The sequence below is a fragment of the Rana temporaria genome (assembly GCF_905171775.1).
Source record: "Rana temporaria chromosome 3 unlocalized genomic scaffold, aRanTem1.1 chr3c, whole genome shotgun sequence".
Lineage (NCBI taxonomy): Eukaryota > Metazoa > Chordata > Amphibia > Anura > Ranidae > Rana > Rana temporaria.
The window spans coordinates 294,018-357,319 of NW_024404425.1; the positions used below are offsets into that span (position 1 = coordinate 294,018).

Consider the following 63,302-nt stretch of genomic DNA (forward strand, 5'->3'; position numbering starts at 1 on the left):
ACAGAACAACTGGTGTAGGTTAGGCCATATCTATTCTTAAAGTCCTATGTCAAGGATAGGGGAGGAGATGTTACTTAAATATACATAGCGAGCGTTAGAGCTCATCGCAACCTTCTTTGGAAACGAGCCAATTGTGCTTAGTTAGCTGTTAAACCTGTATAAATGTACACGTGGTAAGCATAGTGAGTTGGGATCTCCAGGGTCACCCCTGGACGGGAGGAATCTCGAGGGTCATCCCGGCCCTACGGAAGCCTCAGGGTGGGGATGGGACCCTCACCCAGGAGAAAGATCATAAGGGGCTCTTTCCAGCAGAGAAGATGTAACATCTATTTCCTCCTTCTGTAACTTTCTGTGATGCCTACCTGCCATGATGTCTTACCAGCTGTAATCAATGTAAGCATAAACTGTTTGCTGTCATAATCGTTGGAAGAATAAACCATCATATAATGAAGTTATGTCTGAATATTTTGGAACCAAGAACACGCCTGGAGAGGAAGAGGTTTTTGACATTGCATGATACGTGTTAGAGGCATATGTCCTCTCTGTTCTATCTCTATCTCTGTCACCTCTTCCCCCTGCCCCCCGGCATCTAACAGTAGGTCTCTGAATGACTGCACAAATAATTATGAAAAATGCAGCAGGTAAAAAATGACAGTGTTCAGTTTATTGTCCGCCATGTGGATGGCTGTCTGGAACAGGCAGATCCGGCTGGCCATTATCCCGAAGGCATTCTCGACAACCCTCCGGCCTCTGGCCAGCCGGAAATTAAAAACCATCCTCTCTGGGGTGAGGGTCCTCTGGGGAAACGGCCTCATGAGGTGTGATCCAAGCCCAAAAGCTTCATCCGCGACAAACACAAAAGGGAGTCCCTCCACATTGTCTTCATCCCGTGGTAGGGCCAGGCCACCAGTCTGGAGACGTTGGGCAAACTCCGTCTGCGCAAATACTCTGCCATCGGACATCCGGCCGTTCTTCCCCACGTCCACATACATAAATTCATACTGTGCCGAGTCCACCGCCATCAACACAATACTATGAAAACCTTTGTAGTTGAAATAGTATAACCCCGAACGGGGTGGCGGCACTATGTGGACGTGTTTTCCATCTCTTGCCCCTCTGCAGTTAGAGAAGTCCCACCGCTGGTGCCAATTGGGAAGCCACAGTCTGCCATTCCTGTGGCGTGGAAGGAAACTGTGGAGTCCAACAAAAATAAAAATTAGTACTTTGGCACATAAACATTGCAATCACGAAGCAAAAGACATCCTTGTCCAACATCAGTATAACATTTATTAGTGGAGTGATAATTTCATGCCAGAACTAAAATAGGCCCACTTATCAGACTCCTCACCACTCTGATGGGCCATTAAACATTTTAAGGGGGGGGGGCAGTACTACAATGGAGCAGACAACAAACAAGATTAGCCAGATTCAGAAAGAGTTAGGCCGGCTTATCTACAGATAAGCCGGCCTAACTCTGAATCTGCGCCGACCTATGTTTAAGTGTATTCTCTAACAGAGATACGCTTAGGCCTTGTACACACGAGTCGACCAGATCTGTCCGCTGATACTTGTCGCGGACCAGTTTCAGCAGACAAGTTCGGTCGTGTGAACGGCCGATCGGACAGGTTTCTGGCGGACATTTGTCCAGCCGACCGTTTTCCAGCGGACAAAAATTTCTTAGCATGCTAAGAAACCTGTCCGCTGGAAACCTGTCAGTCGGACATGTTCGGTCATCTGTACAGACTCACCGGACATGTCCGATCGGCCGCCATCCCTCGCATGCGTCAAAGTGATTCGACGCATGTGTGGAAGCATTGACCTTCCAGGGTCGCGCACGTCGCTGCGTCATCGTCGCGACACGTCACCGCGTTTGTTTTCCGCAGGGATTTTGGTCTGATGGTGTGTACAGCCATCAGACCAAAATCCGGCAGCGGACATGTCCGATGAAAACGGTCCACGGACCGTTTTCATCGGACAGATCCGCTGGTGTGTACGGGGCCTTAAACATATTTAAGATAGGACGGCACAAGCCGTCGTATCTTAGGTTGCAATATTTAGGCTGGCCGCTAGGTGGCGCTTCCATTGCGGTCGGCGTAGAATATGCAAATTAGTAGATACGCCGATTCGCGAACGTACGCCCCGGCCGACGCAGTACATTTACGCCGTTTCCGTAAGGCATTATCAGGCCTAAAGTTATTCCATCTATTAGATGGAATAGTAATGTTAAAGTATGGCCGCCGTTCCCGCTTCGAAATTCGAAATTTTTACGTCGTCCGCAAATAGCGATTTACGTTGTTTACGTCCACGTCGAAATCAATAGGCCCGTGCGGCGTACTTAGCCGCAATGCACACTGGGAAATGTAGGCGCCCGGCGCATGCGCAGTTATAAAAAAACTTCAAAAACTAAAGGTCATGCCCCATTAACATAAAACACGCCCCCTTAGACACATTTGAATTAGGCGCCCTTACGCCCGCCCGCTTTAGGCTACGCCGCCGTAACTTAGCAGGCAAGTACTTTGAGAATCAAGTACTTGCCTAGCTAACTTACGGCGGCGTAGCCTAAACACGCTAAGCTACGCCGCCGCAAGTTTAAGCCAATCTACCTGAATCTACCTAGTTGTAAACAGACTAGGCTAGGTGTGTTTGGGCCTAGGATAGCATGCTGGAGAGGTTAGTACAGGGAAATATGCATGTAGGCCAAAAATGGATCATTCAAAGCTTAGAACATGCATGGGGACAAAGGGCACATTCACAGCATATTACAATCATGGTAATTCGGGAATGATGCAAAAAATACAAGACATTAGCATACATTAAAGACATATAGGTAGATTCACATACAGCGGCTTAACTTTGTGCGGGTGTAATGTATGTTATTTACGTTACGCCGCCGCAAGTTAGAGAGGCAAGTGCAGTATTCACAAAGCACTTGCTCCGTAAGTTGCGGCGGTGTAGCGTAAATTGGTCGGCGTAAGCCCGCCTAATTCGAATGTGGAAGAGGTGGGCGTGTTTTATTTGGAAATTATTCGTGACCTCGCGTAAATGACGCTTCGAACGAACGGCGCATGCGCCGTCTGTGGACGTATCCCAGTGGGCATGCTCCAAATCACGTCGCAAAAAGTCAATGCTTTCGACGTGAACGTAACTTTACGCCCGGCCCCATTCACGGACGAGTTACGCAAACGACGTAAAACGTGAAAAATTTGACGGCTGTCCGACGTCCATACTTAACATTGGCTGCGCCATCTTTTCGGTGGTTTATCTTTACGCTTGAAAACTCCTTACGTAAACGGCGTATCTTTACTGCGACGGCCGGGCGTACGTTCGTGAATAGGCGTATCTTGCTGATTTACATATTCTAGGCGTAAATCAGCGTACACGCCCCTAGCGGCCAGCGTAAATAGACAGCTAAGATACGACGGCGTAGGAGACTTACGCCGGTCATATCTTAGCAATATTTAAGCGTATCTCCGTTTGAGCATACGCTTAAATATACAGCGGCGGGGGGGGGGGGGGTGGGGGGTAGTGGATTGTCAGTGTTTTTTTTTTTTTATTATTATTATTATTTACATTTTATTTTTTAAATTATTTATTGCCAAAAAAAAAACTTTTTTTTTTAATCAGCCCTGTTGAGGGGGCTTTGGTGAGATATCAGGGGTCTTAAAGCGGGGGTTCACCCTATAAACCCAATCAGGCATTGTAGCGCGAGCTACAGTATGCCTGTCCCGATTTTTTTATCCCCGTACTCACCGTGTACTCGTACATCGAAGATACCGACTCCCCTCGGGGAATGGGCGTGCCTATGGAGACGGAGGATGATTGACGGCCGGCTCTGGCGCGTCACGCTTCTCCGGAAATAGCCGAAATAGGCTTGGCTCTTCACGGCGCCTGCGCATAGCCTGTGCGCAGGCGCCGTGAAGAGCCGAGACCTACTCCGGCTGTCTTCGGGGAGAGTGACGTGCCAGGGCCGGCCGTCAATCATCCTCCCTCTCCATAGGCACGCCCATTCCCCGCGGGAGCCGAAATCTATAATGTACGAGTACACAGTGAGTACGGGGGTAATAAAATCGGGACAGGCATACTGTAGCTCGCGCTACAATGCCTGTCTCGATCTCAGCAGCCTCAGCTGAAATGAATAGAGAGAATCTCCTCTCCATTCATAAACTGAAGCATCGTAAACACAGGTTACAATGTTTCAGTTATGTGAATGGACAGAGTCAGTGATCACTGACTCTGTTCATTCAGAACAGGTAGGAGCCGGGTTTAGTGGCTCCTCCCGCCGCTCTCCATCTTGACGAGGACAGAGGGAGTGGAGGAGGACATTGAGGGGAAACATAGCGCAGAGGGGGACAGCAGTAGGAGGGGGGACAAGGGACACGCAGCATGGAGGGGGGGAGCAGCATCACGGAGGAGGACAACACAGAGCATGGATGAGGACATGAAGAAAGCGGGATCACGGAGGGGGACACTGAGCGCGGAAAGCAGCATCACTCGGGGGGGGAGACACATGACACGGGACACAGCATGGAGGACAGCAGGAAATCGGAGGAGCGCCGACTGCAGCATCACTAGGGGGGACACAGGACACAGCATGGAGGACAGCAGGAGCACGGAGGGGGACGCGGCGAGCGGAGGGAGAGAGCAGCATACTCCGCTTGCAAACTCTGCCCGACCTATCCGCTCAAAACCTCCGCCCGCTGACCAAGTATTGGGTCAGGCATCGGGAGCATTTGTGCGAGTACAAGTACTCGCGCAAATGCTCTGTATCGGTCCTAATACCGATACTAGTATCGGTATCGGGACAACCCTAGCTCTAACCAAACTTTTACTAACACGCGGTAACACGGAATCAGCAAAAGCAGAGCAGAGTGCCGTCGTACCTGGTTTACGTAACCCATGGTGTGTTTGGGCGCGACTGACCATCAGTCAGCTTCATCGGTTAACTGATGGAAAAATCCATCAGACCGTTCTCATCGGTTTGACCGATCGTGTGTACGAGGCTTTAGAGTGTAAGCTCTAACGATCAGGGCCCTCTGATCCCTCCTTAGGGTTGCCACCTCATCCCTTTAAAACCGAACACATATTAATTACACAGGTTCTGTGGCTAATTAAGGTGGTAATTAGACTCATTTGGTGCCTTACCTGCATTAAATCAGCCACAGAACCTGTGTAATTCATATGTGTTCGGTTTTAAAGGGATGAGGTGGCAACCCTATCCCTCCTGTATTGAATTGTATGGTAACTGTACTGGCCCAGATTCAAGTAGAATCGCGCAATATTTGCGTGGGCAAAGAGCAAATTTTTTTCTCTGCGCCCACGCAAATATTGCGCTTTGCCCGCGATTCACGGAGCAGTTGCTCCGTAAATTGCACGGGCAATATGCTAAACAGCCGGGCGCAAGGCTGCCTAATGTAAATGATCCCGCCGGGGGCGGGAATCATTTAAATTAGGCGCGCTCCCGCGCCGAGCGAACAGCGCATGCTCCGTCGGGAAACTTTCCCGACGTGCATTGCGGCAAATGACGTCGGAAGGACGTCATTTGCTTCTAAGTGAACGTGAATGGCGTCCAGCGCCATTCACGATTCACTTACGTAAACGACGTGAAATTTAAATTTCACGGGCGGGAGGCGCAGCTATACTTTAGCATTGGCTGCGCCTGCTATTAGCAGGAGCAGCCTTATGCTAAAGGCGCCGTACGGAAACTCCGTACCTTGCGTACGCAGGGCCCGCGCAACTTTTGTGAATCGGTGGTAGTATGCAATTTGCATACTATACGCCGATCACAAAGGCCGCGCCCCCTAGCGGCCAACGCAAGAATGCAGCCTGGGATGTGAAGGCATAAGGAGGCTTATGTCTGTCATATCCTAGGCTGCAGTCGGTGTAACGAGGTTCCTGAATCAGGAGCACTCGTTACACCGGAGCAAGTAAGCACTTGCGCCGCGCAACTATGGTTGCGCGGGCGCAAGTGCTTCTTGAATCTGGGCCACTGTCTGCCCTCATGTTGTAAAGCAGTGGTCATCAACCCTGCCATTTTTAAATCAAAAAAAAGATCCGACAGTGTAACACAGTGTGACACTGTCGGATCTCAGCCCTATCTATGCGTATCTGATTCTATGAATCAGGTGCATAGATAGGACTAGTAAAAATCCAGGGCCCACTAACAGGCCAGGTTTTATGTATTACCTTGGGGAGATGCAGTCTAGAATACTGCAATCACTGAGGAGTTAATGATATCAGCTGTGATGTATTTCAGTTATCTTGCAAACCTGGCCTGTTAGTGGGCCCTGCAGGACAAGGTTGATGACCACTGTTGTAAAGCACTGGCATTTTGGAGAGAAAAAGAAAAAGAAAAAGAAAAACATTATGGCCACTAGGTGGTGCTGGTGATATAGGAATCACACATAACAGAGGAAGTGCGACAATTTTTGCACTGATCAAATGTTTGTCCCATCCGCACAACAAACGTTTTACACATTGTGATTCCGGTACAGAGCATTGTATTTATTATTTTTTTTTCTTTACAAAAATGGGAAAATACTTTTTTTCATGTTGCACCTTTTTAATGCAACACTAAAAAAATTAAGAAAAACAATAAAATAAATATTAATGGTTGAAAAAACAGAAATACACAAAAAAATGAACAGGGAAACATAAACACGTTTTCCAGAAACCCCCCCCCCTCCCCAGGACTGGTAATAACTTCCAAAATGTGTAATAAAACCACTGATTCCAGCACACAAAAAAAAAAAAAAAACCTCAGGAGGTGATCAAATACCACCAAAAGAAAGCTCTATTTGTGGAGGGAAAGGGGACATCAATTATTGGATTTGTGTACAACGTCGCACGGCCGCGCAATTGTCAGTTAAAAGTAACGCAGTGCCGTATCGAAAAAAAAAAAAACGGCCTGGTCATGAAGGGGGGTAAAAATCTTATGGGTGCTAAAGTGGTTAAATGTTGCACAATTCCTAAAAGATCATACATTGCTGACTACCCCTCAAATGGGGGGGGGGGGGATAAATGAAAACACAAAGAGCCGGATTCAGAAAGACTTACGATGGGCAGCGTCCAATTTTCCGTCGATTACGTCGTTTGCGTAAGTCGTTCGCGAATAGGGCTGGGCGTAATTTACGTTCACGTCAAAAGCATTGGCTTTTTGCGGGTTAATTTGGAGCATGCGTACTGGGATACTTTCACGGACGGCGCATGCGCCGTTCGTAAAAAGCGTCATTTACGTGGGGTCACAATAAATTTACATTAAACACGCCCACATCTACAATATTTGAATTAGGCGGGCTTACGCCGGCCTATTTACGCTACGCCGCCGCAACTTTGCTTTGTGAATACTGCACTTGCCTGTCAAAGTTGCGGAGGCGTAACGTAAATAGGATACGTTACGCCCGCACAGAAATACGTGCTCCCTACCTGAATCTGACCCAAAGTACTTGCCAAATGGTGAAAATTAGTTACAGCTTTCTGAAATACGTCAATGAAGACACATACTACATTTTGGCCACTAGATGGCGCTGAACTCCAAGGAGTTCATCTATAAGAAAACATAATTCTTCATTCCACATTTATAGAACAAATGTTTTTTATAAATAGACCCCCAATTGTGTTTATTTATAGTAAATACAAGATCAAAGCACAAGTGCTGAAGGAAAAAAAAATTACTTTTTATTAACCACTTCCATACCGGGCACTTCCGCACCTTCCCGCCCAGGCTAATTTTCAGCTTTCAGCACTGTCGCACTTTGAATGACAATTGCGCGGTCGTGCTACACTGTACCCAAACTATTTTTTTATAAATTTGTTCCCCACAAATAAAGCTTTCTTTTGGTGGTATTTGATCACCTCTGCGGTTTTAATTTTGTGCGCAACAACTAGAAAAAAAACGAAAATTTTGAAAAAAAATATGTTTTAATTTTTTTCTGTTAATTGTTTTCTTCTTCAATTACGGGCACTGATATTGCAGCACTTATGGGCACCGATGAGGTGGCACTGATGGGCACTGATAGGCGGCGCTGGTATGCGGCACTGATGGGCACTGATAGGCAGGGCTGGTTTGCGGCACTGATGGGCACTCATAGGCGGCACTGATGGGTGGCACAGATGGGCACTGATAGGTGGGCACTGGGCATGGATGGGCACTGAGAGGTGGCACTGATGGACACTGAGGGGTGGCACTGATGATGGCATTGCTGGGCATCGCTTGTTTATTTATTTACTAATTTTTGCCAGTCAGTGCCCATGTTGCCCATTCGTGGGCACTGATTGGCATTTATTGTGCCTATTTTTTTTACATGTGGATGGCCATGGGGGATGTACCTGGCCATCCACATGTTGCCCCCTTCCCATGTGGTCCTTGTGGCTTCCCTGGTGGTCCAGTGTGGTCATCCGAAGAGGGGGCTGCGCTGATAAACAATCAGCGCAGACCTTCCCCTGTCAGGAGAGCCGACGATCGTCTCTCCTTTACTCGTGTCTGTCAGACGCGAGTGAGGAAGAGCCGATCAACAGCTCTACCTGACGTGATTGGACACGGCTGATCACGTGGTAAAGAGTCTCTGCCGGAGGCTCTTTACCAAGATCTGAGATGCAGGGTGTCAGACTGACACCCCGCATCACCGATCGCCGCGCTGCGTGCCCCCCCTGCAGGACGTCAATAGACATCCAGTCAGGATTACAGAACCACTTCCCGGACGTAAATGGTCTATTGACCGGGCAGGAAGTGGTTAAAGTAACTCTGAAGGCAAAACTCTTTTTTTAATTATTTTGAACAGAATTGTAGCCGGATTGTAGGATTGTACAATTGTAGGAAGGGTTGTTTTCTTTTTGCCATCTGTGTCCCATTGGGGAGATTTCCCTTCACTTCCTGTCCCATAGCCGGAACAGGAAGTGAAAGAAAATCCCTCCAAAGTGAAGATTGTCAAAATAACTAGCGCATCAGTGAAACCCATAAGTGCCGCCCATGAGTGCCCATCAATGCCGCCTATGAGTGCCCAGTGCCGCCTATGACCCCTCAGTGTCCATCAGTGCCACCCCTCAGTGTCCATCAGTGCCACCTCTCAGTGCCCATCCATGCCCAGTGCCCACCTATCAGTACCCATCAGTGCCACCCATAAGTACTCATCAGTACCACCCATCAGTGCCGCCTATGAGTGCCTAGTGCCGCCTATGAGTGCCCATCAGTGCCGCCTATGAGTTCCCATCAGTGCTGCCTATGAGTGCCCATCAGTGCCACATACCAGCGCCGCCTATCAGTGCCGCCTCATCGGTGCCCATCAGTGCCGCCTCATCGGTGCCCATCAGTGCCACCTCATCAGTGCCACCTCATCAGTGCCCATCAGTGCCGCCATATCAGTGCCCGTAATTGAAGAAAACGTACTTATTAAAAAAAATTAACAGAAAAAAAAAAAAATTTAGTTGTCGCGTAAAAAATAAAAATCGCAGAGGTGATCAAATGCCACCAAAAGAAAGCTCTATTTGTGGGAACAAAATGATAAAAAATGTGTTTGGGTACAATGTTGCACGACCGCGCAATTGTCATTCAAAGTGCGACAGCGCAGAAAGCTGAAAATTGGCCAGGGCAGCAAGGTGCGTAAGTGCCCGGTATGGAAGTGGTTAAAAAAAAAAAGACATGGGTTCCCCCTTCATGAGCATACTCGGCCCTTTGGTCTGGTATGGATTTTAAGGGGAACACCCTACGCCGCAAAAACGTCATGGGGTTCCCCCCATAATCCTTACCAGACCCTTATCCGAGCACGTAGTCCGGCCGGTCAGGAAAGGGGGTGGAGACGAGTGAGCCCCCCCCACCCATTCCTGAACCATACCAGGCCTCATGCACTCCACATCGGGGAGTAGGGTGCATTCAGGGACACCCTCCCTTCCCAAAAATCAGCTTGTGCTGTAACGAATCACAGCACAGTGATTGGACACAAGAGGCGGGATTTATGATTTCTCCAATCACAAGCAGGGGGCGGGGACTGTGCTCCTCCCTCCAGGCATTCCTGGGCAGGGTAAGTACTGTCAGTGAGTAAAGAGGTGATGTGGTGGCCTTTTTTGGGGGTATCAGATTGGCCCGGGGGGGTGGCTGTGTCAGTTTCATTCCGGGACACTGTACTGTCCTGGAATGAAGGTGACCGGGCAATCCGGGACACGTGGTCACCCTAATGGGGGGTGGGTGCTTTGGGGCAGGGGGGGGGGCCCTGCGCCCCCCACCCCAAAGCACCTTGTCCCCATGTTGATGAGGACAAGGGCCCCTTCCCGACACCCCTGACCGTTGGTTGTCGGGGGCTCCGGGGGGCGGGGGCTTATAGGAATCTGGGAGCTCCCTTTAAAAAGGGGACCCCCCACATCCCGGCCCCCCACCCTATGTGAATGAGTATGGGGGTACATCGTACTCCTACCCATTCACCTGGAATAAAACACACGACACAGGTTTTTAAAGTAATTTATTAGGCAGCTCCGGGGGTCTCTTCTGACTTCTTCGCGCTCTCCGGCCTCTTCTCCGCCTCTTCTCCGCCCTCTCCGGCCTCTTCTCCGCCTCTTCTCCGCCCTCTCCGGCCTCTTCTCCGCTCTCTCCCTCCGCTTCTCCGCGCTCTCCGGCCTCTTCTCCGCGCTCTCCGGCCTCTTTTCTGCGCTCTCCGGCCTCTTCTCCGCCTCTTCTCCGCCCTCTCCGGCCTCTTCTCCGCCTCTTCTCCGCCCTCTCCGGCCTCTTCTCCGCTCTCTCCCTCCGCTTCTCCGCGCTCTCCGGCCTCTTCTCCGCGCTCTCCGGCCTCTTTTCTGCGCTCTCCCGCCTCTTCTCCGCCTCTTCTCCGCCTCTTCTCCGCCTCTTCTCCGCCTCTTCTCCGCGCTCTCCGGCCTCTTCTCCGCTCTCTCCCTCCGCTTCTCCGCGCTCTCCGGCCTCTTCTCCGCGCTCTCCGGCCTCTTTTCTGCGCTCTCCGGCCTCTTCTCCGCCTCTTCTCCGCCTCTTCTCCGCCTCTTCTCCGCCTCTTCTCCGCCCTCTCCGGCCTCTTCTCCGCTCTCTCCCTCCGCTTCTCCGCGCTCTCCGGCCTCTTCTCCGCGCTCTCCGGCCTCTTTTCTGCGCTCTCCGGCCTCTTCTCCGCACTCTCTGGCCTCTTCTCTGCGCTCTCCGGCCTCTTCTCCGCGCTCTCTGGCCTCTTCTCCGCTCTCTCCCTCCGCTTCTCCGCGCTCTCCGGTCTCTTCTCCGCGCTCTCCGGCCTCTTTTCTGCGCTCTCCGGCCTCTTCTCCGCACTCTCTGGCCTCTTCTCTGCGCTCTCCGGCCTCTTCTCCGCGCTCTCTGGCCTCTTCTCCGCGCTCTCCGGTCTCTTCTCCACGCTCTCTGGTCTCTTCTCCGCGCTCTCCGGCCTCTTCTCCGCGCTCTCCGGGCTCTTCTCCGCTCTTTCTCCGGCCTCTTCTCCGCTCTTTCTCCGGCCTCTTCTCCGCTCTTTCTCCGGCCTCTTCTCTGCTCTCTCTGGCCTCTTCTCCGCTCTTTCTCCGGCCTCTTCTCCGCTCTTTCTCCGGCCTCTTCTCCGCTCTTTCTCCGGCCTCTTCTCCGCTCTCTCCGGCCTCTTCTCCGCTCTTTCTCCGGCCTCTTCTCCGCTCTTTCTCCGGCCTCTTCTCCGCTCTCTCCGGCCTCTTCTCCGCTCTCTCCGGCCTCTTCTCCTCTTTCTGGCCTCTTCTCCGCTCTCTCTGGCCTCTTCTCCGTTCTCTCTGGCCTCTTCTCCGTGCTCCCTGGCCTCTTCTCCTCTTTCTGGCCTCTTCTCTGCTCTCTCTGGCCTCTTCTCCGCCCCCTTCCGACCTCTTCTCCTCTCTCTCCGGCCTCTTCTCTGCTCTCTCCGGCCTCTTCTCCTCTCTCTCCGGCCTCTTCTCCGCACTCTCTGGCCTCTTCTCTGCGCTCTCCGGCCTCTTCTCCGTGCTCTCTGGCCTCTTCTCCGCGCTCTCCGGTCTCTTCTCCACGCTCTCTGGTCTCTTCTCCGCGCTCTCCGGCCTCTTCTCCGCGCTCTCCGGGCTCTTCTCCGCTCTTTCTCCGGCCTCTTCTCCGCTCTTTCTCCGGCCTCTTCTCCGCTCTTTCTCCGGCCTCTTCTCTGCTCTCTCTGGCCTCTTCTCCGCTCTTTCTCCGGCCTCTTCTCCGCTCTTTCTCCGGCCTCTTCTCCGCTCTTTCTCCGGCCTCTTCTCCGCTCTCTCCGGCCTCTTCTCCGCTCTTTCTCCGGCCTCTTCTCCGCTCTTTCTCCGGCCTCTTCTCCGCTCTCTCCGGCCTCTTCTCCGCTCTCTCCGGCCTCTTCTCCTCTTTCTGGCCTCTTCTCCGCTCTCTCTGGCCTCTTCTCCGTTCTCTCTGGCCTCTTCTCCGTGCTCCCTGGCCTCTTCTCCTCTTTCTGGCCTCTTCTCTGCTCTCTCTGGCCTCTTCTCCGCCCCCTTCCGACCTCTTCTCCTCTCTCTCCGGCCTCTTCTCTGCTCTCTCCGGCCTCTTCTCCTCTCTCTCCGGCCTCTTCTCCGCCCTCTCTGGCCTCTTCTCCGCCCTCTCTGGCCTCTTCTCCGCTCTCTCCGGGCCTCTTCTCCGCTCTCTCCGGCCTCTTCTCCTCTCTCTCTCCGGCCTCTTCTCCTCTCTCTCTCCAGCCTCTTCTCCTCTCTCTCCGCCCTCTTCTCCGCTCTCTCCGGCCTCTTTTCCTCTCTCTCCGGCCTCTTCTCCTCTCTCTCCGGCCTCTTCTCCGCTCTCTCTGGCCTCTTCTCCGCTCTCTCCGGCCTCTTCTTCGCTCTCTCCGGCCTCTTCTCCGCTCTCTCCGGCCTCTTCTCCTCTTTCTGGCCTCTTCTCCGCTCTCTCTGGCCTCTTCTCCGTTCTCTCTGGCCTCTTCTCCGTTCTCTCTGGCCTCTTCTCCGCTCTCTCCGGCCTCTTCTCCTCTTTCTGGCCTCTTCTCTGCTCTCTCTGGCCTCTTCTCCGCCCCCTTCCGACCTCTTCTCCTCTCTCTCCGGCCTCTTCTCCGCCCCCTTCTCCGGCCTCGGTTCTGCTCTCTCCGGCCTCGGTTTTGCTCTCTCCGGCCTCTTCTCCACTCTCTCCGGCCTCTTCTCCTCTCTTTCTCCGGCCTCTTCTCCGCTCTTTCTCCGGCCTCTTCTCCGCTCTTTCTCCGGCCTCTTCTCTGCTCTCTCTGGGCTCTTCTCCGCTCTTTCTCCGGCCTCTTCTCCGCTCTTTCTGCGGCCTCTTCTCTGCTCTCTCTGGCCTCTTCTCCGCTCTTTCTCCGGCCTCTTCTCCGCTCTTTTTCCGGCCTCTTCTCCGCTCTTTCTCCGGCCTCTTCTCCGCTCTCTCCGGCCTCTTCTCCGCTCTCTCCGGCCTCTTCTCCTCTTTCTGGCCTCTTCTCCGCTCTCTCTGGCCTCTTCTCCGTTCTCTCTGGCCTCTTCTCCGTGCTCCCTGGCCTCTTCTCCGCTCTCTCCGGCCTCTTCTCCTCTTTCTGGCCTCTTCTCTGCTCTCTCTGGCCTCTTCTCCGCCCCCTTCCGACCTCTTCTCCTCTCTCTCCGGCCTCTTCTCTGCTCTCTCCGGCCTCTTCTCCGGCCTCTTCTCCGCGCTCTCTGGCCTCTTCTCCGCGCTCTCCGGTCTCTTCTCCACGCTCTCCGGTCTCTTCTCCGCGCTCTCCGGCCTCTTCTCCGCGCTCTCCGGGCTCTACTCCGCTCTTTCTCCGGCCTCTTCTCCGCTCTTTCTCCGGCCTCTTCTCCGCTCTTTCTCCGGCCTCTTCTCTGCTCTCTCTGGCCTCTTCTCCGCTCTTTCTCCGGCCTCTTCTCCGCTCTTTCTCCGGCCTCTTCTCCGCTCTTTCTCCGGCCTCTTCTCCGTTCTCTCCGGCCTCTTCTCCGCTCTCTCCGGCCTCTTCTCCTCTTTCTGGCCTCTTCTCCGCTCTCTCTGGCCTCTTCTCCGTTCTCTCTGGCCTCTTCTCCGTGCTCCCTGGCCTCTTCTCCGCTCTCTCCGGCCTCTTCTCCTCTTTCTGGCCTCTTCTCTGCTCTCTCTGGCCTCTTCTCCGCCCCCTTCCGACCTCTTCTCCTCTCTCTCCGGCCTCTTCTCTGCTCTCTCCGGCCTCTTCTCCTCTCTCTCCGGCCTCTTCTCCGCCCTCTCTGGCCTCTTCTCCGCTCTCTCCGGCCTCTTCTCCGCTCTCTCCGGCCTCTTCTCCTCTCTTTCCGGCCTCTTCTCCTCTCTCTCCAGCCTCTTCTCCTCTCTCTCCGCCCTCTTCTCCTCTCTCTCCGCCCTCTTCTCCGCTCTCTCCGGCCTCTTCTCCTCTCTCTCCGGCCTCTTCTCCGCTCTCTCTGGCCTCTTCTCCGCTCTCTCCGGCCTCTTCTTCGCTCTCTCCGGCCTCTTCTCCGCTCTCTCCGGCCTCTTCTCCTCTTTCTGGCCTCTTCTCCGCTCTCTCTGGCCTCTTCTCCGTTCTCTCTGGCCTCTTCTCCGTTCTCTCTGGCCTCTTCTCCGTGCTCCCTGGCCTCTTCTCCGCTTTCTCCGGCCTCTTCTCCTCTTTCTGGCCTCTTCTCTGCTCTCTCTGGCCTCTTCTCCGCCCCCTTCCGACCTCTTCTCCTCTCTCTCCGGCCTCTTCTCCGCCCCCTTCTCCGGCCTCGGTTCTGCTCTCTCCGGCCTCGGTTTTGCTCTCTCCGGCCTCTTCTCCACTCTCTCCGGCCTCTTCTCCTCTCTTTCTCCGGCCTCTTCTCTGCTCTCTCTGGCCACTTCTCCGCTATTTCTCCGGCCTCTTCTCCGCTCTTTCTCCGGCCTCTTCTCTGCTCTCTCTGGGCTCTTCTCCGCTCTTTCTCCGGCCTCTTCTCCGCTCTTTCTCCGGCCTCTTCTCTGCTCTCTCTGGCCTCTTCTCCGCTCTTTCTCCGGCCTCTTCTCCGCTCTTTTTCCGGCCTCTTCTCCGCTCTTTCTCCGGCCTCTTCTCCGCTCTCTCCGGCCTCTTCTCCTCTTTCTGGCCTCTTCTCCGCTCTCTCTGGCCTCTTCTCCGTTCTCTCTGGCCTCTTCTCCGTGCTCCCTGGCCTCTTCTCCGCTCTCTCCGGCCTCTTCTCCTCTTTCTGGCCTCTTCTCTGCTCTCTCTGGCCTCTTCTCCGCCCCCTTCCGACCTCTTCTCCTCTCTCTCCGGCCTCTTCTCTGCTCTCTCCGGCCTCTTCTCCGGCCTCTTCTCCGCTCTCTCTGGCCTCTTCTCCGCTCTCTCCGGCCTCTTCTTCGCTCTCTCCGGCCTCTTCTCCTCTCTCTCCGGCCTCTTCTCCGCGCTCTCCGGCCTCTTCTCCATGCTCTCCGGCCTCTTCTCCGCTCTCTCCGGCCTCTTCTCCGCTCTCTCCGGCCTCTTCTCCCGCTCTCTCCGGCCTCTTCTCCGCTCTCTCCGACCTCTTCTCCGCTCTCTCCGGCCTCTTCTCCGCGCTCTCCGGTTGTCTTCTTCCCTCATTTCTGACGCTCTCTCCCGCTGTAATGCGGTGCCATGACATCACCCGCTGACCCCGCCCCATGCCTATATGAGTCGTTGCGCATCGCGCACACGGCATTACAGCGGGAGAGAGCGCGATGTCAACATCGGAAGAGGAGAAGAGGGAAGACGAGGAATGAGAAGACCGGGCAAGAGTTAGCAAAAGAGCTAAAGAACCTGGCAGAAGACGTCCGGACGGCGGGAGGAGAACCGGAGAGCGCGGAGAAGAGGGGAGAAGAGGGGAGAAGAAGTTGGAAGAGACCCCCGGAGATCTCCTAATAAAATACTTTAAGTAGTGTGTTGTATTTTTGACACTTTTTATTTCAGGTGAATGGGTAGGAGTACGATATTTTGAACAATAAGGAATAGGGTGGGACTTTAATTGAGGCATGCACCCCGGGAGAACAACAATAACAGTGGGATTTGGACAGGTAAGTGATCCAGCAGAACCGAGCAAATAACATGAAAGCATTGCACGAAAACAATAAACAGTCAGTTATTTAATAGTATAAAATGATATATACAATAGATACAATAGTGGCATGGTAGATCTGTTACAATAATCAGAGAAAATTGCATACATTTCAACAGTTCATGGTAACAATGACAAAAATAAATAAATATAATAGGTTCATGCTGGAAACGATATCAAGAGAGGCCAAATCACTGGAAAGTGTCTCCATGATAAATGAATATTGATACGTTGGTACACTCCACTGGTATAAAGGGAAAATGTATTGGTAATAGATATCATATATAAACCAGAGGGGCTTCTAATGGCTCCTAACAGTAAATGTTAATGCATAGTATAAACATTAAATGAGATCAAATTCGTTGGAACAACTGCATAGTAGTAGTGACCATAGTCGATCATATAATCGATGTGTATGATAATAATTAGTACATTAGCAACGGGCATAGGGGGGTGGGGGGGGCATCTGGTGGCTCCTCCATAGTAATGACACCCATAGTTGAGAAGTATATAAAATACAATCGATCTGTAGAACGTTGGTAAAGGTGTAATGGCAACGAATGAGAGGGGGGGGCGTCTATTGGCTCAACGCGTTTCGTGGCTAGTGCCACTCCTCAGGAGCAGAGTGTGAGGTAGATGTCTGTAAATATCAAAAAACATGATTTAAAATGAGGGTATATATAATAGATCCAGTTATGGAGAGAAGGGGAAAAGGGATCATAGTAGTAACTAATCCCCAAAGTACTTACGGGTGTGTCAAAACCGAAGGTACAGACTAGGAGGGCAGAAACGTAGCCCTTCCTTTATGGTTATTACCACATTTGGGACACAGTGCACCTTATGTACACTTCACGGTCACAACCCTACTATCCCTTGCCCTACACCTTTAGACAATTTTTCATGTTTAATATTTATATTTTATATTTTTTATTTATCATCTTTTCATATTTTTGTATTACAACTGTTCACGATATAGCTATTATCAGCTTCTACAATTTTTAATTTTCACAGATCATCATACTTATGTTAAGGCACATTAACTTCCATGTATCCATGAGGCCGCCATCTTGGACATCTAGCTTTATACTGGATCATTTTCCATCCTTGTGGTGGGTTGGCCCACCTCAGCTCCCGTGGGCTGTTACCTTCCCGGCTACGTTTCTGCCCTCCTAGTCTGTACCTTCGGTTTTGACACACCCGTAAGTACTTTGGGGATTAGTTACTACTATGATCCCTTTTCCCCTTCTCTCCATAACTGGATCTATTATATATACCCTCATTTTAAATCATGTTTTTTGATATTTACAGACATCTACCTCATACTCTGCTCCTGAGGAGTGGCACTAGCCACGAAACGCGTTGAGCCAATAGACGCCCCCCCTCTCATTCGTTGCCATTACACCTTTACCAACGTTCTACAGATCGATTGTATTTTATATACTTCTCAACTATGGGTGTTATTACTATGGAGGAGCCACCAGATGCCCCACCCCCCTATGCCCGTTGCTAATGTACTAATTATTATCATACACATCGATTATATGATCGACTATGGTCACTACTACTATGGAGTTGTTCCAACGAATTTGATCTCATTTAATGTTTATACTATGCATTAACATTTACTGTTAGGAGCCATTAGAAGCCCCTCTGGTTTATATATGATATCTATTACCAATTAATTTTCCCTTTATACCAGTGGAGTGTACCAACGTATCAATATTCATTTATCATGGAGACACTTTCCAGTGATTTGGCCTCTCTTGATATCGTTTCCAGCATGAACCTATTATATTTATTTATTTTTATCATTGTTACCATGAACTGTTGAAATGTATGCAATTTTCTCTGATTATTGTAACAGATCTACCATGCCACTATTGTATCTATTGTATATATCATTTTATACTATTAAATAACTGACTGTTTATTGTTTTCGTGCAATGCTTTCATGTTATTTGCTCGGTTCTGCTGGATCACTTACCTGTCCAAATCCCACTGTTATTGTTGTTCTCCCGGGGTGCATGCCTCAATTAAAGTCCCACCCTATTCCTTATTGTTCAAAATATCGGGGGTGGAAGCGCTTGGCCCTATGCCTTGCTCCTCATTTAAAGTCCCACCCGTTTAGTTTCTTGCATTTAGGAGTACGATGTACCCCCATACTCATTCACATAGGGTGGGGGGCCGGGATCTGGGGGGCCCCCTTATTAAAGGGGCTCCCAGTTTCCGATAAGCCCCCCCGCCCGCAGACCCCGATAACCAACAGCCAGGGTTGTTGGGAAGGAGCCCTTGTCCTCATCAACATGGGTACAAGGTGCTTTGGAGTGGGGGGCCCCCTGCCCCAAAGCACCCACCCCCATGTTGAGGGCATGCGGCCTGGTACGGTTCAGGAGGGGCGGGCGCTCGTACGTCTCCACCCCCTTTCCTGACCGGCCGGCTGCATGCTCGAATAAGGGTCTGGTATGGATTTTGGGGGGGGGACCCTGCGTCGTTTTTTTTAATGTGGGGGTTCCCCTTAAAATCCATACCGAAGGGCCCGGTAAGCTCATGAAGGGGGAACTCATGCTGTTTTTTTTGGCGTGGAGTTCCCCTTAATTATTGAGGAATTAAAGTCGTCCCTGCTCATTGAAGTCGTACTTCAAGTTGTAGGGCAAATAAATAAAAAAAATAAATAAATAAAATAAATAAATAAATAAAATAAAATAAAAATTAAATATATTTAAAAACATTTTTTTAAAGAAAATGGTTGTACTAGTAGTAATGAAAATAGCAAAAATAGGAAAAGGATAGGTGGGAAAAAAAATAAAATAAAGGTGCAAAATTATAATAAAAAATAGAAATAGATTTTGTGAAAAAGAAAAATATAGGGGCAGATCCACGTAGATCGGCGCTTCTCTCCGCCGGGCGTAGCGTATCTAAGATACACTACGCCACCATAACTTTTTTTTTTTTAATCCTCAAAGAATTTGCGCCGTAAGTTACGGATTTCAAATGGATGAGATGGGGGCGTGTTTTATGTAAATACGTCGTGACCCAACGTTTTTTTTGAACGGCGCATGCTTCGTTCGTGGTGGTATCCCAGTGCGCATGCTCGAAATTAAACCAGAACAAGCCGATGCTTACAACGGTGACGTCATTCTATGCAAATCCCTATTCGCGAACGACTTACGCAAACGACGTAAAAAAATTCAAAATTTGACGCGGGAACGACGGCCATACTTAACATTGAGTACGCCTCATAATAGCAGGGGTAACTATACGCCGGAAAAAGCCGAACGCAACCGACGTAAAAAAAATGCGCTGGCCGGACGTACGTTCGTGGATCGCCGCAACTAGCTAATTTGCATACCCGACGCGGAATTCTACGGAAACGCCACCTAGCGGCCAGCGGAAAAAATGCACCTGAGATCTGACGGCGTACTAAGACATACGCCTGTCGGATCGATCCCAGATGCCGTTGTATCTTGTTTTGTGGATACATAACAAAGATACGACGCGAGAACTCTAAAATTACGCGGCGTATCAATAGGTACGCCGGTGTAATTCTTTTGTGGATCTGCCCCCTAAAGTATAAATAAAGATAGAAAATCATAATAAGGTAAAAATGAATAATAATAATAATAATAATAATAATTATAACAGTGATAATAATAAAGAAAAAGTATACAGGTGCACAATAAAAATAAAAATAGAATGTGAAAAAATAAAACATATAAATAGGGGTTATAAATCATAATAAGGTAAAAAATAATAGGAAAAAAGTATTCAGGTGCAAAATAAAAATACAAATAGAATGTGAAAAAAAATAAAGTTATAAATAAGGATAAAAAATCATAATAAAATAATAAAAATAAAATTACTACTAGTACAATTATTTTCTTTAAAAGAAATTGTTTTAAATATATTTAATTTATTTTCAAATTAAATATATTTAAAAACATTTTTTTAAAGAAAATAATTGTACTAGTAGTAATGAAAATAGAAAAAATAGGAAAAGGGTAGGTGGGGAAAAAAATAAAATAAAGGTGCAAAATTATAATAAAAAATAGAAATCGATTTTGTGAAAAAGAAAAAAGATATAAAGTATAAATAAGGATAGAAAATCATAATAAGGTAAAAATGAATAATAATAATGATAATAGTGATAATAATAGAGAAGAAGTATACAGGTGCACAATACAGATAAAAATAGAATGTGAAAAAATAAAAATAAAACATATAAATAGGGGTTATAAATCATAATAAGGTAAATAATAATAGGGAAAAAGTATTCAGGTGCAAAAATAAATAAAAAATACAAATAGAATGTGAAAAAAAAATAAAGTTATAAATAAGGATAGAAAATCATAATAAAATAATAATATTAGAGAAAACGTATACAGGTGCCCAATAAAAAGTAAAAATAGAATGTGAAAAACAAAACATATAATTTATAAATGAGGATAAAAAAACACAATAAGGTATAATAATAATAATAATAATAATAATAATAATAATAATAATAATAATAATAACAGAGAAAAAAGTATAAGGTGCACAATGAAAATAAAAATAGACTGTTAAAAAAAAAAAGGAAAGTTATAAATAAGGATAGAAAAATCATAATAAGATAAAAAAAATAATAATAGAGAAAACGTATACAGGTACACAATAAAAAATACAAATAGAATGTGAAAAATAAAACATATAAAGTATAAATAAGGATAGAAAGTAAAAAAAAAAAAATTATAATAATAGAGAAAAAGTATTCAGGTGCAAAATAAAAATAAAAAAATACAAATAGAAGGTGAAAAAAAATAAAGTTATAAATAAGGATAAAAAGTCATAATAAAATAATAATAATAATAATAATAATAATAATAATAATATTAGAGAAAACGTATACAGGTGCACAATAAAAAGTAAAAATAGAATGTGAAAAACAAAACATATAATTTACAAATGAGGATAAAAAAACACAATAAGGTATAATAATAATAATAATAATAATAATAATAATAATAATAATAATGAATGGACAGCCCTGTGCTGTGTGGGATGCGATGGTGATCAGTGTAAGTATAGAAATGGTCAGTAGGTGGCAGCAGTGAGCCGCACAATGCGATAGGGATGATAATATTATGATAAGGAGTAACATTGTATCACTTCTCTCCTCTCCTGCGCCCAGCTGCGAACTTTTCTATCATCTCATTGGCTGCCCGAGCTCTCAATCACTGTAAATCTGTTCAGGAGGGCGGGGCTTGTTTCTCAGCTTTATTACATGGTACCACTCAGTTCCGTTAGTGACAGAGAAGGCGTGGCTGGAAGTTGGCTTGCACCTGATTGGCTTAAAGGGCAAGGGAGGGGTGGCACTGTTTTTCTTACAGTCCGCTAGGGTAAGGGCGGAGATTGGGGAAGGCTTGCGCGGATTGGCTGCACGCCGCCCCCCTTGTCATCGCTCAGTTATGCTTCAGGCGCTGGTTGGTTGGGGGTTGGAGGGCGCGCTGTGATTGGCTGTTGCCTGGCAGCGGAGCGGTCCCGGCTCATTCCGCTCTCAATGGCGGCGGGGAGCGATGAGGAGGAAGGCGGCGGGGAGGGTGAGAGCGATCTACACCGACCGGGAGGGGGGAGGAGGAGCGCCGAGAGAGCCCTGGAGGAGGCGGCCCGGACCGGAGAACTCAACCTGAGCGGGAGGAGACTGAGGAGTATACCCGAGAGGGGGCGGAGCTACGACCTCACCGACCTGACCCGAGCGGGTGAGATAACAATACCCAATGACTGTGTGTGCGACCCCACAGGGGGCGGGATCCAAATATTGACCCCCAAGCCAGTGTGTGACCCCAATGTTGACCCCAAACCAGTGTGTGACCCCAATATTGACCCCCAAACCAGTGTGTGACCCCAATATTGACCCCCAAGCCAGTGTGTGACCCCAATATTGACCCCCAAACCAGTGTGTGACCCCAATATTGACCCCCCAAACCAGTGTGTGACCCCAATATTGACCCTCATACCAGTGTGTGACCCCAATATTGACCCTCATACCAGTGTGTGACCCCAATATTGACCCTCATACCAGTGTGTGACCCCAATATTGACCCTCATACCAGTGTGTGACCCCAATATTGACCCTCATATCAGTGTGTGACCCCATTGACCCCCCAAACCAGTGTGTGACCCCAATACTGGCCCCTCATACCAGTGTGTGTGACCCCAATATTGACCCCTTCAAACCAGTGTGTTTGACCCCGATACTGGCCCTAATTTCAGTGTTTGACCCCCTCATACTAGTGTGTGTGACCCCAATACTGGCCCCCTTATACCAGTGTGTGTGACCCCCAATACTGCCCCCCTTATACCAGTGTGTGTGACCCCCAATACTGGCCCCCTCATGCCAGTGTGTGACCCCAATACTGGCCCTAATCTCAGTGTTTGACCCCCTCATACCAGTGTGTGTGTGACCCCCAATACTGGCCCCCTCATACCAGTGTGTGTGACCCCAATACTGGCCCCAATCTCAGTGTGTGACCCTCATACTAGTCTGTGACCCCAGTATTGATATATCTGACCCCCAATCCAGTGTGTGACCCCAATATTGACCCCTTCATACCAGTGTGTGACCCCGATACTGGCCCTAATCTCAGTGTTTGACCCCCTCATACTAGTGTGTGTGTGTGTGACCCCCAATACTGGCCCCCTCATGCCAGTGTGTGTGTGACCCCCAATACTGGCCCCCTCATGCCAGTGTGTGTGTGACCCCCCAATACTGGCCCCCCTCATGCCAGTGTGTGTGTGACCCCCAATACTGGCCCCCCTCATGCCAGTGTGTGTGTGACCCCAATACTGGCCCCCTCATGCCAGTGTGTGTGACCCCAATACTGGCCCCAATCTCAGTGTGTGACCCTCATACCAGTCTGTGACCCCAATATTGATATATCTGACCCTCATACCAGTGTGTGACCCCAATACTGGCCCCCTCATACCAGTGTGTGACCCCAATACTGGCCCCCTCATACCAGTGTGTGACCCCAATACTGACCCTATATCATTTTGTGACCCCAATATTGACCCTTTATCATTTTGTGACCCCAATATCAATATGTGACCCCCAATATCATTGTGACCCCCCAATCCAGTGTGTGATGCCAATATTGACCCCCTATATCATTTTGTGCCCCCAAAACTGTGGAGACCCCCAACTGACTGACCTCTGCTGGAAAGTAATACCAACAAGGGGCCCTTACTTGACCTGAGAAGTGAAGGTTTAGGGACCCTCCACTACAGTGACCTCCCGGAAAGCGGTCTGGAATGGGGTGCAGTAATGGGGTACACCACGCTCTTCTCTGGAGTACACAATCCTCATCTCGGGGCTCTCGTAGGGTTTGGTCTCCCGGAAAGCGGTCTGGAATGGGGTGCAGTAATGGGGTACACCACGCTCTTCTCTGGAGTACACAATCCTCATCTCGGGGGTCTCGTAGGGTTTGGTCTCCCGGACAGCGGTCTGGAATGGGGTACACCACGCTGTTCTCTGGATTACACAATCCTCTTCTCGGGGCTCTCGTAGGGTTTGGTCTCTCGGTGAAGTTGGAGAACATTTCTTGGACTTTGTAGGATTTGAAGTTCTGGGTGGAAGGAGGTGACTTTGGCTCTTGTGTTTTATGGAAGGACTTGTTGGGGTCTAATGATTGGAGGGTTTGTGGAAAAATGTCTTTCTTGTAAGATCGGTTTGTTGTCGGTCTGAGATCACTTTTCTTTGAGATGTAATAACATTGACTTGTGACAATCTCACCCCAAAACCAGGACAATGTAGTCCCAGCCGGATTCTTGTGCCTCGTAGGATCAGTGATGGAGAACCTTCACACCCCAGATGTTTTGAAACTAAATTTCCCATGATGCTCATATTCTCTGCAGTGTGGGAAATGTAGACATGGGAAATGTAGTTCCAAAACATCTGGGGTGCCAAGGTTCACCATCACTGTCCAGTGGCGGCTGGTGCTCAAATTATTTTTTTTTTGGGGGGGGGGGGACGAAAAAAAAATTGCAGCCTCACTGTGCCTATCAAACGCAGCCACTGTGCCTCAATTGTCACCACTGTGCCATGCCATCAAACGCAGCCACTGTGCCATCAATTGTCACCACTGTGCCATGCCATCAAACGCAGCCACTGTGCCATCAATTGTCACCACTGTGCCATGCCATCAAACGCAGCCACTGTGCCATCAATTGTCACCACTGTGCCATGCCATCAAACGCAGCCACTGTGCCATCAATTGTCACCACTGTGCCATGCCATCAAACGCAGCCACTGTGCCATCAATTGTCACCACTGTGCCATGCCATCAAACGCAGCCACTGTGCCATCAATTGTCACCACTGTGCCATGCCATCAAACGCAGCCACTGTGCCATCAATTGTCACCACTGTGCCATGCCATCAAACGCAGCCACTGTGCCATCAATTGTCACCACTGTGCCATGCCATCAAACGCAGCCACTGTGCCATCAATTGTCACCACTGTGCCATGCCATCAAACGCAGCCACTGTGCCATCAATTCGCACCACTGTGCCATGCCATTAAACGCAGCCACTGTGCCATCAATTGTCACCACTGTGCCATGCCATCAAACGCAGCCACTGTGCCATCAATTCGCACCACTGTGCCATGCCATTAAACGCAGCCACTGTGCCATGCCATCAAACGCAGCCACTGTGCCCTTTAACTGTCGCCGCTGTGCCCTTTAACTGTCGCCGCTGTGCCCTTTAACTGTCGCCGCTGTGCCCTTTAACTGTCGCCGCTGTGCCTATTGTCGCCACTGTGCCCATTGATGTGGCCGCTGTGCCCTGTAAAGTGCCCCTCCCCCCCCCCCCCCCCCCCCCCCCCCCCCCCCGCCCGGCACTTACCTTTACTGGAGTCAGCCATCCACGTCCCTCGATGTCTTCTACCGCCCTCGATGACTGACAGGCGTCTCAGCCAATCAGGTTACCGGTAGCCAGAATCGGCCAACCTGATTGGCTGAGACGCCTGTCAGTCTTATCCAAGGAGCGCGTTCCTTGTATAAGCTTCCGGGACCCGAGGGCTGTACTCGGCAAAGCCTATCAGGGCCGTTGGCTCTGATAGGCACTTCAGTACAGCCAACCAGCTGCCGTTATTCAGATGGCCGGACATGAGCGCCGACCATCTGAATGCGGCAGCGGCGATAATAACATAGATTCGTGCAATGCATGAATTGATGTTATTAGACTCAGTGGCAGTGAGAGCCAGAGGGGGCAGCGCCCTCTATGGACGAACCGCCACTGTCACTGTCATAGGGTCTCCAGAGCGGAAGTCTCTCCCTCACGGTTCCCGGCTCTGTAGATGTAATCTAATCACGGAAATCTCATACTCGCATATGGTAAAGTCATTTCTAAAGCGGTTTTCTGTCTTCTTTAAGGGCCTGTGTAGATGGACTTTCCTTCAAGTCCAACGGGTTTCGCATTTAATTCTAAAACATTGTAAAACCCATATGAAGCGTGTCAGGAGGAGGTCATCTTCAGGACAGGGGAAGGTCATCTGAAGTAGGAGGAGATGACCTGCAGGCCAGCACTAGGTCAGTCGAAGCTGAAGAGGAGGTTGGTTCTCTTTTAAGATGTATGAACATTGGCTTGGAGGAGATCAGCTGCAAGCCAGAAGCAGGTCAACTTTAGGCCAAGGCAAGGAGATGTATTAATGTTGACTTGGAGGAGGTTAACTGCAGGCCAGGAGGTTTGTTTTTCTTTTGAGATGTATTAATATTGCCTTGGAGGAGGGCAGCTGCAGGTCAAGAGGAGTTTGGTCTACCTTTTAGAGATATATTAACGTTGACCAAGAGGTGGTCAACGGCAGGCCAGGAGAAGGTTGGTTTACCTTCAAGATGTATTAACGTTGACTTGGAGGTCAGCTGCAGGTCAGGAGAGGGTTGGTCTATCTTTGAGCTATTTTAACATTGACCTGCAGGAGCTCAACTGCAGGCCAAGAGAATGTTGGCTCATATTTTGAGATATATTAACGTAGACTTGGAGGAGGTCAGCTGTAGGTCAAGAGGAGGTTGGTCGTCCTTTGAGATATATTAACATTGACTTAGAGGAGGTCAGCTGCAAGCCAGAAGCAGGTCAACTTTAGGCCAAGGCAAGGAGATGTATTAATGTTGACTTGGAGGAGGTCAACTGCAGGCCAGGAGGTTTGTTCTTCTTTTGAGATGTATTAATGTTGACTTGGAGGAGGACATCTGCAGGTCAAGAGGAGTTATATTAACGTTGACCAAGAGAAGGTCAACTGCAGGCCAGAAGAAGGTTGGTTTACCTTTTTAAGATGTATTAAATCGGAGTTCCCAAAAGTGGAACTTCCGCTTTAAGCACTCCCCACCCCCTTACATGCCAAATTTGGCATGTCATTTTTTTGAGGGGAGAGTGGGACTTCCTGTCTAACTTCCGCCTAGGCGACTCCTCCTTTCGCCTTAGGTGGCCCCTCCCTTTAGGCGATCTCCTGGGACACGTGACCGGTCCCAGGAGATCACCTGTCCACAGTTTTCAGTGAGTGCCCGGCCGTGAAGCCAAAAGCCGTCACGACCGGGTGCCAAAAATGTGAATGGAGGGGAGGGATGAGGAGAGACGCTCCGGGCGGCCGCATCGCTGGACCGTGGAGCAGGTAAGTGTCTATTAAAAGTCAGCAACTACACTTTTTGTAGCTGCTGACTTTTAATAAACATTAAAAAAGCTGGAACTCCGCCTTAACGTTGACTTGGAGGAGGTCAGCTGCAGGTCAAGAGAGGGTTGGTCTACCTTTTGAGATATATTAACGTTGACCTGCAGGAGGTCAACTGCAAGCCAAGAGAAAGTTGGCTCACATTTTGAGATATATTAACATTGACTTGGAGGTCAAGAGGAGGTTGGTCTTTCTTTGAGGTATATTACCATTGACCAGGGGGAGGTCAACTTCAGGACTGCAGGAGGTCAACTGCAGGCTAGGAGGAGGTTGGTTCTCTTTTTAAGATGTATTAACATTGACTTAGAGGAGGTCAGCTGCAAGCCAGAAGCAGGTCAACGTTGGGCCAAGGGAAGGAGATGTATTCATGTTGACTTGGAGGAGGTCAACTGCAGGCTAGGAGAAGGTTGGTTCTCCTTTTGAACGTTGACTTGGAGGAGGTCAGCTGCAGGTCAAGAGAGGCGTTGGTCTACCTTTGAGCTATATTAACATTGACCTGCAGGCCAAGAGAATGTTTGCTCACATTTTGGGATATATTGACATTGACTTGGAGGAGGTCAGCTGCAGGTCAAGAGAGGCGTTGGTCTACCTTTGAGCTATATTAACATTGACCTGCAGGCCAAGAGAATGTTTGCTCACATTTTGGGATATATTGACATTGACTTGGAGGAGGTCAGCTGCAGGTCAAGAGAGGCGTTGGTCTACCTTTGAGCTATATTAACATTGACCTGCAGGCCAAGAGAATGTTTGCTCACATTTTGGGATATATTGACATTGACTTGGAGGAGGTCAGCTGCAGGTCAAGAGGAGTTTGGTCTACCCTTTTGACATATATTAACGTTGACCAAGAGGAGGTCAACTGCAGGCCAGGAGAAGGTTGGTTTACCATCTTAAGATGAATTAACGTTGACTTGGAGGAGGTCAGCTGCAAGTCGAGAGAGGGTTGGTCTACCTTTGAGCTTAATTAACGTTGACCTGCAGGCCAAGAGAATGTTGGCTCACGTTTTGAGATATATTAACGTTGACTTGGAGGAGGTCAGCTGCAGGTCAAGAGGAGGTTGGTCTTCCTTTTGAGGTATATTACCGTTGACCAGGAGGGAGGAGGTCAAGTTCAGGACTGCAGGAGGTCAACCGCAGGCTAGGAGAAGGTTGATCGTCCTTTGAGATGTATTAACGTTGCCTTGGAAGAGGTCAGCTGTAGGTCAAGAGGAGGCTGGTCATCCTTTTGAGATGTATTAACATTGACTTAGAGGAGGTCAGCTGCAAACCAGAAGCAGGTCAACTTTAGGCCAAGGGAAGGAGATGTATTAATGTTGACTTGGAGGAGGTCAACTGCAGGCCAGGAGGTTTGTTCTTCTTTTGAGATGTATAAACGTTGACTTGGAGGAGGGAAGCTGCAGGTAAAGAGAAGGTTGGTCTACCTTTTTGAGATATATTAACGTTGACCAAGAGGTGGTCAACGGCAGGCCAGGAGATGATTGGTGTACCTTTTGATGTATTAATGTTGACTTGGAGGTTAGCTGCAGGTCAAGAGAGGGTTGGTCTACCTTTGAGCTATAGTAACGTTGACCCGCAGGAGGTCAACTGTAGGCCAAGAGAATGTTGGCTCACATTTTGAGATATATTAAAGCGGAGCTCCGCTGTAAAAAAAAAAAATTTAAAAGCCAGCAGCTACAAATACGGCAGCTGCTGACTTTTAATAAATGGACACTTACCTGTCCTGGAGGCCAGCAACGTCGGCAGCAGAAGACGAGCAATCTATCGGCTGCCGCCACCGCCATCATCGGTGAGGGAATCGGGAAGTGAAGCGTTGCGGCTTCACTGCCCGATTTCCTACTGCACATGCGCGAGTCACGCTGCGCCGTCCTCACTGTTCCTCGGCTGTGTTCTGGGAGCCATGTGTTTCCCAGAACACAACGGGGGGACGGGAAGTGGCGTAATGCCTGCAGTTTCACGCACTCTAAGCCCGGAAGTATGTGCAAATACCTGTCTTGGATGGGTATCTGCACCCCCCTGAAAGGTGCCAATTGTTGCACCGGAGGGGGGGGAGGAATCCGATGAGCGGAAGTTCCACATTAGGGTGGAGCTCCGCTTTAACATTGGCTTGGAGGAGGTTGGTCTTCCTTCGAGGTATATTACCGTTGACCAGGAGGAGGTCAACTTCAGGACTGCAGGAGGTCAACTGCAGGCTAGGAGAAGGTTGGTCGTCCTTTGAGATGTATTGACGTTGACTTGGAGGAGGTCAGCTGCAGGTCAAGAGGAGGTTGGTCATCGTTTGAGATATATTAACGTTGACCAGGAGGAGGTCAACTGCAGGCCAGGAAAAGGTTGATCGTACTTTCTTGGAGGACTTCAGCTGCAGGACAGGACCTGTGTTGATGGGCTTTTGTTCACATGGCAATTCAAATGTGCAGGAGGTCAGCTGCAAGGCAGGAGGAGACCAGTTCTGTATTGATCTATTACCATTGAATTGGTGAAGTTCAACTTGCCAGCCAGAAGGAGGCAAACTTCAGGCCAGCAGGAGATTAATTGCAGGCCAGGAGAAGGTAGGTTTTTCCTTTTGAGATGTATTAACGTTGACTTGGAGGAGCCTCTCCAGAGTGTAAACAGATCTCACCGGTTGGGAGATGCCTGAATCCGATCGCTGTTTCACCTTTGTGCCTGCCCCTGAATATCTGCTTTGGGGGGACTGGTCTCTTCTAGAGTTTTGTTGTGTTGGTTTCTTTTTTTTCTGTACTTGTAGATGGATTTTATCACTTCAAAGCTGTGCAGGGGGCAAACGGATAATATGAGGCGCCTCCAGGGGGAGGGAGGTGATGTAACGGTGGGGTACGTCCTGTAATAAAGCGGAGGGTTCCTGGTATAGATTATAGTCTGATGATTGGAAAGGAATGCACCCCATCTGTGCACACATGTGCCAGGAATTATCCAACTACCGCCTGGATCACCGTCGTCCTGAGTACATCGGGGGGCGCTTATTCCAGAGGCTGCGGGATGGCGGCTTCTTCGTGTCTACAGCAATCCCACCTTCACCTCCGTCCCAGCCATGCTGTGCTTCAGAGAAGCCTATCCCTCCCACACCCAATGACTGTATCTTCATTTCCCCATCTGATCATCCCCCCCCACCACGGTTGCCTTTTGTTCCACTTGACCAGGCCTGAGGACACCTCGATAAATGGGACCCAAGCAGACCAGGAGAGGCAAGGGGTACACATGGGGGGGGGGGGGGGGGAATAGAACACTTATTTATTTATTTATTTTTCTAATGTGGAATGGCCACTCTACGATGGTGTGTGTTTGTTTGTTTTTTTTGTTTGTTTTTTTATTATTTCTATAATATATAGCTACATTTCCACTAGTGCGACTTGGCACTGCAAAGTCGCATTACAAGTCGTATCCCATGATTTCCAATGAGTATCGTTCATTTCTGTGCAACTTCAAGTCTCAGCGACAGAAAGTTTTCAGAGTACAGTTACGGTACAAGAGATGGTCAGAGACTGCGGACATGATACAGGAGGTGGGGTCAGGGAGGGCAGACCCGGTACAGGAGATGGGGTCAGAGAGGGCAGACCCGGTACAGGAGGTGGGGTCAGAGAGGGCAGACCCGGTACAGGAGGTGGGGTCAGAGAGGGCAGACCCGGTACAGGAGGTGGGGTCAGAGAGGGCAGACCCGGTACAGGAGGTGGGGTCAGAGAGGGCAGACCCGGTACAGGAGATGGTCAGAGAGGGCAGACCCGGTACAAGAGATGGTCAGAGAGGGCAGACCCGGTACAAGAGATGGTCAGAGAGGGCAGACCCGGTACAAGAGATGGTCAGAGAGGGCAGACCCGGTACAAGAGATGGTCAGAGAGGGCAGACCCGGTACAAGAGATGGTCAGAGAGGGCAGACCCGGTACAAGAGATGGTCAGAGAGGGCAGACCCGGTACAAGAGATGGTCAGAGAGGGCAGACCCGGTACAAGAGATGGTCAGAGAGGGCAGACCCGGTACAAGAGATGGTCAGAGAGGGCAGACCCGGTACAAGAGATGGTCAGAGAGGGCAGACCCGGTACAAGAGATGGTCAGAGAGGGCAGACCCGGTACAAGAGATGGTCAGAGAGGGCAGACCCGGTACAAGAGATGGTCAGAGAGGGCAGACCCGGTACAAGAGATGGTCAGAGAGGGCAGACCCGGTACAAGAGATGGTCAGAGAGGGCAGACCCGGTACAAGAGATGGTCAGAGAGGGCAGACCCGGTACAAGAGATGGTCAGAGAGGGCAGACCCGGTACAAGAGATGGTCAGAGAGGGCAGACCCGGTACAGGCGATGGGGTCAGGGAGGGCCGACCCGGTACAGGAGATGGGGTCAGAGAGGGCCGACCCGGTACAGGAGATGGGGTCAGAGAGGGCCGACCCGGTACAGGAGATGGGGTCAGGGAGGGCCGACCCGGTACAGGAGATGGGGTCAGGGAGGGCAGACCCGGTACAGGAGATGGGGTCAGAGAGGGCAGACCCGGTACAGGAGATGGGGTCAGAGAGGGCAGACCCGGTACAGGAGATGGGGTCAGAGAGGGCAGACCCGGTACAGGAGATGGGGTCAGGGAGGGCAGACCCGGTACAGGAGATGGGGTCAGGGAGGGCAGACCCGGTACAGGAAATGGTCCGAGAGGGCAGACCCGGTACAGGAAATGGGGTCAGAGAGGGCAGACCCGGTACAGGAGATGGGGTCAGGGAGGGCAGACCCGGTACAGGAAATGGTCCGAGAGGGCAGACCCGGTACAGGAGATGGGGTCAGAGAGGGCAGACCCGGTACAGGAGATGGGGTCAGAGAGGGCAGACCCGGTACAGGAGATGAGGGGCAGACCCACCTGTAAAGGCATTTTAAATCGTGCCTATGTAGATTTTCAAGTACTGTAGTTTGTCGCCATTCCACAAGCGTACACAATTTTGAAGCACGACATGTTAGATTAACCACTTAACCCCCGGACCTTTAGGCAGCTAAATGCCCAGGCCAGGTTTCGCGATTCGGCACTGCGTCGCTTTAACAGACAATTGCGCGGTCGTGCGACGTGGCTCCCAAACAAAATTGACGTCCTTTTTTCCCCACAAATAGAGCTTTCTTTTGGTGGTATTTGATCACCTCTGCGGTTTTTATTTTTTTATTACTAATGGCGGCGATCAGCGATTTTTTTTTTTTTTTTTTTTTTTTTTTTTTTTTTTTTTTTTTTTTTTTTGTGACTGCGACATTATGGCGGACACTTCGGACAATTTTAAAACATTTTTGGGACCATTGTCATTTTCACAGCAAAAAATACATTTTAAATTGCATTGTTTATTGTGAAAATGACAGTTGCAGTTTGGGAATTAACCACAGGGGGCGCTGAAGGAGTTAGGGTTCACCTAGTGTGTATTTACAACTGCAGGGGGTGTGGCTGTAGGACTGACGTCATCGATCGAGTCTCCCTATAAAAGGGATCACGCGATCGATGCAGCCGCCACAGTGAAGCACGGGGAAGCCGTGTTTACATACAGCTCTCCCCGTTCTTCAGCTCCGGGGAGCGATCGCGAGGGGGCGGCTAGAAACGAATAGCAGCGCCCTCGTGTCGGATCGCTCCCCGCGGGGTTTCCGACCGCCGCATGTACCGGGGGGGGGTCCCGATCGGACCCCTGACCCACGGAAAGGCGGGGACATGTACGCCCATCTACCTGTACGTGCCATTCTGTGGACGTACATGTACATGCGGCGGGCGTTAACCGGTTAAATAGAAAAAAACTTGCATTGTCTCATCCGTAATTTACTTTAGGGAAAAAGACAAAGACAAAAAAGAGAGGGAAACCCAAAGGGTAAACCCCAGGTCGGACTTTGACGGCACAGTAAACAATAGAAATAAAAAAATATAATCTTTAATGAAACATAGACACATACATGGTATACAAAGGGACAAACCGAAATTATTAAAAAAAACATTTACATAGAACTACCAAGTTTGAGTCATGTGCATCAACGCGTTTCGCTGTTGAGCTTCATCAAGACATGTTCAGGTTTTGCAAGAACAGGAACAGGTCTCACTAGCTAAAAGCAAAAATAATCTATTTGGAATTTAAATAACCAAAAACACATTTTTTAAAGGAGCACTGTTCAGTCCATGTTAGAAATCTGTTTACTTGGCGTAACAATTTTTATATATATATATATATATATATATATATATATATAAATTTTACCCAAAAAATTAGGTTATGTATTTTTTTTTTTTTTTTTTTACTTTAGAATTCATAAAAGTGTATTTCCAAAACAACTGCTCAAATACCGTGTGACATAAAAATTGCAATGATCGCCATTTTATTCTCTAGCCCGGTGATGGTGAACCTTGGCACCCCAGATGTTTTGGAACTACATTTGCCATGATGCTCAACTACACTGCAGGGTAGTTGAGCATCATGGGGAAATGTAGTGCTAAATACCCGACGGGGCCCCGAGCCCAGTACAGGAGGGCTGGCTGACTTATCAGCAACCATGGCACCGGATGTCACAAACGGCACCGGGCATCAACACATGGCACAGGGTCCTTGTTTACATATTGCTTTTTAAAGCAGATCTTCACCTAAAAAAGGGAAAGTTCTGCTTTTTTGCATCCACCCCCCCACCCATCTCCTCCACTGCCACTTTTGGTATTTTTTTTTTTAGTGGTGTGGGGGGGTGCGGGTACCTGCTTCAACCTAAGATCGCCGTGGCGCTCTACGAGGATGTGCAACCCACCCCTTTTTCCCCCTGTTGCTTTCTGGGACACCTACACCGGTCCCAGAAGGCTGCGGGCCATTCACCTCATAAGCGTATAGGGGACATTCTAATTGGTTGGTGCCGTCACATGGGCAGCGCTGACCAATGAGAGAGAGAGAGAAAACGAGAACCCGATGTGTCAGAACGTCTGATCGCAGGTAGGGGTGCAACGGATCAAAAAACTCACGGATCGGATCGATCCTCGGATCAGGAGTCGCGGATCGGATCATTTTCGGATCAGTAAAAAAAAAAAAAAAACAAGACAAACAAAAGTTTTTTGTTTTTACTAATGGCGGCGATCAGCGATTTTTTTTTTTTTTTTTTTTTTTCGTGACCGTTACATTATGGCGGACACTTCGGACAATTTTTGGGACCATTACAGTGGGGAAAATGGCAATTACAGTGTTACTGTTTTACTAGTGTGGGGGCAATGTTGGCTATGACTATTATTACAGTGGCAAAAATGGTAATTACAGTGTTACTGTTTTACTAGACCAAGTACATCAGTACAGTGAGTTGGCTAATGGCTATTAAGCCATTAGCCAACTCACTGTACTGATGTACTCGGTCCGTCTCGCTGTACGCAGGTTGCATGCAGAGTCAGCGCGCTCTTGCAGAATAAAAAAAATCCACGAGCAGAGAGAGGGGTGATGACGTTAGCGCGCACCGCCGCCGAGTGTACCAAGATGGCCGACCGCTCCGGAGCTAGGCCGAAGCCGCTGTCTTTCCTAAGGCTGCGGTGCGTTCCGCGAATCGCTTACTGTGCCGATCCGAACAGGTCGACCCGTTCGGATCGCGGATCGGGCACGATCCGTTGCACCCCTAATCGCAGGACTCCAGGTTAGCTGGGACGGGTGCAATGGGGGGGGGGGGGTCCCGTATAAGTTCATTTTACAGATTTTCTGTTGGTCTCGGCTCACACTGGGGCGGCTTCAAAGTCGCGGACTCTGAAGCCGCCCCGTACAGCGTGACTTGCGAGTGACTTCTGTAATAGAAGTCGATGCAAGTCGCTTTGAAGTGACCCCACAAGTAGTGCAGGAGTCGCTCCGATTAGAGCGGTTCCATTGTACTGAATAGAGCACCGGTCGCCTCCCAGTGTGAAATGCGAGCCTAAAAAAAAAAGGTGAACTTACACTTTAACTGCAACAATGTATCTGCTGGGATTGTAACTGCCTGGCCTTGGGTATGAATGGGTGATTGTTGGAGGAGATAAGAGGATAAAATCAATGTATATAGTTACAATGTGTTTGTATGGTCCGTGTCACAATGCGTTGCCAATTATCCCACACACAGAGAGAGATTAGAGATACATTGAAAGATAGAGAGAACAAATTCCCACACAACTTGAACACCAGGCCTTTTTCTGGCGCTTTTTTGTTTGTATTTTGATACTTTGTTATGCTGAAATCGTATACCTACAAGCCCAGCAGAACCAGTTCCAGGGGGATTGGTTCTTGCACCTGATGTCCAGCCCCCCTCCCCCTTTGTGCCCCCCCCCATCGCTGCCAGCTTACCTCTTCTCTCCTGCCGGAAGCTGCAGCGGGCACACGGGGGGGAGGTTTCAGGATAGAGAGGGATGGAAGGGGTCGGTAAATATGTAATTTACTGGCCTTTTCTTTTCCTGAAAAAACACAGTGGCCCAGATTCAAGTAGAATTGCGCGATATTTGCGGGGGAGCAGGGCAACGATTTTGCCCTGCGCCCCCGCAAATATTTTGCGCTGCCCTCGATTCACGGAGCAGTCGCTCCGTGAATTGCGAGGGCGCGCCGGCAAATTTGCCCCGGCGTAAGCGCGCGTAAGTTAAATGATCCCGCCGGGGGCGGGAATCATTTAAATTAGGAGCGCTCCCGCGCCGAGCGTACAGCGCATGCTCCGTCGGGAAACTTTCCCGACGTGCATTGCGGCAAATGACGTCGCAAGGACGTCATTTGCTTCTAAGTGAACGTGAATGGCGTCCAGCGCCATTCACGTTTCACTTACGCAAACGCCGTGAAATTCAAATTTCACGGCGTGGGAAGGCCGGCTATACTTTAGCATTGGCTGCCCCTACTATTAGAAGGGGCAGCCTTGCGCTAAAAGTAGCCCTACGGAAACTCTGTACCTGGCTTGCACGGGGCCCACGCAAGCTTGTGAATCAGTGGTAGTATGTAATTTGCATACTACACGCTGATACACAATGGGAGCGCCCCCTAGCGGCCCACGCAAGAATGCAGCCTAAAATCTGCGAGGCATAAGAGCCTTATGCCTCGCAGATTTTAGCCTGCAGTCGGTGTAACGAGGTTCCTGAATCAGGAGCACTCGTTACACCGGAGCAAGTAAGCACTTGCGCTGCGTAACCTATGGTTGCGCGGGCGCAAGTGCTTCTTGAATCTGGGCCAGTGAGCGATAGAGAAGGATTGGCGCTCTAAGCCCCAGTCCTCTAAAGCACACGCCCTTTTAGGAACTTGCAGGTGCTGGCTCTGCAACAAACTAGATGGCTGCACACCATTGAAGGCATCTTTATTGATATCTGGTGTAGCAGATGAAATCTAATGCAGTCACTTCATGTTGCAGGAAAAGCTACTGACGCGTTTCACACCGTATGAAGGTGCTTAATCATAGCTACGATTAAGCACCTTCGGTTTGAAACGCGTCAACAGCTTTTTCTGGTTTTTGTTTTGTTTTTTCTTAGCTTTTCCTGTTTTTTATGTAACATGAAGTAACTGTATTGGATTTCCTCCGCTATACAAGATATCAATAAAGATGTCTTCAACGGTGTGCAGCCGGCTGATTTTTTTTTTTTTCTTCCAAAACACAGTGAGCGATTTGTAATTATTATTATTATTATTATTATTATTATTCAGGATTTATATAGCGCCAACAGTTTATGCAGCGCTTTACAATATAAAAGGCAGACAATACAGTTACAATACAAGAGGATTAAGAGGGCCCTGCTCAGAAGAGCTTGCAATACCAATCACTCCTGTGTCCATTCATTTTTCGAAGCACAGTGTTTACTATGCTTGTTTGTGAATGAGTAGGACGCCTAGGAGCGTTTCCTATTCATTCATCTGTTCTGCTGAGGCTGCAGAGGAAGAGGGGTGATAAATCTATGTCTAGTCAGTTTTGGGGTGGAGTTGAGTAGTGGTCCTGTTGGCTGTATGGGGCCCCCGTGCAGCTCTGCCCGGTGCCATGTATGATACCCAATGCAATGTGTGGATATCCGGTGCCATATCACTAGGGGGGGGGAGCCACCTGGAAGATCCAGGGATAGACAACCGGCTCCCCATAACATAAGGAAGATGGCAGGAGGAGGTGGGGACCCGGGTGCAGGAGGTGGGGACCCGGGTGCAGGAGGTGGGGACCCGGGTGCAGGAGGTGGGGACCCGGGTGCAGGAGGTGGGGACCCGGGTGCAGGAGGTGGGGACCCGGGTGCAGGAGGTGGGAGCAAAAGAAGAGGACAACGCTGGGCTTGTAGGTATATGATTTCAGCATAACAAAGTATCATTGGTTGGGGGATAGACTGAAACGTCGTTATTGGGAGGGTGAAGGTCCCCTTTAAGCTCTCTCCATATTATTGGAAACTTTTCGTGGCTGGAGTTGGACTGGAAAATGTTTTTCCTCTTGCAGTTGTCATCCCCCGTAGTTGTCATCCCCCGCAGTTGTCTTCCCCCGTAGTTCTCCTGTGACAGGAAGTCGTTGGAGCCCCCAGCAGAGGGAGGTTTGGGAGTCCTGGTTGTGTGTGTGGGGGGGGTCACACCACGGACAGTGTCCCGGGGTTGTTGAGGAAATCCTGGATTGAAGTGTGTGTGAACTGCGGAAGTTCTGCAGGCTGATAATGTGCAATTAGTGTGAGAGTTTGGCAGAGGCCTCCATGGAGCCGGGACTGGCTGTGCTTTCTCTTCTTGTCCTCCTCCTGGCTGACCCAACCTGGACTACGCCATGGAGTGCCGGAGCCTGCCGCCGGGTCATGTGAGAACCGGGAGCTCCCAACATGAGGTGTGCTCCGAGTCATCTTGGCTGCAATTATTTATTGTCCTCTATCTGTGTCATCATTATTATTTTGTTGATGGAAAACCTCGATGGTGATTATTTTATATGAAGTGTTCGCAGCGGGCGCCATGGTTGTGGTTGGATGGTGGCTGCTGTGCAGTAAAATCTAAGAGATCTGGACGTGGAGTTGGACCAGAGCCGGCCCTACCATGGTTCTTAGTGGGTCTTTAAGAAAATTGTCCTACGAGCGCCTCTCCTTCTTCTCTTCTATTTACCCAGCAAATTGAGGGCAAAAGTTTTTTTTTTTTTTTTTATGATAACTGCCCCCTATGCTACTCATGCCTACCCCCGTAGTGCCCTTGGCCGTCTATGTACTACACCTGTTTTGTGTCATAACTGCCTCCCAGGCCGCTCTGCCTGCCACTGCACTGCCCTAGCCTACCCCCATACTGCCCTAGCCTACCCCCATACTGCCCTAGCCTACCCCTATACTGCCCCTGCCTGTCTAGGTACTACCCCTGTTTTGTGTGTCATGACAACTGCCTCCCAGGCCGCTCCGCCTGCCCCCGTACTGACCTAGCCTACCCCGTACTGACCCTGCCTGTCCATGTACTACCCCTGTTTTGTGTGTCATAACTGCCCCCCCTTATTGCCCTAGCCTACGCCCCCCCCCCCCCCGTACTTCCCTTGCCAATCTATGTACTACCCCTATTTTGTGTGTCATGATAACTGCCCTTGCCCATCTATGTACTACCCCTGTTTTGTGTATCATAACTGCCCCCCTTACTACCCTAGCCTACTCCCTCCCCCCCCCCGTACTGCCATTGCCCATCTATATACTACCCCTGTTTTGTCATAACTGCCTCCCGGGCCGCTCCGCCTGCCCCATACTGTCCCTGCCTGTCCATGTACTTCCCCTGTTTTGTGTGTCATAACTACCCCCCTTACTGCCCTATCCCCCCCCCTGCCCTTGCCAATCTATGTACTACCCCTATTTTGTGTGTCATAACTACCCCCCCTTACTGCCCTAGCTTCTTCCCCCCGCCCTTTCCAATCTATGTACTACCCCTATTTTGTGTGTCATTACTGCCCTTGCCCATCTATGTACTTGCCCCTGTTTTGTGTGTCATAACTGCCCCCCTTACTACCCTAGCCTACTCCCCCCCCCCCCCCCGTACTGCCCTAGCCTACTCCCTCCGTACTGCCCCTGCCTGTCTATGTACTGCCCCTGTTTTTTGTGTGTCGTGATAACTGCCCCTATTTGACTCTAGCCAACCCCTGTACTGCCCTAGTCTGCCCCTGCCTGTCTACGTACTACCCGTTTTTTGTGTGTCATGACTGCCTCCCATACTGCCCTAGCCTGCCCCTATACTGCCCTAGCAATAGTTAAACTAATTAAAATTAGTTTTAATTATGATATCAAATAATGGCTGTGGGGGCCTTTTGGTAGACGTAAAAAAAAAATTTGGGGGGGGGGGGGCAGCATTTTATTCTTGGACCCAGGCAGCACAATGCTTTGGGCCAGACAAAACGTAATATTTTACTATACACTGATCGGCCGTAACTGTATAACCACACATCTAATGTTGAGTAGGTCCCCCTTTTGCCTCTGAAACAGCCCTGACCCATTGAGGCATGGACTCCACTAGACCTCTGCAGGTGTGCTGTGGTATCTGGCCCCAAGCCACCAGTAGCAGATCCTTTACATCCATGGTCCCCAACCGTCCTAGCACCAGGGACCGGCCACTCAGTGGTAAACCCCTCTATGGACCAGGGGGGGTTAGTGGTTGTGTGGTGGCTGCAGCTTATCACCTCAGGGGGGTTGGGGTTGTTTTAGCCTGTTGCCTAGGGGGGCAACAAACTGCGATGCTCTGTGTTCTGACACCTTTCTATAAAAACCAGCATTCTCATTTTTCAGAAATCTGAGTTCCAGGATCTCTTCTATTGGCTAAGACTACACAGCCCAGCCTTCCCTTTCCACGTGCATCAGTGAGCCTTGACCATCCATGACCCCGTCTATTGATTCCTCGGCTTTCCTTGCTTGGACCACTTTTAGTCGGTTGTGACCACTGCAGAGGGGAGCATCGCACAAGAGCTGCAGTCTTGGAGTTATTCTGACCCATTTGTCTAGAGACCAGTGGTCTCCAAACTGCTGCCTTTTGCTTGCATTAATCCAGCCCTTGGAGCAATATTCCCTCCACTGACACAAACTTTGGGGCTCAGTTCCTCTCGGATGGCGCCGGGGCTCAGTTCCTCTCGGATGGCGCTGGAGTTGGGGCTCGGTTCTTCCCGGATGGCGTTGGGGCTCGGTTCTTCCCGGATGGCGTTGGGGCTCAGTTCTTCCCGGATGGCGTTGGGGCTCAGTTCCTCCCGGATGGCGTTGGGGCTCAGTTCCTCCCGGATGGCGTTGGGGCTCAGTTCCTCCCGGATGGTGTTGGGGCTCGGTTCTTCCCGGATGGCGTTGGGGCTCAGTTCCTCCCGGATGGCGTTGGGGCTCAGTTCTTCTCGGATGGCGTTGGGGCTCAGTTCTTCTCGGATGGCGTTGGGGCTCAGTTCTTCTCGGACGGTGTTGGGGCTCAGTTCTTCTCGGACGGCGTTGGGGCTCAGTTCTTCTCGGATGGCGTTGGGGCTCAGTTCCTCCCGGATGGCGTTGGGGCTCAGTTCCTCCCGGATGGCGTTGGGGCTCAGTTCCTCCCGGATGGCGTTGGGGCTCAGTTCTTCTCGGACGGTGTTGGGGCTCGGTTCTTCCCGGATGGCGTTGGGGCTCAGTTCCTCCCGGATGGCGTTGGGGCTCAGTTCTTCTCGGATGGCGTTGGGGCTCAGTTCTTCTCGGACGGCGTTGGGGCTCAGTTCTTCTCGGACGGCGTTGGGGCTCAGTTCTTCTCGGATGGCGTTGGGGCTCAGTTCCTCCCGGACGGCGTTGGGGCTCAGTTCCTCCCGGATGGCGTTGGGGCTCAGTTCTTCTCGGACGGTGTTGGGGCTCGGTTCTTCCCGGATGGCGTTGGGGCTCAGTTCCTCCCGGATGGCGTTGGGGCTCAGTTCCTCCCGGATGGCGTTGGGGCTCAGTTCTTCTCGGATGGCGTTGGGGCTCAGTTCTTCTCGGACGGTGTTGGGGCTCAGTTCTTCTCGGATGGCTTTGGAGCTCGGTTCTTCCCGGATGGCGTTGGGGCTCGGTTCTTCCCGGATGGCGCCGGGGCTCGGTTCTTCCCGGATGGCGTTGGGGCTCGGTTCCTCCCCCCCCTCCTGTGTTGGCTCTCTCTCCTGTGTGCATGGTAGGTGTGGTGGTGATCTCTCTCGCTCTCTCTCGCTCTCTCTCGCTCTCTCTCGCTCTCGCTCTCTCTCGCTCTCGCTCTTTCTCTCTCTCTCGCTCTTTCTCTCTCTCTCGCTCTTTCTCTCTCGCTCTCTCTTTCTCTCTCGCTCTCTCGCTCTTTCTCTCTCGCTCTCGCGCTCTCTCGCTCTCGCTCTTTCTCGCTCTCGCTCTTTCTCGCTCTCGCTCTTTCTCTCTCTCGCTCTTTCTCTCTCTCGCTCTTTCTCTCTCGCTCTTTCTCTCTCGCTCTTTCTCTCTCGCTCTCTCTCTCGCTCTCTCTCTCTCTCGCTCTCTTTCTCTCTCTCTTTCTCTTTCTCTCTCTCGCTCTCTCTCTCTCTTTCTCTTTCTCTTTCTCTTTCTCTTTCTCTTTCTCTCTCTCTCTCTCTCTCTCTCTCTCTCTCTCTCTCTCTCTCTCTCTCTCTCTCTCTCTCTCTCTCTCTCTCTCTCTCTCTCTCTCTCTCTCTCATTCTCATTCTCTCTCTCTCATTCTCTCTCTCTCATTCTCTCTCTCTCTCTCTCTCTCTCATTCTCATTCTCTCTCTCTCTCTCTCTCTCATTCTCTCTCTCTCTCTCTCTCTCTCTCATTCTCTCTCTCTCTCTCTCTCTCTCTCATTCTCTCTCTCATTCTCTCTCTCTCTCATTCTCTCTCTCTCATTCTCTCTCTCATTCTCTCTCTCATTCTCTCTCTCTCTCTCTCTCTCTCTCTCTCTCTCTCTCTCTCTCTCTCAATCATCCTCTCTCTCATATGGTGGGTGGAGGAATGCATGTTGGGTCAGGGAAGATCATCTCGCTCCCCTCTATAATGGTCGGGAGGTATTTCTCATGTGTAATCAGCGGGGTGATACGTCTCTTGTGCTCACAGCTGGCGGCTCTGGTTGTCATCGGCCTTTCGGGAGTCCCTGTCATGCCTTCTTCCCATCCCCCAGCAGCTGTTACATCAACTTTTTTTTTTTTTTTTTGCAGAAGTAAACCGACAGCCGACCACATCCGGCCCCGTCTTCTACTACTGCTTTACGCTCTGTGCAACCTCCTGATTTTAGGGCATCGGTGGTGTGATGTCATCAGCCTGCAGGGCAACGATGTCATCGCTGAGAAGAGATGCAATGACCAGCTGGGGGGGGCGGGGGCTTATTCATAACTGTATTGCGTTGCGTCAGTAAACTTGTGACTAGTAGCAGTTGTGGTGGTAGTAGGACTAGTATTAGTAGTAGTGGACTTGTGACTAGTAGTAGTGGACTTGTGACTAGTAGTAGTGGACTTTATATACGGTCCCTTTTATTAGGTACACCTGTTCAGTTGTTTGATTAAACAAATTGCTAATCAGCCAATCACATGGCAGCAACTCAATGCATTTAGGCGTGGCGAAGACGACTTGATGAAGTTCAAACCTAGAATCAGAATGGGGAAGAAAGGGGATTTAAGAGACCTTAACTCTTGGCGTGGTTGTTGGTGCTAGACGGGCCAGTATTTCTGGGATTTTCACACACAACCATCTCTCGGGTTTACAGAGAATGGTGAGGAAAAGGAGAAAATATCCAGTGAGCAGCAGTTGTGTGGAAGAACATGCCTTGTTGAGGTCAGAGGAGAATGGGCAGATTGGTTCCAGATGATAGAAAGGCAACATAAACTCAAATAACCCCTTGTTACATCCAAGGTATGCAGAATACCATCTCTGAACGCACAACACATAGAACCTTGAGGCAGATGGGCTACAGCAGAAGACCGCGCCGGGTGGCACTCCTGTCGGCTAAGAACAGGAAACTGAGGCTACAATTGGCACAGGATCACCAAAATTGGACAATAGAAGATTGTAAAAACTTTGCCGGGTCTGATGAGTCTGGATTTCAGCTGCGACATTCAGATGGTGGGGTCAGAATTTGGCGCATGGATCCATCCTGCCTTGTATCCCCGGATCAGGCTGGTGGTGGGGGTGTAATGGTGGGGGGGGGGGGGGATCACCGGATCAGGCTGGTGGTGGGGGTGTAATGGTGGGGGGGGGGGTGGGGTATCACCAGTTCAGGCTGGTGGTGGGGGTGTAATGGTGGGGGGGGGGGGGTATCACCGGATCAGGCTGGTGGTGGGGGTGTAATGGTGGGGGGGGGGGGTATCACCGGATCAGGCTGGTGGTGGGGGTGTAATGGTGGGGGGGGGTGGGGTATCACCGGATCAGGCTGGTGGTGGGGGTGTAATGGTGGGGGGGGGTGGGGTATCACCGGATCAGGCTGGTGGTGGGGGTGTAATGGTGGGGGGGGGGATGGGGTATCACCGGTTCAGGCTGGTGGTGGGGGTGTAATGGTGGGGGGGGGGTGGGGTATCACCGGATCAGGCTGGTGGTGGGGGGGGGTGGGGTATCACCGGATCAGGCTGGTGGTGGGGGTGTAATGGTGGGGGGGGGATGGGGTATTACCGGATCAGGCTGGTGGTGGGGGTGTAATGGTGGTGGGGGGGGGGGGTATCACCGGATCAGGCTGGTGGTGGGGGTGTAATGGTGGGGGGGGGGTGGGGTATCACCGGATCAGGCTGGTGGTGGGGGTGTAATGGTGGGGGGGGGTGGGGTATCACCGGATCAGGCTGGTGGTGGGGGTGTAATGGTGGGGGGGGGGTGGGGTATCACCGGATCAGGCTGGTGGTGGGGGTGTAATGGTGTGGGGGATGGGGTATCACCGGTTCAGGCTGGTGGTGGGGGTGTAATGGTGGGGGGGGGGGGGTGGGGTATCACCGGATCAGGCTGGTGGTGGGGGGGGGTGGGGTATCACCGGATCAGGCTGGTGGTGGGGGTGTAATGGTGGGGGGGGGGGTGGGGTATTACCGGATCAGGCTGGTGGTGGGGGTGTAATGGTGGTGGGGGGGTGGGGTATCACCGGATCAGGCTGGTGGTGGGGGTGTAATGGTGGTGGGGGGGTGGGGTATCACCGGATCAGGCTGGTGGTGGGGGTGTAATGGTGGGGGGGGGGTGGGGTATCACCGGATCAGGCTGGTGGTGGGGGTGTAATGGTGGGGGGGGGGGTGGGTTATCACCGGATCAGGCTGGTGGTGGGGGTGTAATGGTGGGGGGGGGGGGGGGTTTCACCGGATCAGGCTGGTGGTGGGGGTGTAATGGTGGGGGGGGGATGGAGTATCACCGGATCAGGCTGGTGGTGGGGGTGTAATGGTGGGGGGGGGATGGAGTATCACCGGATCAGGCTGGTGGTGGGGGTGTAATGGTGGGGGGGGGGGGGGGTATCACCGGATCAGGCTGGTGGTGGCGGCTCTTGCCCGTTGCCGTCTTCCCTCTGCTCTTCTTCCGATGTTGACTCGATGCTCTCACCTGCTGTAATGCCGCGCACACGGCATTAAAACGACTTGCATCACCCGGTGACCCTGCCCCTTATGACGTCATAAGGGGCAGGGTAGCTGAGCCACGACTAAGGCTATTGCCGAAACGCGTCAGCTTTATTGTTTTGTCGTCACTCTGATGTACCGAAAAACGACACTTCAAGGATTACAGTTTTGCCGGCTCTTCTTACTACTGCAGCCGACCAATTTGCAGCAACTGTGTGATGCTATGATGTCACTATGGAGCGAAATCTCTGAGGAACGTTTCCAACACCTTGTTGTATCTATTCCACCAAGAATGAAGGCCAAAGTGGGTCCAACTCGGGACTAGCAAGGTGTACCTAATAAAGGGGGTCCAACCCGGGACTAGCATGGTGAACCTAATAAAGGGGGTCCAACCCGGGACTAGCAAGGTGTACCTAATAAAGGGGGTCCAACCCGGGACTAGCAAGGTGTACCTAATAAAGGGGGTCCAACCCGGCACTAGCAAGGGGGACCTAATAAAGTGGGTCCAACCCGGGACTAGCAAGGTGGACCTAATAAAGGGGGTCCAACCCGGGACTAGCAAGGTGTACCTAATAAAGGGGGTCCAACCTGGGACTAGCAAGGTGGACCTAATAAAGGGGGTCCAACCCGGGACTAGCAAGGTGGACCTAATAAAGGGGGTCCAACCCGGGACTAGCAAGGAGGACCTAATAAAGGGGGTCCAACCCGGGACTAGCAAGGTGGACCTAATAAAGGGGGTCCAACCCGGGACTAGCAAGGGGGACCGAATAAAGGGGGGCCAACCCAGGACTAGCAAGGAGGACCTAATAAAGGGGGTCCAACCCAGGACTAGCAAGGTGGACCTAATAAAGGGGGTCCAACCCGGGACTAGCAAGGTGGACCCAAGAATAAAGTGTCGGTGATTGTAGATTCATCATTCTATTGCAGACCTCGGTCATGTGACTCGGTGTTGCCATGGCACGGGTGGGAAATTCTATTCATTCTCTGTTTATATCTTCCCAGCCGGCTGTGACATGAGAATTGTCTGGGATGGGACAATATAGTCACTAGACAAACACCGGAGGAACATTTTATGTCAATATTATCAGAGAAAGAGAGAAGTGTCTGTAAAACATCCGACATCTGGGCTGAACGAGAGCAGCCTGCCTGTGTATAAGATATATACTCTCCAGACACTTTATTAGGTCCACCTTGCTAGTCCCGGGTTGGACCCCCTTTATTAGGTCCACCTTGCTAGTCCCGGGTTGGACCCCCTTTATTAGGTCCACCTTGCTAGTCCCGGGTTGGACCCCCTTTATTAGGTACACCTTGCTAGTCCCGGGTTGGACCCCCTTTATTAGGTCCTCCTTGCTAGTCCTGGGTTGGACCCCCTTTATTAGGTACACCTTGCTAGTCCCGGGTTGGACCCCCTTTATTAGGTCCCCCTTGCTAGTCCTGGGTTGGACCCCCTTTATTAGGTACACCTTGCTAGTCCCGGGTTGGACCCCCTTTATTGGGTACACCTTGCTAGTCCCGGGTTGGACCCCCTTTATTGGGTCCACCTTGCTAGTCCCGGGTTGGACCCCCTTTATTAGGTACACCTTGCTAGTCCCGGGTTGGACCCCCTTTATTAGGTACACCTTGCTAGTCCCGGGTTGGACCCCCTTTATTGGGTACACCTTGCTAGTCCCGGGTTGGACCCCCTTTATTAGGTACACCTTGCTAGTCCCGGGTTGGACCCCCTTTATTAGGTACACCTTGCTAGTCCCGGGTTGGACCCCCTTTATTAGGTCCTCCTTGCTAGTCCTGGGTTGGACCCCCTTTATTAGGTACACCTTGCTAGTCCCGAGTTGGACCCCCTTTATTAGGTCCCCCTTGCTAGTCCCGGGTTGGACCCCCTTTATTAGGTACACCTTGCTAGTCCCGGGTTGGACCCCCTTTATTGGGTCCACCTTGCTAGTCCCGGGTTGGACCCCCTTTATTCGGTGCACCTTGCTAGTCCCGGGTTGGACCCCCTTTATTAGGTACACCTTGCTAGTCCCGGGTTGGACCCCCGTTATTAGGTCCACCTTGCTAGTCCCGGGTTGAACCCCCTTTATTGGGTCCCCCTTGCTAGTCCTGCCACCAACAACCATTCCACATTCAATGGACAGGAGAGTTATAGAGGAAGGAGCAGAGTTTTCCAGCAGAGCAGAGTATTTCAGGAGAGGAGAGTTCTGGAGGAAGGAGCAGAGTCCTCCAGCAGAGCAGAGTATTTCAGGAGAGGAGAGTTCTGGAGGAAGGAGCAGAGTCCTCCAGCAGAGCAGAGTATTTCAGGAGAGGAGAGTTCTGGAGGAAGGAGCAGAGTCCTCCAGCAGAGTATTTCAGGAGAGGAGAGTTCTGGAGGAAGGAGCAGAGTATTTCAGGAGAGGAGAGTTCTGGAGGAAGGAGCAGAGTATTTCAGGAGAGGGGAGTTCTGGAGGAAGGAGCAGAGTATTTCAGGAGAGGAGAGTTCTGGAGGAAGGTGCAGAGTCTTCCAGCAGAGTAGTTCTGGAGGAAGGAGCAGAGTATGTCAGAATTCTCGTTCCTCTTATTACACGGAGTTGTTGCTCATAAAGCCACAGAACTTCCTCCTTTATCTCTGAACAGGAAGCGTGAGTCTCGTAGGACTCGATCTTTCCATCCCGGGTATTTCTGATCAGATTTGTATGTAATGGGATGACTGCGGAGGTCACATGTCCCTGGGGTGGGTGCTGATTGGTCGGCTCGGTGATATGGAGGTGATCAGCTGTGGTTGGATGCCGGAGGCTTTGTTGTGTAATGTTACCCATAACATGTGTAATGAAAGGCACATGTAGGGGGGGGGGGGGGATGGGAGTGTAATCTTTACCATCCCTGCACCCTCCTTATTGGTGAGAACATTGCCGTCTGTGCTTTATATACAGCGCCTGGAAAAAGTATTCATACCCCTTTGAAATGTTTCCACATTTTCTCATGTTACAACCAAAAAAACGTAAATGTATCTTTTTACAAATATGTGAAAAGTGTGTGGGGGGCATTTGTATGGCGCCCCCCGGAGTCAATACTTTGTAGAACCCCTTTTCTCTACAAGTCTTTTTGGGGGTGTCTCCACCAGCTTTGCCCATCTAGAGAGGGACATTCCTGCCCATTCTTCTTCTTTGTAAAATATCTCAAGCTCTGTCAGATTGGATGGAGAGCGTCTGTGATCAGCAATTCTCAAGTCTTGCCACAGATTCTCAATGGGATTTAGGTCTGGACTGTAGGGGTGCAACGGATCAAAAAACTCACGGTTCAGATCGTTCCTCGGATCAGGAGTCACGGATCGGATCATTTTTCGGATCGGCAAAAAAAAAAAAAAAAATCTCCCCCACTGTAATATCCACATGGTCCCCCCCCCCCCCCCACCAACTATAGTACCCCCTCGGTGCAGACCCCCCCCCTCCTCTCGGTACAGTGACCCCCCCCCCCCTCCTCTCGGTACAGTGACCCCCCCCCCCCTCCTCTCGGTACAGTGACCCCCCCCCCTCCTCTCGGTACAGTGACCCCCCCCCCCCCTCCTCTCGGTACAGTGACCCCCCCCTCCTCTCGGTACAGTGACCCCCCCCTCCTCTCGGTACAGTGACCCCCCCCCTTCTTTTGATACAGTGACCCCCCTTCTTTTGGTACAGTGGCCCCCCCTTCTTTTGGTACAGTGGCCCCCCTCTGCTCTCAATACAGGTACCGACAGACACTCCCCGAGCGTTGTGTCCCACGAGTGCGGGCTCCTCCGTGGGTGTAAACAGAGGAGGGCTGCCGCCGGGTGTACCAAGATGGCCGCGGCTCCAGAGCTAGGCCGAAGCCGCGGCCTTTCCTAATGTTACGGCGGCGGCTCCGGAGCTAGGCCGAAGCCGCGGCCTTTCCTAGCGTTATGGTCGCGGCTCCGGAGGTAGGCCGAAGCCGCGGCCATAACATTAGGAAAGGCGGCGGCTTCGGCCTAGCTCCGGAGCCGCCGCCATAACATTAGGAAAGGCCGCGGCTTCGGCCTAGCTCCGGAGCTGTGGCAATCCGCGGATCACAGTGTGTTCCGATCCGACGGGGGTGACCCGTTCGGATCACGGAACAACTGTGATCCGTTGCACCCCTACTGGACTGTGACTGGGCCATTCTAACACATGAATATGCTTTGATCTAAACCATTCCATTGTATCTCTGGCTGTATGTTTAGGGTCGTTGTCTTGCTGGAAGGTGAACCTTCGCCCAGTCTCAAGTCTTCTGCAGACTCTAACAGATTTTCTTCTAAGACTGCTCTGTATTTGTCTCCTTCCATCTTCCCATCAATTCTGACCAGCTTCCCTGTCCCTGCTGAAGAAAAGCATCCCCACCACATGATGCTGCCACCACCATGTTTCACAGTGGGGATGGTGTGTTCAGGGTGATGTGCAGTGTTAGTTTTCCCCACACAGCGTTTTTCTTTTAGGCCAAAAAGTTCAATTTTGGCCTCGTGTGACCAGAGCACCTTCTTCCACATGTTTGCTGTGTCCCCTCCCCCACATGGCTTCTCACAAACTGCAAACCGGACTTCTTATGACTTTCTTTCACCAATGTCTTTCTTCTTGTCACTCTTCCATAAAGGGCAGATTTGTGGAGAGACCACTAATAGTTGTCCTGTGGACAGATTCTCCCCCCTGAGCTGTGGATCTCTGCAGCTCCTCCAGAGTTACCATGGGCCTCTTGGCTGCTTCTCTGATGAACGCTCTCCTTGCCCGGCCCGGTCAGTTTAGGTGGACGGCCATGTCTTGGTAGGTTTGCAGTTGTGCCGTACTCTTTTTCCATTTTTGTATGATGGATTGAACGGTGCCCATACTAAGCATTTTCACCGGTATCGGTACTTGTACAAAAGGAAAAAGGTCGGAAGATCTGTCGTCGGATTTTTCGGATCGAGTGTACGGGCCATGAGGCTCCCCTGAAGCGCGGTTTCTGATGACACCGGAGCGCCGGCCCAGCACCATCACTTCCTATGACACCGTGGATGTTGTATGTAGACTGTGTGTGTGTGTGTGTGTGAGGGGCCTTCCATTCTATCAGTCAGCTCTGATTTGTCACCCAGAGCGTCAAATCACATCACTTCTGGTTGGTCACAGCCACAACTTCCCCAGCACTCGTACCCCCTACCCAACCCTCAACTACCCTGCCCTCACCTACCCCCACTCTCAACCCCCCCAACCCTGCCTTCACCTACCCCCGCTCTCAACCCCCCCAACCCTGCCTTCACCTACCCCCGCTCTCAAACCCCCCAACCCTGCCTTCACCTACCCCCGCTCTCAACCCCCCCCACCCTGCCTCCACCTACCCCCGCTCTCAACCCCCCCAACCCTGCCTTCACCTACCCCCGCTCTCAACCCCCCCAACCCTGCCTTCACCTACCCCCGCTCTCAACCCCCCCAACCCTGCCTTCACCTACCCCCGCTCTCAACCCCCCCAACCCTGCCCTCACCTACCCCTGCTCTCAACCCCCCCAACCCTGCCCTCACCTACCCCCACTCTCTACCCACCAACCCTGCCTTCACCTACCCCCGCTCTCTACCCACCAACCCTGCCTCACCTACCCCCGCTCTCAACCCCCCCAACCCTGCCCTCACCTACCCCTGCTCTCAACCCCCCCAACCCTGCCCTCACCTACCCCCGCTCTCTACCCACCAACCCTGCCTTCACCTACCCCCGCTCTCAAACCCCCCAACCCTGCCTTCACCTACCCCCGCTCTCAACCCCCCCAACCCTGCCTTCACCTACCCCCGCTCTCAACCCCCCCAACCCTGCCTTCACCTACCCCCGCTCTCAACCCCCCCAACCCTGCCTTCACCTACCCCCGCTCTCAATCCCCCAACCCTGCCTCCACCTACCCCCGCTCTCAACCCCCCCAACCCTGCCCTCACCTACCCCTGCTCTCAACCCCCCCAACCCTGCCCTCACCTACCCCCACTCTCTACCCACCAACCCTGCCTTCACCTACCCCCGCTCTCTACCCACCAACCCTGCCTCCACCTACCCCCGCTCTCAACCCCCCCAACCCTGCCCTCACCTACCCCTGCTCTCAACCCCCCCAACCCTGCCCTCACCTACCCCCGCTCTCTACCCACCAACCCTGCCTTCACCTACCCCCGATCTCAACCCCCCCAACCCTGCCTTCAGCTACCCCCGCTCTCAACCCCCCCAACCCTGCCTTCACTACTCCTATGCCACACACACACACTGTCCTCACTTATCCCTCTACTCCCCCACCCTGCCCTCACCCAACTCCCTAACTACCCCTCTACCTACTCTTTCTAGGCGATGGGTATCGGTCACTACTTGGTGTTTTAAAATACAAAAATGGTATCGGTGCATCCCTAATTTTTAGGATGTATCCGGTCTATAAACCAGAGGGTTCTGTATGGACAGTTGATATATGTAGGATGTATCTAGTAGTCTATAAACCAGGGGCTCTGGATGGACAGTTGGATAAATGCCTCTATATTTAGGATGTATCCGGTCTATAAACCAGAGGCTTTGGATGGACAGTTGGATAAATGGTCCTATATTTAGGATGTATGTGGTCTATAAACCAGAGGCTCTGGATGGACAGTTGGATAAATGGCTCTATATTTAGGATGTATGTGGTCTATAAACCAGAGGCTCTGGATGGACAGTTGGATAAATGGTTCTATATTTAGGATGTATGTGGTCTATAAACCAGAGGCTCTGGATGGACAGTTGGATAAATGGTCCTATATTTAGGATGTATTCAGTCTATAAACCAGAGGCTCTGGATGGACAGTTGGATAAATGGCTCTATATTTAGGATGTATTCAGTCTATAAACCAGAGGTTCTGCATGGACAGTTGGATAAATGACTTCATTTTTGGCGTGCGTCACGCTCATTCTTGTAAAATAAGAGATGGGGAACTTTTTTTATCTAATTTATTTGTTCCAGAAAGTTGTGGGAGATAAAAGCACATCATACAATCCAGGTCTTCTCCTCACACGAAGCTGTGGCACCATGCCAACCTTCTACAGGACTCGCGTTCCTTGCAGCTCGACTTCCAAGTCTGAAGTGCCCATTCCTCGGTCTTCCCTCACCCACAAGCCCTGACGTGTGACAAATCCAAACATTGGTACAGCAGGGGTCACGCACCCGCCCCCGGCCCTCTCCATTATCTTGGCCTCTCCCCGGCATCCCTGAATAAGCCTTGTTATGAGAGCTTCTGGGCAGAGAGCCACAACCAAGTCATCACCAATGAGTCATGTGGTTGCCCTTGGGGCACAGCGACGCCCTGCCTCTGCCAGCACCGAGGGATGAGCGCAGTGACAGGGCACGAGGCTCTGGGGATTACACTGCACAGATTGTTCAAGGAGGGAGAGGCTGGTCACGCTTTAATTAAAGGGCAAAAATATACAGTGAGAGTTTTAGTTGCCTATGTTATTGGCAACTTTTCCTTATTACTTGCTGCCTCCCTTTCCTTCTTAAATTGCCACATTAAAGCTGTAAAAAAAGATTTTATGGGGGGGGGGGGGGGGGGGTTAAAATATACTTGCCTTACCCCCCCTTCCTCACGAGAGTCACGTGAAGAGCCTGAGTCGTAGTGCAGGAGCACCCCCTATTGTGAGATTTGGGATCCTCAGCGTTGCCAGAAGGATCGTGACATCACCCTCCCTTCCCTAGGCACCCTGGGTAAGGTAAGTACCGTATTTATTGGGGTATAGCACGCTCCCGCGTATAGCGCACACCCCTAAAGTTGCCCCGAAAGTCCTGTGGAAAAAAGATTTTTGTACTTAGTTTTGGTGTCTTGCGCGGCGGCCTCGTCGGGTCCGGCGTCCGTCTGCAGCTTCGGGTGTCCTCTTCGGGTCCGGCGTCCTTCTGCGGCGTCCTCCCCGCTCGTTTCCCGCTTTCCCGCGCCGAGTTTGAATACTGCGCCGGCATATACCGAGCGCAGTACACTCGTGTATAGTCGGGCAGGCTCGGCTACTCTCACACTCACGTCCTGTACGTCCAGGACGTGAGCGCGAGAGGAGCCGAGACTGCCCGACTATACCCGAGTGTACTGCGCTCGGTCTATGCCGGCGCAGTATTCAAACTCGGCGCGGGTATCGGCGTATATCGCGCACCTGCGATTTTGCAAAAAAGTGCGCGGTATACGCCGATCAATACGGTATATACCACACACAGAAATGTATATTTATTTTGCTGCTTCAGTGACTCAGATTTGAGAGAGAGAGAGGGCTTAAAGGTTAAGTTCACCATTTATCCAACTGTCCATCCAGAGCCTCTGGTTGTATAGTCCATGACCTAAATATAGAACCAATTTGGAAAAAGCGAGGGTTTGGGATTTTAGAGGTGCAAAATTACAACATAATATATGAAAAGATATTTATAAAAGTTAAAAATGACAGAATCAAGAAAAATCCATCCGATGATACAATACAGTTTCAAGAATGTGCAAGCTGAAAAATTCTCTCTACATGTTTCGCCACGATTGGTAGCTTCCTCAGGAGAATTACATTTATCAGGCTCCATCTACTGGAAATGGAAAGATCTAGAAAGTTCTATTTTCAGTGGATAGTGCCTGATCAGGAGAATTCAATTATCAGGCACCATCTACTGGAAATACCGTATTTATCGGCGTATACCACGCACTTTTTTGCCCTGAAAATCAGGGCAAAATCGTGGGTGCGCGATATACGCCGATACCCGCTTTCCCACGCCGAGTTTGAATACTGCGCTGACATATACCGAGCGCAGTACACTCGTGTATAGTCGGGCAGTCTCGGCTCCTCTCACGCTGACGTACAGGACGTCAGCGCGAGAGTAGCCGAGCCTGCCCGACAATACACGAGTGTACTGCGCTCTGTATATGTCGGCGCAGTATTCAAACTCGGCCCGGGAAACGAGCGGGAAGGACGCCGGACCCGGCGAAGAGGACACCCGAAGCCACAGACGGACGCCGGACCCGACGAGGCCGCCGCGCAAGACACCAAAACTGTAAGTACAAAAAATCTTTTTTCCACAGGAATTCGGGGCAACTTTAGGGGTGCGCGCTATACGCGGGAGCGCGCTATAACCCAATAAATACGGTAGATCTTTCTATTTCCAGTAGACCGTGCCTGATAAATGTAATTCTCCTGAGGAAGCTACTAATCGTGCCTGATGTAATACTCCTGAGGAAGCTACCGTATTTTCCGGCATATAAGACGACTTTTTAAAACATTAAATTCTTCTTAAAAGTCGTGGGTTGTCTTATACGCCGGTACCTAACATGCAGGCTCTCAGACCGCAGCCGTCCATTTTTTAAAAGGTGCGCCTCCTCCTCGTGCTCAGGCGTGCCGTCCCCATTGGGGGTGCTCAGGCGTGCCGTCCCCATTGGGGGTGCTCAGGCGTGCCGTCCCCATTGGGGGTGCTCAGGCGTGCCGTCCCCATTGGTGGTGCTCAGGCGTGCCGTCCCCGTTGGGGGTGCTCAGGCGTGCCGTCCCCGTTGGTGGTGCTCAGGCGTGCCGTCCCCGTTTGGATCTTTAGGAAGGGTTTCTGCTGTCTGAATTTCAAGGGGAAACCGGTAAAATTAGGTGCTGCATACAGATTTTCAATAGAACAAATTCTCATTGGGCACACTGACTCCGGTTCAGCAGTCCACAAAACGAGGACACTCCTTTAGAAATTGAGGGAACCCAGAGTTGAGATTCCACATATACGCAGTCCAGTGAGAGCAGCAAATAGTCCAAGAGTCCCAAGGTTTTTATTGGTAAAATTGGTTCATAGCATGAAAAACGCCAACATGTTTCGAAAGACTACCCTCTTCATCAGGTCTCAAGAATTTTGACTGTACTTGGAGTAGCTCTATGTTTGAGATAACGATCCCATTTTGTGATCAATGTACATTGCAGGGATTTTAACAATCTTTGTATCGGATTCCTATTTTTTGCACCTTTGCAGAGTGATTCTGAACAGGAGGGTCTGGTTCATTATAATCACCTGATGCACTCTCAGTGTATTGGCATCACATGTGGGTGTTACTTTGGGAGGTTTGTATGCAACTACAGCCTACCCAGGAACGTTTACTCCTCTAGACTAACACCCGTCCAACAAGGCGTTTTGATATTTGCATAACTCCGGCCAAGAGCCAGCCCACTGCTTGTATCAGGGCTGATACTGACATTCCACACACATGAACAAAATAAATGATTGTAAATGATAGAATAGCGTAGACAGCGGAGTAGTTTGTGCTTGTTTAGACAGGGTTGGTTGTCTCACATTGCGGCCATGTTTGAGTGGCCTTAGAGGTGAAGCCTTTGTGTTTGATGTACCATTTGATTTCTCCTTCAGATTTATCGAAGAACCGTTTCGCTGAAGTCCCCGGTGAGCTGTGTCAGCTTGTGTCCCTGGAATCCTTGAACCTCTATCACAACTGCCTGCGTAGCCTTCCTGCCTGCATCTCCAACCTACAGGCCCTCACCTACCTGAACATAAGGTGAGTGAACTATAGAGCTTCCTGTTTCAAAACTCTGGTATCCACACATATTCCCCATTACCTTCGCACTGCTTTTCTCAGCCAGGGTTCTGTTGAATCCTAGGGTTCCTGCAAAGTTTGCTTGAGCATTAATTTCGGAGAATCCGTCTCCACTAACCACCAGTGTAGTGGAGTATTACATGAACCATCATTTGTAAGGGGGTACTTTTACACAGACTACCAATAAAGATTTCTCTATCTGCATCTCTTTTCTAAAAAGGCATTTCTCCCCATTGACCACCAATGAAATGGGGGGGGGGGGGGGACCTTCTCCAATTTCCATAATTGTAGGTTGGCCTTGGCGGCTGACCACCGGTGTAGGTGGGCCTTGGCGGCTGACCACCGGTGTAGGTGGGCCTCGGCGGCTGACCATCGGTGTAGGTTGCTTAGAACCAAGAATACAACCTTATATACAGTTTTTAAAGAGGAGGTAACCAGAGCATAACTTTATATACAGTTTAAAGAGGAGGTAACAAGAACATAACTTAACATGAGCTAATTAACTAATCATTTACCCAGACTAGGTGACTCGTAGATATGACCTTTCAGGGTAGATGTCACGTCTCCTCGCTCACCTGCTATACCTGCCTTGGCGGCTGACCATCGGTGTAGGTGGGCCTTGGCGGCTAGCCACCGGTGTAGGTGGGCCTTGGCGACTAACCACCGGTGTAGGTTGGCCTTGGCGGCTGACCATTGGTGTAGGTTTGCCTTGGCGGCTGACCACCGGTGTAGGTGGGCCTTGGCGGCTGACCACCGGTGTAGGTTGGCCTTGGCGGCTGACCACCGGTGTAGGTGGAGCTCTAAATAAACCACTATTGTGGGGATGGGGGCACTTTCCACAGACCACCCATATCATTTTCAATATCTTCTCCCTTTTTTTTTTTTTTTTCTAGCCATTATAAATTTTTTATAAAATGTCATGTTCATTACTGATAATGTTTTTGTGTTAAATGCGCCACATTTTTATTTATTATATCCACCACTTACTGATCATGCCGTTGTACTATGAGCGGTATATGTAATTTATATTTAGCAGGGGTTTCCTGGGAAATGATTGTCAGGGTTCCTCTGTAGTCAAAGGTTCAGAAAGACGGCCTGCAGGGCTCTGTAACGGTACATTTCATGCTTCTTTTCAAAATTAATTAATGGGATAACTACATGAGTTTAATAAAGGCAAGAAGCAGTAATGGGATTTTAGAAGGGAGCTGATAATGTTCTCTCAGCTGACAACATCCAGAGTTCTAATTACCGAGAGCCCCCTGGCCCAGGAAGTTGACTGTCCTTGGAGGTCGGGAAGGAATTTGGCAGCAGTTGTAGAAGGAGGTTTAGTTTTGCTCAGATTTTTGAACTTGATGGTCGTGGTTTTTTTTTTTTTTTTTTTTTTTTTCAGCCTTAATTATGTAACTTTGTTCTAAGTCCCCGCCATCCCCCAACTCTGGTATTCAGTGACCGGCTCTGCTGATGGATGGTCAACTGTCTGTACGTGTCTTCAGAGTATTTATATCAAACAAAGCATAACTGACATTATTTAGGTATAAGAGATCAGCAAGAAGTAGAATAACCTGGAGGGATGGATGAGATTCCTTTTTTAGATATGAAAGTCAAAGAACCCAGTGAACTGTGGGGATCCGCAATAAAAACATGGAAGAGTGCAGGATGGACCTTCTAGGTATGCAAGATGTAACGGAACGTCCCCCCACTTCGCTTGAGTGCTTCCTTCATATGCCACTTCCTATCAGTCTGGATACAGATATCAGATATTCCAGCTGCTCACAAGCACACAACGAGACGAGACTTGGTTGTCTGCTGAACATGGAGTGTTTATTAGAACCAAGAATACAACCTTGTATACAGTTAAAGAGGTGGTAACCAGAACATAACTTAACATGAGCTAATTAACTAATCATTTACCCAGACTAGGTGACTTGTAGATATGACCTTTCAGGGTAGACGTCGCGTCTCCTCGCTCACCTGCTATACAATACACATTATCATAAGTGTAAACACAGGACATCTTTACACAATAGCAGGGTCAATTGGCACAGAGAACAGACAGATGGCTGGAGGTGATGGCATTGGCATCTCCTTACACTGTATGTCCCAACAGTATGAATCAGTCACTCTAATGTGGCATATACAGGGTCCCCAGGCATATAGCTCACAAAGAGCACCGTTCCCCCCCCCCCCCAAATGCCAGGGCCCATGATCGCAAGGCAAGAGGCTAGCATTCAGTCCCCTCCAAAAGCCTCTGTCCCGGGTGAGTCTGTCACACAAGACAGTCCTGTCTACTGTAAAGACTAGTTGGGAGCAAGGCACCTTGAGGCAAGGAGGGAAATCCTTCTAGGTATGCAAGCGAGAGTCCTTAGTCTTAGTAGAGATCAGCTAGGAACAAGGTCACCTGGAGGGATAGAGTCCTTAGTCTTAGTAGAGATCAGTTGGGAACAAGGTCACTTGAAGGGATAGTCCTTAGTCAGTCATAGTAGAGATCAGCTAGGAACAAGGTCACCTGGAGGGATATAATCCTTAATCTTAGTAGAGATCAGTTGGGAACAAGGTCTCCTGGAGGGATAGAATCCTTAGTCTTAGTATAGATCAGCTAGGAACAAGGTCACCAGGAGGGATAGAATCCTTAGTCTTGGTAGAGATCAGCTAGGAACAAGGTCACCAGGAGGAATAGAGTACTTGGTCATAGTAGAGATTGGCTAGGAACAAGGTAACCTGGAGGGATAGAATCCTTAATCTTAGTAGAGATCAGCTAGGAACAAGGTTACCTGGAGGGATAGAGTCCTTAGTCTTGGTAGAGATTGGCTAAGAACAAGGTCACCAGGAGGGATAGAGTCCTTGGTCTTAGAGATCAGCTAGGAACAAGGTCCCCTGGAGGGATGGAGTCCTTAATCTTGGTAGGGATCAGCTAGGAACAAGGTCACCTGGAGGGATAGCTTCCTTAGTCTTAGTAGAGATCAGCTAGGAACAAGGTTACCTGGAGGGATAGAGTCCTTAATCTTAGTAGGGATCAGCTAGGAACAAGGTCCCCTGGAGGAATGGAGTCCTTAATCTTAGTAGGGATCAGTTGGGAACAAGGTCACCAGGAGGGATAGAGTCCTTAATCTTAGTAGGGATCAGCTAGGAACAAGGTCACCTGGAGGGATAGCTTCCTTAGTCTTAGTAGAGATCAGCTAGGAACAAGGTCACCAGGAGGGATAGAGTCCTTAATCTTAGTAGGGATCAGCTAGGAACAAGGTCACCTGGTGGGATTGATGAGATTCCTTTTTAGGTACACAAGTCATAGAACCCAATCTACTGTAGAGATCATATTGAAAAGGCACTTCTGGAAGGATGCAGGAGGTTTTTGTAGGTAAGCAAGCGAGAGACCCCAGTCTACTGCAGAGATGAGCAAGTATAGTGGGGAAATTATTATTTGATCCCCTTCAGATTTTGTACATTTGCCCACTTACAAAGAAATGAAGGGTCTATGTCCATCATAGATGAATTTTATATGGTAGAGACTAACAACAACAAATCCAGAAAAAAAAACCGATACAAGTGTTTTATAAATGAAGTTGTAGTTCAGTGAGTAAAATAAGTATTTGATCCCCAAGCAAAACATGAGAGGTCAGACGTTTCTTGTAGTTGGTGATCAGGTTTGCACACATCTCAGGAGGGATTTTGGTCCTCTCTTCTCTACAGATCTTCTCTAAACACTGTAAGGGTTCTTGGCTGTCGCTTGGCAACTCGAACTTTCAGCTCCCTCCATACATTACTCTATGACCTTTTTAATGTGCTTCTTCTTCAACTACTCCTTTGTTGCCTTGACGATATGTTTTGGGTCATTGTCTTGCTTGAGGCCCCATCCATGATCCATCTTCAGTGTTCTGGCCGAGGGAAGAAGGTTCTCATCCAAGATCTTACAATACATGGCCCTGTCCATTGGCCCCTCAATGCGGCAAAGTCGGCCTGTACCTTTTAGCAGAAAAACAGCCCCGAAGCATCATGTCTCCACCTCCGTGTGACTGTAGGGACGGTGTTCTTGGGGTCATAGTCATAATTTTTTCTTCCTCCAAACACGGCAAGTCGCGTTAATGCCAAAGAGCTCAATTGTGGTCTCGCTTTCTCCCAATCCTTCTCTGAATCATTGGCAAACTTCATACGGGCCTGTACATGTGTCCTCTTGAGGAGGACCTTGCGGGTGCTGCAGGATTTCAATTCATGGCGGCGTATTGTTACCAATGGTTTGTTTGGTGACCGTGGTCCCAACTGCCTTGAGATCATTCACAAGCTCCTCCCGTGTAGTTCTGGGCTGATCCCTCACTTTTCTCATCTTGTATGGATCTACAGACCGAGGGCGATTGATTGTTGTTTTGTATTTTTTCCATGTTGTGAATAATCGCTTCAACAGTTGACTCCTTCTCACCAAGCCTTGTTGCCCATTCCAGCCTTGTAGCCCATTCCAGCCTTGTTGCCCATTCCAGCCTTGTTGCCCATTCCAGCCTTGTTGCCCATTCCAGCCTTGTTGCCCATTCCAGCCTTGTTGCCCATTCCAGCCTTGTTGCCCATTCCAGCCTTGTTGCCCATTCCAGCCTTGTTGCCCATTCCAGCCTTGTTGCCCATTCCAGCCTTGTTGCCCATTCCAGCCTTGTTGCCCATTCCAGCCTTGTTGCCCATTCCAGCCTTGTAGCCCATTCCAGCCTTGTAGCCCATTCCAGCCTTGTAGCCCATTCCAGCCTTGTAGCCCATTCCAGCCTTGTAGCCCATTCCAGCCTTGTAGCCCATTCCAGCCTTGTAGCCCATTCCAGCCTTGTAGCCCATTCCAGCCTTGTAGCCCATTCCAGCCTTGTAGCCCATTCCAGCCTTGTGTAGGTCTACAATCTTGTCCCTGACGTCCATTGACAGCTCTTTGGTCTCGCCCATGATGGTGAGGTTTAAACAGAAGAAAGGGATTCTGTGGACAGGAGTCTTTTTTTATACACATAGAAGGTGCTCCTAACGAGAACTCGCTAAGACTGGCCATACACCTATAGATTATCTGCAGATTTTCTATGGTCAGATGGAAAAAGTGGAACAGATTCCTCCCTCTACGCTGAACTGTGTGGATAGAAGAATCTCCCACTGGCCCAAGCAGGCCCGGACTGGCCATAGGGCATACTGGGCATTTGTCCAGGTGGGCCACGGCAGCCTGCAACGACCCCCGGTGGGACGCATTTGTCACGTCTCCCCTCAGTGTAACATGCAGGGGGTCCAGAACTGTTAGGCGGGTGTGTGTGTGTAACAAACACTGGGGGGGGGGCTGTGTAATGCAAAGGGGTCCAGAGTTGCAAGGTGCCGGAACCCCACATCCCATCATTGACCACCGCCCATCATTTTGTATTATGTGTTTTTTGTTTTGTTTTTTGTTTTCTGGATTTTTGGTTGATATTCTGTCTTTTTCATTTAAACACTTATGGTAACAATTGTATAGACCCTTTATTTCTTTGTAAGTGGGCAAACTTACAAAATCTGCAGGGGATCAAATAATTATTTCCCCCACTGTACATGTGGGGGAATGCAGGGGATTCCTTCTAGAAATACAAACCAGAGCCCTTAGTCTTAGTAGAGATCAGCGAGAAGCAAGGTCACCTGGAGGGATTGAGGAGATTCCTTCTAGGCATGCAAGTCAAAGAACCCAATGTAGAGATCCACAAGGAGCTTTAGGAGAAATCCCCTGCATCCTTCCTAGGTATACAAACCAGAGCCCTTAGTCTTAGTAGAGAACAGCGAGAAGCAAGGTCACCTGGAGGGATTGAAGAGATTCCTTCTAGGCATGCAAGTCAAAGAACCCAATGTAGAGATCCACAAGGAGCCTTAGGAAGGATGCAAGGGATTCCTTCTAGGTATACAAACCAGAGCCCTTAGTCTTAGTAGAGATCAGCGAGAAGCAAGGTCACCTGGAGGGATTCAGGAGATTCCTTCTAGGCATGCAAGTCAAAGAACCCAATGTAGAGATCCACAAGGAGCCTTAGGAAGGGTGCAGGGGGTTCCTTTTTAGGTATACCAGCCAAAGACCAAAGTCTACTATAGAGATTGAGGATGAAGTACATCTGAAGGGCATTGACATTATTTTCCTTATTAAAGTCCCATCTTTGTTTCCACAGCCGAAACCTCCTCACCTCTCTACCTCCTTACCTCTGTCGTCTTCCTCTCACTGTTCTCATCGCCAGTAATAACAAGCTGAACTCCATTCCGGAGGAGGTGGGCGCCATGACCAACCTGCGGCAGCTGGTGAGTAGCAGATTTATTGGGTAAGATGTTAAGGTCTTTCCTGCCAGGAGAAGGTGATTCGCATTCTATCGCCTAATTATTGGGAAAGGGGTACGACGTGGTGGAACGTAGGTGTGGGGGGGGGGGGGGCCAGTGTGGGACATAAGACCTCCTATACATGTCTGGGTGTAAGAAGTCATGTGTCCATCATTAAGGGACCCTTGAACATTAAAATGCTAGGGGTTCATATCTCCTGCCTGCCCTCCTGTACCAGCAATGCAGCTTCCGTCAGGCCCTGCCTGGGGGAAATATTGCACATAGTCGATCCTCATATGTGCATCTGATGATGTGCTGACTCAGCACTTGTATAAAGAGCTTACAGCAGCCAGTACATCAATCGGTGCCCTGCTGGTTCTGTCCCTTCTTTCTTCACTAATCAATCTCTGACCTGATGCCTTCACTGGCCACATGCTTGTTCCAGGTCAGTGACATAAATGGAAAAGCAGGGCCCTGAGCGCTGTTGCGGGATGGAGCGGCGAGGGCCCGCCCTGAACGCTGTTGCGTGGCGTCGCCCTGAGCGCTGTTGCGGGGATGGAGCGGCGGGGGGCCGCCCTGAGCGCTGTTGCGGGGATGGAGCGGCGGGGGGCCGCCCTGAGCGCTGTTGCAGGGATGGAGCGGCGGGGGGCCGCCCTGAGCGCTGTTGCGGGGATGGAATGGCGGGTGCCCGCCTTGAGCGCTGTTGCGGGGATGGAACGGCGGGGCGTTGCCTTGAGCGCTGTTGCGGGGATGGAACGGCGGGGCGTTGCCTTGAGCGCTGTTGCGGGGATGGAACGGCGGGGCGTTGCCCTGAGCGCTGTTGCGGGGATGGAACGGCGGGGCGTTGCCCTGAGCGCTGTTGCGGGGATGGAACGGCGGGGCGTTGCCCTGAGCGCTGTTGCGGGGATGGAACGGCGGGGCGTTGCCCTGAGCGCTGTTGCGGGGATGGATCGGCGGGGCGTTGCCCTGAGCGCTGTTGCGGGGATGGATCGGGTCGGGGCGTTGCCCTGAGCGCTGTTGCGGGGATGGAACGGCGGGGCGTTGCCCTGAGCGGGGATTGAGTGGCGGGACTCTGAACGCCGTGCGGGGATGGAACGGCGGGGCCGATAGCCTCAAGGTTTAAAGAAGCCATAGACTGTCTGCAGCAATGATTGGTATTCATCATGTGATCTCTGCGGGAAGTTTGGGAACAGTGATTTCTTTTTTTATGCCATGAAAGGGGAACTTTATTTTTTGCTGACCTGGATCTTTTGATTCATGGGAAGTGTGAATATTAAAGTGATTGCGTCACCACAAGGTCCTGTGTAAACAAAGCCCTGGTCTGTAAAATATTAAGTGTGTGTGTGTGTGTGTGTGTGTGTATATATATATATACACACAGAGCTTTTTTTCTCAGAAAATAGGTGCAGGAACTCAACCACGACCCGTTCAGATTTCACAAACAGTAGAAGGGTCTTAAAGGGGCATTACATACCAGAATTGCATTACATACAGAGTGCAGAGGGTTACACACAAAGCGCAGAGCTGTCACTTGTAAACACAGAAACCAGACTTCTTTGTTTACAAGTGATTGTGGTGAGCAGGCACCAAAGGGTCTGAGCCAGAGGTGGTGGAACTGAGTTCCCCCTGAAAAAAAGATATATATATATATATATATATATATATATATATATATATATATATATATATATATATATATATATATATATATATATATATATATATATATATATATATATATATATATATATATATATATATATATATATAATTATTATTATTGGATTCGTGTTTTAAAAAACCCCGGTTTTCTCCTCCCTGGCAAGTTTTCCACACTTCCTGGGTGCGTCAAACACGTGTTCCTCCCACTGTTTTCTGCGGTCCCTGTTGGCGGCTCGTATGTCACGCCAGTGACAGGGACACTTTAAATCTGAACTTCAGCCTTCCCTACACTCTCTTGCACAGTTGTATTATCTCCTCTCCTGTATTAAAATGGCACAGTCTGATTTCACTGCACGCTGTGAGCTTCTCACAAGGTGCATTAGAAGCTGCAGCAAGTCAGAGCCCACCTAATCTCCATCATCTTTTAGCCCTTTCCTCCCTGGCCACCCCTTCTTTTTTCATTCATTGGATGTCAGTTCTTTCAATCAAAGAGGCTCAGCATCACGGGCTGGTGGTACCTTGGGAGGTCTGCATGCACAGGAACACCCCGTTACTTTATAAAGTCACATTGGGATTGATTTAACTAAAACGGGACACACGGAGCTGCAGCTCGGCTCGGGGGGCCCCCATAGTAACCTGCTTGCTGTGGGGGCACTCAACAGGAGGGAGGGGCCAGGAGAGCAGAAGAGGGACTCAAAAAAGAAGAGGATCGGGGCTGCTCTGTGCAAAACCAACTGCACATAGGAGTTCCACTCCTATGCCACAGTTGGCATGTCATATTTTTTTTTTCTCTTTTTTTTTTTTTTTTTTTTTTTTTGGGGGGGGGGGGGGTGGATGCCTAACTTTGACAGGTACCCAGCTCCCACTTCCACCCGGTCCACCTAGGCGACTTAAACGGAAGTTCTCCTCTCTCCTTGCAATCTTCTGGGACA

General features: G+C 50.4%; 1 protein-coding gene across 1 annotated transcript; it reads left to right on the plus strand.

Annotated features, from left to right (window-relative positions):
• Positions 1–21,252: 21,252 nt before the first annotated feature.
• On the plus strand, positions 21,253–60,693 carry LOC120921696 (leucine-rich repeat and calponin homology domain-containing protein 4-like; the record flags this gene model as incomplete). Its single annotated transcript, XM_040334236.1, has 3 exons — positions 21,253–21,623; positions 54,255–54,399; positions 60,567–60,693. Coding segments are annotated over exons 1-3 (471 nt in total), but the record flags the coding sequence as incomplete, so codon positions are not given.
• Positions 60,694–63,302: the final 2,609 nt, after the last annotated feature.